At 46.3% G+C, this 72,089-nt stretch overlaps 1 protein-coding gene across 2 annotated transcripts; it reads left to right on the top strand.

Annotated features, from left to right (window-relative positions):
- Positions 1-24,331: 24,331 nt before the first annotated feature.
- On the top strand, positions 24,332-61,947 carry LOC141051991 (olfactomedin-4-like). Of its 2 annotated transcripts, XM_073549152.1 has the most exons (5): positions 24,332-24,417; positions 25,809-25,958; positions 55,177-55,389; positions 56,423-56,585; positions 59,728-61,947. In XM_073549152.1, the coding sequence occupies exons 1-5, from the start codon at positions 24,364-24,366 to the stop codon at positions 60,549-60,551; spliced, it is 1,404 nt and encodes a 467-aa protein (XP_073405253.1). In that variant the 5' UTR covers positions 24,332-24,363; the 3' UTR covers positions 60,552-61,947. The 2 variants fall into 2 exon arrangements, with proteins under 2 accessions (XP_073405253.1, XP_073405254.1); XM_073549153.1 differs by lacking the exons at positions 24,332-24,417; positions 25,809-25,958 and adding an exon at positions 43,781-43,985.
- The last annotated feature ends 10,142 nt before the right edge of the window (positions 61,948-72,089 follow it).

Genomic DNA, 72,089 nt, shown 5'->3' with positions numbered 1-72,089 from the left:
TACTTCCACCATATGCAGCTCTCAAGTCCAGCTCTCCCTCCCAGACACTATGAGTAGGTCAAGAAAGTACTCAGTCTCTCATCCGCGTACACTGGGTTTGAACGCCCACATTGCCAAACTAATCTCGTTTGAGATGATGCCCTTTCGGTTGGTGGAAAGCGCAGCTTTCCGCGAACTCATGGCCTATGCAGTACCACGCTATGACCTACCCAGTCGCCACTTCTTCTCTCGCAAAGCCATCCCAGCCCTCCACCATCATGTGAAAGACCGCATTGTCCATGCACTCAAGCAGTCAGTGAGCGGAAAGGTGCACCTCACAACTGATGCATGGTCCAGTCGGCATGGCCAGGGCCATTACGTGTCCATCACTGCGCACTGGGTTAATGTGGTGGATGCAGGGTCCACAGGGGACAGCGGTGGTGGGACAGTGCTGCCTAGCCCACGGTATAGGAAACAGTTGGCTGTAGGCGTTCGACCCTCCTCCTCCTCCTCCTCCTCCAGAAGCGAAAGCTCGTCCACAGAGCGCAGTCGTACGAGCACTCCATCTGCAGCTGCCACTGTTGCACACGATGTGTCCCCCTATCGAGCAGCTAGTGGAAAGCGTCAGCAGGCTGTGTTGCAGATGATGTGTTTGGGCGACAGACACACCGCCGAGGTACTGGCCGAGTACTTGAAGCGACAAACTGAGTCATGGCTGGGCAGTGTACATCTTGAGGCAGGCAAGGTAGTTAGTGATAACGGCCGTAATTTTGTGGCAGCCATAGCCCTTTCAAAACTCAGCCACATACCTTGCTTGGCTCACACCTTGAACCTGGTGGTGCAGTGCTTCCTCAAAAATTATTCGGAGTTAACAGCCCTGCTCCAGAAGGTGCGAAGACTGTGCGCGCACATCCGCCGGTCGCCTGTACACTCCGTTCGTATGCAGAAGCTGCAGCGATTGCTCCACCTTCCCAACCACCGCCTCATTATCGACATTGCAACAAGGTGGAACTCCACCCTGCACATGGTGGAGCGGCTGTGCGAGCAGAGGCAGGCCATAATGCATTTGTGGGAGGATACACGGCCAGGCACTTTGAGAGCAGACATGGAGTTGACAGGTGTGCAGTGGTCGAAGCTGAAAGACCTCTCTAAAGTCCTTCAGTGTTTTGAGGAATGCACACGGCTGGTAAGCGCAGACGACGCCATCCTAAGCATGAGCATCCCACTTATGCGTCTGCTCATGCAAACTTTGACGCACCTTAAGGAGCAGGCGTCTGCAGCCAATGTTGATGAGGAGGAAGAGGAGGAGGGAATCCTTGATGACATTCAGCCATTGTCTGCTCAGGGACCTCTCCTGGACGAGGTGGAGGAAGAAGAGGAGGAGGAGGATGATGATGGGGATGATTACTTAGGGGAGGAGGATGCATCTCGTGGGGCAAGTGAAAATGTTGGCGTGGCAAGGTCTGGTACAGGGTATGTGCGTGACTGGAGGGATGTGGATTTGCCAGAAAGTGCTCCTCCAACCAGCACTCGCAGTGCATCATTGACACCGGGAACATTGGCCCACATGTCAGATTATGCCTTGCGGATCCTAAAAAGGGACCCCCGCATTGCCAAAATGATGAACGATGACGACTACTGGTTGGCCAGCATCCTGGATCCACGCTATAAAGGCAAATTACAAAACATCATGCCACAGGAGAACCTTGACCTAATATTGGCTAATAAACAAGCAACTCTGGTAAATCGGTTGCTTGAGGCATTCCCAGCACACAGCAGCGGTGATGGTTCTCACACGAGCCGTACGGGCCGGGGGCAGCTTGGCAGAGGTGTTCGTGGTGCACACAGCAGAAGTGGCGTTGGAGACAGGGGTTTCATGACAATGTTGTGGACTGATTTTTCAAATACCGCTCACACAACTGGTAATACTGCATCGATGGAAAGTGACAGGAGACAGCAGTTGTCAACTATGGTTACAAACTACTTTTCCTCCCATATCGATGTTCTTCCACACAGGTCATTCCCCTTTGACTATTGGGCCGCTAAACTGGACACCTGGCCTGAATTGGCCCAATATGCCTTACAGGAGCTCGCTTGCCCAGCTGCAAGTGTGCTATCGGAAAGAGTCTTCAGTGCAGCTGGATCAATCCTGACAGAAAAAAGGACCCGTCTGTCAACCCAAAATGTGGATGATCTAACCTTCATTAAAATGAACCATGCATGGGTTTCCAAGGATTTTGTCCCACCTTCCCCTGATGACACATAGGATGACAGAAAAATGGCTTGCTTTGGTCCACCTCTTCCTGGGACTTCACCTATTTCGCCTTTTGCATCAGCTGAATGTCCAACATCAACATATGCCACTTTCTAAAACTGCCTAACTGTGCTGCCTCCCCCCCCATGGCCGGGGTCACCACCTAGCGCACGACACCGTGCGAGTGCCGTTGCCCTGGACAGGTGGGTAGGCCAACTCTTGGGCGCGGGCACTGGCACAGGGTCCCTCATAGTGCAATCAAGTGTCTCTGACGGTGGTGGTGCACACCCGCCGTCAGACACACCGCTGTACTATGAGGGGCCCAGTGCCAGTACCGACGCCCACGAGTGGGCCCCCCTTGCTTGGGCAGGGCCCCAGCATTTGCAATCTTTACCTCTCCCTGCTCCTCCGCTGTGTAATCTGGGCCGTCAAATCCATACTGTGCCTGACACCGTCTGAGCCTGCCTCCTGATGTATAGACATATATTTTGAATGTGTACGCTATCCATACATGTTATCTGGGGATACGGTACCCTTTCTAACCTTTGTGCAATCACGTGCAATCCATACTGGGCCTAACACCGTCTGAGCCTGCCTCCTGATGTATAGACATATATTTTGAATGTGTACGCTATCCATACATGTTATCCGGGGATACGGTACCCTTTCTAACCTTTGTGCAATCACGTGCAATCCATACTGGGCCTAACACCGTCTGAGCCTGCCTCCTGATGTATAGACATATATTTTGAATGTGTACGCTATCCATACATGTTATCCGGGGATACGGTACCCTTTCTAACCTTTGTGCAATCACGTGCAATCCATACTGGGCCTAACACCGTCTGAGCCTGCCTCCTGATGTATAGACATATATTTTGAATGTGTACGCTATCCATACATGTTATCCGGGGATACAGTACCCTTTCTAACCTTTGTGCAATCACGTGCAATCCATACTGGGCCTAACACCGTCTGAGCCTGCCTCCTGATGTATAGACATATATTTTGAATGTGTACGCTATCCATACATGTTATCCGGGGATACGGTACCCTGTCTAACCTTTGTGCAATCACGTGCAATCCATACTGGGCCTAACACCGTCTGAGCCTGCCTCCTGATGTATAGACATATATTTTGAATGTGTACGCTATCCATACATGTTATCCGGGGATACGGTACCCTTTCTAACCTTTGTGCAATCACGTGCAATCCATACTGGGCCTAACACCGTCTGAGCCTGCCTCCTGATGTATAGACATTGTGGCAGGGCTAAGGGTCGTGTAATTGATGGGAGATATGTGTCTCATAAATGGCTTATCTCCATAATGTAAGGCAGAAGTAAAGCATACCAGATATTGTTATTGTTTTTGTTTGAAGGACCTGTGGTGAGGTCACAGTCATGTGACCAGTCAGCTGCTGGGAACGTGGGTGTGGCTACAGCCTTATAATGTGACCTGCTCCTGAACCAGGGAGCTGTATGTGGGGAGGACTACACCTCCCAGCATGTGCTGAGACTCGCGGTCTGAGTCTGCAACCACGAAGGTTTATGTTTTGTTTGCCTAAGCTAGAGGCTATTTTTGGTGATACGCTGTTTTATGGTTTATGACAGAAATAAACCTCATGAACTTTGGAAGAACCGGTCTCCTAATTGTCTCCCGCTGCACCTGAGCGAGTCACATCCCCACAATTGGTGGTACACGTGCGGGCAGTGGTCCCAGCAGAGACTTGAGACAGTTGCTGCATGTCCTGGGTGAAGTTTGCAGCGGGGCAACAAGCATTGCCTGGAATCATGGAGGACCTCATGAAACACCTGGTCCAGTCCCAGGCACTGCAGCAGGAAACCAACAAGCTGTTGTGACAGCAGATCCAGCAAAGCCAGCAGGAGCAGCGGCAGCAGTTCCAGCAGAGCCAGCAGGAACAACGGCAGCAGATGCAGCTTCTGGCAACCGCCATCCAGGAGGGCAGGACGAGCGCCCCAACCCCAGGTCGGGCTGATGACACCGACGTCGAGAAGGTGGTAAGACGCGCATTACAAAAAATGACCCCTGAGGATGATGTGGAGGCCTTCCTGACGGTGTTTGAGAGGGTGGCTGAGAGGGAAAAACTTCAGCCAGAGCGGTGGGCGGAGGTACTGGCCCCTTACCTAACGGGGGAGCCCCAGAAGGCGTACTTTGACCTGACGGTACAAGATGCCAGAGAGTATCCCAAATTAAAAGCGGAAATTCTCGCACGCCTGGGGGTAACAATGACTACCAGGGCACAGCGAGTTCATCGCTGGGCCTATCACCGGGACAAACCCCCGCGCTCCCAAATGTTTGACCTGTTGCACCTGGTCCAGAAATGGCTGCAGCCAGAGTCGGCTTCCCCTGCACAGATGGTAGAGCGAGTTGTGATGGATCGGTTTGTGCATTCTCTGCCGAGACCTCTACAGACTTGGGTTGCCCAGGGTGATCCCCAAAATGCTGATGAACTGGTTGGGCTGGTCGAGAGATACCAGGGGATGGAAGGTTCCTTGGGGAAGCAGCCCATTCCATATTGGGGGTCCCAGCAGGGGGCGGAGTCACAAAAAGGGGTGGTGCGTCCAAGGTCAAAAGGGGCGGGGGAGGCGGTGCCCAAGGTCCCCTCGGGTGTTATTTGCTGGAAGTGTCATGGGCCAGGACATATAGCGGCCCGTTGTCCCCAGACCACCGAGCAGATGGACTGCAGCATGGGACGCCGTAGTTCATACTACGCATATCCAGCTTGCAGTGTGAACTCGCTACCTAACAAGGGGCCACAAGCGTGTCCCGTGAAGGTGAACGGTCGAGCAGTAATGGCGCTTCTGGACTCCGGGAGCTTGGTGACCCTTGTGAGGGCCAGTTTTCCTCTAAACATACTCCCGGGTAAAAAGATTGGTGTTCGGTGCATACATGGCGATGCAAAGGACTACCCTATGGCTAGGGTGAATTTTGAAACGGCGCATGGCACCGAGTCGCATGAAGTTGGCGTTGTTCGAGACTTGTTGCATCCCATAATTATTGGCCGGGATTTCTGTCTGTTTTGGGATCTGTGGGGGATGGGTTCTGAGTGTGCTAGCAAGAGCAGGGAACCAATCCACCCCACTGAGGTATCGCCACCACCAGAGGCAGACGAGTTCCCTTTATGTGTCCTTGTTGGGGATGAAGAGGAAGGGTCCCCTGTACCTGACATCCCGGAGTTAGGGGTGGCCGGGGAGAATTTTGGGACTGCCCAACATAGGGACCCCACACTAAGGGAAGCCTTTAACAATGTCACCGTCATTTATGGGGTTGCACAAGAGCCGGGAGCAGACACAAGGTTTCCCCATTTTATGTTGAGTGGGGAATTGTTGTACCGGGTCACGAAAATAAGGGAGGAGGTGGCAGAGCAGTTAATAGTACCAGGCCCCTATAGACGAAAAGTGTTGGACATGGCCCATTCACACATCTTGGGGGGACACCTGGGGGTGGAAAAAACCCAGGAACGGATTGTACAGAGGTTCTATTGGCCTGGGTGTCACCGGGAAATAGTAAACTATTGCAGGTCCTGCCCGACATGTCAGTTAACTGCCCCCACATCTCATTTTCGGAACCCTCTTGTGCCACTGCCCATTATTGAGGTGCCATTTGAGAGAATTGCCATGGACTTGGTCGGTCCCTTAGTTAAATCAGCTCGGGGCCATCAGTATATATTAGTCATCCTGGACTATGCCACACGCTATCCTGAGGCCATTCCCCTGAGAAACTCCTCTGCGAAGAGTATAGCCCGTGAGCTGGTCCATGTGTTTTCCCGGACGGGTTTGCCGAAGGAGATCCTGACCGACCAGGGGACACCTTTTATGAGCAAGGTGATGAGAGAATTGTGCAGAGTCTTGCAAATTTCCCAGCTGAGGACTTCAGTGTACCATCCACAGTCAGATGGCCTTGTTGAGAGGTTTAACAAGACCCTGAAGAGCATGCTGAGAAAAGTCATAGAGGAAGATGGTAGAGACTGGGATTGTCTCTTACCGTATTTACTGTTTTCTATCCGTGAAGTTCCCCAGGCCTCCACGGGGTTCTCCCCCTTCGAGCTTCTGTACGGCCGGCATCCGCGAGGTCTCCTAGATATAGCCAAGGAAACCTGGGAAGCCGAAGTCACGCCCCACAGAAGCGTCATTGAGCATGTGGCACTGATGCAGCAGAGGGTTGCGAAGGTGATGCCCATTGTTAAAGAACATCTCCGCCAGGCACAAGAGGCTCAGGCCAGGGTCTACAACCGGTCAGCCAGAGTGAGGCAGTTCAATCCGGGAGACCGAGTTCTCGTGCTAATCCCGACGGTGGAAAGTAAGTTCTTGGCCAAGTGGCAAGGGCCATATGAGGTGGTGGAGAAACTGGGAGACGTAAACTATAAGATCCACCAACCCGGAAGACGGAAGCCATACCAGGTTTACCATGTTAACCTTATCAAGCCGTGGCAAGATAGAGAGCCAGCGGTAACTCCGTGCTTGCTGGGCAACCTAGAAGGGGAGGTTGGAGCCATTACCATAGCGGAGACTCTATCGAAGGCCCAGAAGCAGCAGTGCCGGGAGTTACTCCAGAAAGACTGCGACCTGTTCTCAGAGTTGTCGGGGTGCACGAAGGTGGTGGAGCACGAAATTCTGACCGAGCCACATGTGCGGGTGAACGTGAAACCATATCGTATTCCTGAGGCCCGGCGAGAGGTAATCTACGAAGAAGGTGGTGCAGCGTATGTTGAAGCTCGGGGTCATTGAGGAATCCAAGAGCGGCTGGTCGAGCCCGATTGTCCTGGTCCCAAAACCTGATGGTGAATGGAGGTTCTGCAACGATTACCGGAAGCTGAATGAGGTCTCCAAGTTCGACGCTTATCCCATGCCACGCGTTGATGAGCTCATCGAGAGACTTGGACCTGCCAGGTACATAACCACTTTGGATCTGACCAAGGGATATTGGCAGATCCCCATGGCACAGGAAGCCAAGGAGAAGACGGCATTCTCCACACCAGACGGGTGCTTCCAGTATGTCCGGATGCCGTTTGGCCTACAGGGAGCTCCAGCAACCTTCCAGAGGGCGATGGATAGAATCCTTGCACCTCATAAGCTATACGCTGCCGCATACCTGGATGATATCGTCATCTTTACCCCGGACTGGGAGACTCACCTGGAAAAGGTCCAAGCAGTGTTTGACGCTCTAAGAGAGGCGGGGTTTACAATAAACCCGAAGAAGTGTGCCTTGGGGAGAGAAGAAGCCAAGTACCTCGGATATATAGTGGGGCGTGGCGAGATCAAACCCCAAATCAATAAAGTGGAGGCAATTCAAACATGGCCGAGACCTCTGTCAAAGAAGCAAGTTAAAGCCTTCCTGGGGATTGTGGGATATTACAGGAGGTTTATCCCAAACTTCACCACAATGGCTGCACCTCTAACTGATCTGCTTAAAGGGACAAAGTCAGTGATGGTCAGCTGGTCCGAAGAAGCAGAGTCAGCCTTCCAAGAAATGAAGGGAGCTCTTTGTAAGCAGCCCGTTTTGGTGGCCCCAGACTTTAAACGTGAATTTGTCCTCCAGACAGATGCCTCAGATGTCGGGGTAGGAGCTGTCCTTTCCCAAGAGATACGTGGGGAGGAGCATCCTGTTCTCTACTTGAGTAGGAAGTTGACTTCTTGTGAGAGAAATTACTCAGTTGTAGAGAAGGAGTGTTTGGCCATAAAATGGGCAGTGGACACATTACGGTACTACCTGGTGGGACGGAAGTTTAGGTTAATATCCGACCATGCCCCACTCAGGTGGATGAGGGAAACCAAGGGCAAGAATGCTAGGGTCACCCGCTGGTTCTTAGCCCTACAAGACTTCAGTTTCCATGTAGAGCATAGGGCCGGGAAGCTACATGGGAATGCCGATGCCCTCTCCAGAATCCCTTGCCTGGTAGGTGAAAGTGCCAAGCCCCACGGCTTTAGGCAGAGGGGGGAGGTATGTGGCAGGGCTAAGGGTCGTGTAATTGATGGGAGATATGTGTCTCATAAATGGCTTATCTCCATAATGTAAGGCAGAAGTAAAGCATACCAGATATTGTTATTGTTTTTGTTTGAAGGACCTGTGGTGAGGTCACAGTCATGTGACCAGTCAGCTGCTGGGAACGTGGGTGTGGCTACAGCCTTATAATGTGACCTGCTCCTGAACCAGGGAGCTGTATGTGGGGAAGACTACACCTCCCAGCATGTGCTGAGACTCGCGGTCTGAGTCTGCAACCACGAAGGTTTATGTTTTGTTTGCCTAAGCTAGAGGCTATTTTTGGTGATACGCTGTTTTATGGTTTATGACAGAAATAAACCTCATGAACTTTGGAAGAACCGGTCTCCTGATTGTATCCCGCTGCACCTGAGCGAGTCACATCCCCACAACATATATTTTGAATGTGTACGCTATCCATACATGTTATCCGGGGATACGGTACCCTTTCTAACCTTTGTGCAATCACGTGTAATCCATACTGGGCGTGAGAACGGCTGGCGAGCTGTTAAGCAAGCTACAGCACCTGTGGTTTGCACACGTAAGTTTTTAATTTTTTCAGGAATGACGGTTAGGCCTAATTCCGGAACTGCGGTTGACCTGCACTTACTGGTAAATCATCGTTCGCGGGTAATAATTGTAATCAGTGATCCCCATCACTAACGTTGTTCAGCGGGTAATCTGCACCTGTAAGCGACAAACGCTGGCCTTTTCAGTGTAGCGCACATGCAGCCACGGACATGTAAGGGCATGACACACCAGTTATTGGCCAATCTCATGTGCCAGAGCCTCACGTGTCCCTCTAGTAAGCCGGACTCGGACCGCGGGGCATGACGGAGTCTCGTTCGTTAACGGAATTAAGCTTGCAATGTGTGCATCTGTTCTGTAGCTGGCATGGTTGAGGTTTCCCAGGTGGAGTCGAATTTAACCATAGGCTCCACTCCTGGTGGTGCCCTTCTGGACATTCCTTTAAGGTTCAGCTTTGCAACCATACTGCCCACGTAAAACAAACACTTTGCCTTCATGAACGCTGTTTGGAGGGTCATGACTCGTGGGAATAACGCCGCCCAATCAGTTAACCTGCTAGAGAGATCCTTCGTTGCTCCCAAGCATGACATCACACTCCCTAGGAGGAAGGTAATGCCACTGTGGCGACCGTACTCCTGGGGTCGACACAAGTGCACTGATGCCCAGCCACTGCTCGATGAATCTGCTGGTACATTGACCCAGACCACTACATTCCCCTCGCACGCTACACGGCCTGAATCTGACCCTGAGGAAACTCAGGTTACCCTTCCCATATACAGTTCCATCTTACACTGTGACAAAGAGGAAGCTGCAGATGAAAGTGCAGGTTCGGCCCACCCGCCATCAGACACACCACCGTACTATCAGGGGCCCTGTGCCAGTGCCATCGCCAACGAGTGGGCCCCCCCTGCTTGCTCAGGATCACAGCACTTGCAAGGTTGAAATACTGTGCAGTGAGATGGAAGATGGGGACGACGAGGAGTCCAGACTAGTACAGGGATTCCCTAGCGAGGAGACTTATTTGATTGTTTTCAATGTTGGGACAGCAATTTTTGGGGAGCACTATACTCTGGAGAATGATAGATGGGGCCCACCATACACTGGAACATTCCAAAGGTGGACATCAGACACTGGAGCAGCATTTACAGGGCCCATTATACACCAGAGCATTAGAAATGGGGCCCATTATGTTTGGAGCATTATTTGGGCCCATAAGACAGTGGAGCTTCATCCATGGGGATCAACATATACTGTAGCATTATGTGGAGCTCATCATATACTGTTTCAAACATTATATGGGACCAATGAGTCTGTATGGAGAAATAGATGGGCCTCGTCATGAGATGTAAAAAGTGAAGTATTTTTCATTGTACTATACCGCTATTTCTCTGCCGTATCGGAGCATGATGAGTTGTGGTATGTGTTAAAGGGGCGCTCTTTCGCCCAGGGCACATGAAAACCTGGAGCCAGCCCTCCCCCCCCACAACTTTAGCCAAATAACCCCCATTTTTCAGTGCGTAACTTGTATTATAAAGTTAATTAAGGTTGACAAGCTTAAGTAAGAAGAATTGATGCTTTTGGCATTCAAATGGGCACTGTAGGTGTGTTTCCTGTCCTCCTCTCACTGCCGACTTTTATTCTGCATTGACTCACATTGGGTTTCATGTTTCGGGACGACCCCGACTTTTCCCTATAATCGGACGATCTTGCTCGACCCGACTTTTGGAAAAGTCGGGTTTCACGAAACGAAACTCGACCCTAAAAAACCAAAAGTCGCTCAACTCTACTCACCACACATCTAGATAAGTTCCTTGGGGGGTCTAGTTTACAAAATGGTGTCATTTGTGGGGGTTTCCACTGTTTAGGTACATCAGGGGTTTTCCAATCGCGACATGGTGTCCGATCTCAATTCCAGCCAAAAACGTCAAATGGCGCTGCTTCCCTTCCGAGCTCTGCCATGCGCCCAAATAGTGGTTTACCCCCACATGTGGGGTATCAGCGTACTCAGGACAAATTGCACAATAACTTTTAGGGTGTTGTTACCCTTGGAAAAATAAGAATTGAGGGTGAAAAGATCATTTTTGTGGAAAAAATATGATTTTTTAATTGTACGGCTTTATGTTATATACTTCTGTGAAGCCCTTGGGGGTTCAAAGTTCTCACCACACATCTAGATAAGTTCCTTAGGGGGTCTAGTTTCCAAAATGGTGTCATTTGTGGGGGGTTTCCACTGTTTTGGTACATCAGGGGTTTTCCAATCGCGACATGATGTCCGATCTCAATTCCAGCCAAAAACGTCAAATGGCGCTGCTTCCCTTCCGAGCTCTGCCATGCGCCCAAATAGTGGTTTACCCCCACATGTGGGGTATCAGCATACTCAGGACAAATTGCACAATAACTTTTAGGGTCCTGTTACCCTTGGGAAAATAAAAATTGGGGTGAAAAGATCATTTTTGTGGAAAAAATATGATTTTTTAATTGTACCGCTGTACGTTATAAACTTCTGTAAAGCCCTTGTGGGTTCAAAGTTCTCACCACATATCTAGATAAGTTCCTTGGGGGGTCTAGTTTCCAAAATGGGGTCACTTGTAGGGGGTTTCCACTGTTTAGGTACATCAGGGACTCTCCAAACGTGACATGGCGTCCGATCTGAATTCCAGCCAATTTTGCATTGAAAAAGTCAAACGGCGCTCCTTCCATTCTGAGCTCTGCCATGCGCCGAAACAGTCGTTCCCCCCCCACAAATCAGGTATCAGCGTACTCAGGACAAATTGCACAATAACTTTTGCAGTCCAATTTCTCCTGTTACCCTTGGTAAAATAAAAAAAATTGAACCTGAAGTATTTTTTTTGTGAAAAAAAGTTAGATGTTCATTTCTTTTTAAATATTCAAAAAAATTCCTGTGACGCACCTAATGGGTTAATAAACTTCTTGAATGTGGTTTTGAGCACCTTAAGGGGTTCAGTTTTTAGAATGGTGTCACTTTTGGGTATTTTCTATCATATAGACCCCTCAAAGTGGCTTCAAATGTGATGTGGTCCTAAAAATAAAATGGTGTTGTAAAAATGAGAAATCGCTGGTCAACTTTTAACCCTTATAACTTCCTAACAAAAAAAATGTTGGTTCCAAAATTGTGCTGATGTAAAGTAAACATGTGGGAAATGTTACTTATCAAGTTTTTTGTGTGCCGTATCTCTGTGATTTAAGGGCATAAAAATTCAAAGTTGGAAAATTGCGAAATTTTCAAAATTTTTGCCAAATTTCCATTTTTTTCACAAATAAACGCAAGTTATTTGAATGAAATTTTACCACTACCATGAAGTACAATATGTCACGAGAAAACAGTGTCAGAATCACCGGGATCCATGGAAGCGTTCCAGAGTTATGACCTCATAAAGGTACAGTGGTCAGAATTGTAAAAATTGGCCCGGTCATGAACGTGCAAACCACCCTTGGGGGTGAAGGGGTTAAACTCTTTCACCAATGTGACAAATCATTATTGAAAGTTAGAGGAATTGATCATGTTAATATGCTTTATATATATATTTTTTGTAATGTCCATTTTGGTCACGTCATCAGAGGTTTCTCATTGTGACGTTCTGTTTGCGTTCCATTAGTAAGCACATAGTAGTGACACGTTACATGTTGCTGCAGGGGAGGAGAATTGAATTACGTGTCCTTCACTGTGAAGCGCCCGCCCTCGGCCACGTCATTTCCGGTTTCGGAGGCATCGACGGTGGCTTGCATCTTATGCTGTATGTCTCTCCCCTGCTTCCGGTTTCTACGATGGCGGCGATAGCGTGCGCTCCAGGCTGGAACGCATATGATTCTTATTAAAGACACATTGGCATTCTCTTTTGTTTATTTTTGTCTCCATGTGCTTCCGGTTTCTGTGATGGCAGCAGCGGCACGCGGCTCAGTCTGGAATGCACATAACTTTTATCATGATAGTTTTGCCACGATTTTTTATTTATTTTTTATGCACATGTATGCCTTATTAGGGTGTCACAATAACATTTTTGGGGTTTGTTTGTTATTATTTGTATGGATTCTATTTACTACTAAACACTGAGGAACCAATGTTTCCATTGGACGGGGTCACATATAAATATTTCCCCCTTTTAATTGCACTTCACTCCTTGAAAAAGCCACGGTAGGCGAAACGTACGTTGGAGGGAGCCTGAGACGCACTGAGCCACTTATTACGGGTATCTATGTTCTAGTTATATCTTTGATGCACTTTATGTTTGGCTGTTTTTCAGCCTGTGTACACTATGCACTTTATCAGTATTATTATTATGTTCATATGATTACTCTTTTATTGTGGCCAATATGTCTATCATGCATCTATCTCCTTGTAATCATATTTATGGTATTTTATTGTGTCCATTTGTTCTGTTCATCTTTCCTTGTAAAAGTAAATAAATTTATTTGAGTCTTTATTTCTCTGGACTCTTATGGTTTATTCATTTTTTTGGGAAGGTTATTATGTTTATTCACTTTGTGTATATTGGAAAAAATGCAAAAAAGCTGAGTAAAAAAGGCAAATTAGACATAATTTGCACAAAACCCCAAAAAAGGGCTGGAAAAAATTGTTGCCACCTTTCCAAAATTGTGGGTAAAGTAAACAACTGTGTTTCAAGCATGTGATACTTGCTCAAACTCATCAGTGGCAAGTAACAGGTGTGGGCAATATGAAAATCACACCTGAAACCAGATAAAAAGGGGAGAAGTTTATTTAATCTTTGCATGATATGTCTATGTGTGTCACACTAAGAAATGAGAACAGAAAGAGGAGAAGAGAACTGTCTGAGGACTTAAGAACCACAATTCTTGAAAAATATCAACAATCTAAAGGTTACAAGTCCATCTCCAGAGATGTTGATGTTCCTTTATCCACGGTGTGCAACATAATACAGAAGTTTACAACCCATGGCACCATAAATAATCTCCTTGGATGTGGACAGCAGAGAAAAATTGATGAAAGGTTGCAACGCAGGATGGTCTGGATGGTGAATAAGCAGCCCCAATCAAGTTTCAAAGAAATTCAAGCTGTCCTGCAGACACAGGGTGCATCAGTATTACTGCAAGCTAGCCGTCGACATTTGAATGAAATGAAACGCTATGGCAGGAGACCCAGGATGACCCCACTGCTGACGCAGAGGCATATCAAATCTAGACTGAGGTTTACCAAAATGTACTTGTTTAAACCAAAATCTTTCTGATAAAGCATCTAGTGTACAGAAGAGAACAAGATAGAGCTTTTTTGTAAAGCATATCATTCTACAGTTTACCGAAAACAGAATCAGGCCTACAAAGAAAAGAACACAGTACCTACAATCAAATATGGTAGAGGTTCAAAGATGTTTTGGGGTTGTTTTGCTGCCTCTGGCACCTGGTGTCTTGACTGTGTGCATGGCATCATGAAATCTGAAGATCACCAACAGATTCGGGTCACATTGTAGTGCCCAGTGTCAGAAAGCTGGGTTTGTGACCTAGGTCATGGGTCTTCCAGCAGGACAATGACCCAAAATATACTTCAAGATGTCATGATCCAGCATGGATCTGACAGATTAAATGGATAAGTGAACTTTTTTTCTTTTGGCTAGGTGCCAAAGTGATGTGATTGCCCCCGGTGGCCATTAGAATTATTACACTTGGTGTCGTTCATTCTAAGTTGCCCCGGTGGTGGTGAGTGGTAGTGCACTTTAGTTTCTTTGGTTTAGTGCACGTAATTATAAATCAGGTGTGAGGCTCTTTAAAAGAGTTCAGGTGGGTTTGATGATGGTTGGTGATATTGTGAGTTCGTCATTTGGGAAGGAAGCCTGGCTGAGGAAGGAGCTGAACATGAGTCCTGCGCAGCCCAGCCAGAGGGGATGAGTGGCAGCTAGGTGGTCTGCAAGAAGGGCTGGCATTGCGTGGTGGAGTCACAGTTTATGGTGTCGGCAGGAAGTGCTTGCATGGCTTGGTGGAGTGACGACTTTGGAGAGAGTTGCACTCAGCATGCGGGACTTGGTTGCTGAGAGCTGGACTCAAGCATGCTTGACTTTTTGGGCAGGAGCTGAACTCATCTTTGGGACTCTGTTACAGGACAGCTGCAACAGGTGGTGGACTCTGCTCCAAGGCTGCACTATGGTGAAGAATCCAGTTATGGTGATGGATCCGGGTGGAGGAGAAGATGCACACAGGTGGTGGGCTCTGTTGCTAGGAGCGTACGCAACAGAGCAAAGCTAAGTGGTGTTTCCCCTGTATTGTCATTTTCCCTCATGTGTGTTTAGTGCAGTGGTGGGATTAGTTTCCGCACCTACCAATTCCATAGTGAGGGTTTAGGTTCAGGGCGAGCTAAGGTTTTTAGGTTCCTGTGTGTCGGCCGGTGCGGAACCGGCATAGGGAACGCTATGACTGCAGGGACACTGGCTCAGGGGAGTGCACGAGGTCTTGACTTCCCTATTCCCTATTGCAGGGCCCACCATTATTAATGTAACCCAGGTTCCCCGTTATTATTTAAATTCGCCTTACTGGAGGCGGGGTTTCCAGACTACTTTATGTATAACGTGTAATACCTAAATTCGCCTGTTGGAGGCGGTGTATCCAGCTGCATGTCTTATTATTTAAATTCGCCCCACTGGAGGCAGTGTATCCAGGGTCACGTGTTATGAATGAGTCACCGAGGAGGATAAAACAAAAAGCAAGCTAAGCCCAGAAAACCGGAGAGGTTGGTAACTAGCGGATTGCAGACCCCTGATCCTATCCACAACAACTAGCAGTAGCCGTGGAGCGTGCCTACGGTGGTCCTAGACGCCTCATCAAGGCCGGAGAACTAAATAAGCCTAAAGAAAGAAAGGGAAAATCTAAACTACCCCAGAGCAGACCCCAAAGCAATAGACAGCCCCCAACATGTACTGTCGGTGAAACAAGATGAAAAACACAGACACCGGTAGAAAGATAGGCTGAGCAAACGATGGGGCCCTCGCTAACTAGAAAGGACAGGAAAGAAAAGCTGCTGTCTGCAATCACGCAAAAAACCCTGCCAAAAAGAATGACCAACACGTCCGATAGAAAAAGGCCCTGAAGTCGCTAGACTTCAAATCACTATATCAGCACTCAGGTATATTCTGAAGACAGAGCAAAAGAGATCAACTGATCAGAGACAAAATGGGGATTCAGCCCAGTCCCAGCCAGGGCTGGCTGAACACAAAAACTAAGTAAACCAGACAAAAACTCATATGAACAATAGCAGAGAAAACTTAGTTTTAGGAAGGCAGGAACCAAACTGGAAACCAGGAGCCACAGTCAGGAAAAATCACCAGCAAGAAACAAGGGAGTCGACTGCCTTAAATCCAATCAGAAACTCCTGATGTCCAATCGCAGTCCTCTTCCTCAGGTGGCCGGTCTCTGCCATTTAGATCAGCTTCATACCTCCCTTCACCAACAGAGGGAGTCCAGATAGAGAACTCACTACTCCTCTGTCAGCACAGCCAGCTCCATAACCCTCACCAGAAGCCAGAGGCAAACCCGAAAATGAGCTCACAACAGTACCCCCCTTGAGGAGGGGTCACCAAACCCTCATCCACGCCACCGGGCCGATCAGGATGGGCCCGATGAAAAGCACAAACCAATCTATCGGCATGAATATCAGTGGCATAGACCCAAGAATTGTCCTCCTGGCCATAACCCTTCCACTTGACCAAATACTGGAGTCTCCGTCTAGTCAGAAGAGATTCCAGTATTTTCTCTACCTCATATTCCTCATTACCTTCAACCAATACAGGGTCAGGAGGTGCAGCCATAGGAACTACTGGCTCAACATATCTCTGCAACAGCGACTTATGAAACACGTTATGGATCTTAAACGTAACAGGAAGAGCCAATCGAAAAGAAACCGGATTAAGAATCTCCAAAATCTTGTAAGGTCCAATAAGTCTTGGCTTGAACTTTGGAGAAGCCACCTTCATAGAGATATTCTTTGATGACAACCAAACCACATCACCCACTTTAAACCGGGGACCAATGGTCCTATGCCGGTTAGAAAACCGCTGGGCCTTTTCCTGGGAGAGAGACAACTTATCCACTACTTGGTCCCAAATCTGCTGCATTCTCTCTACCACAGTGTCAACACCTGGGCAGGCTGAAGATTCCACTTGCCCTGAAGAAAATCGAGGATGAAACCCAAAGTTACAGAAAAAGGGCGACATCAAGGTGGCAGAACTAGCTCTATTATTTAAAGCGAATTCGGCCAAGGGCAAAAATGAAACCCAATCATCCTGATCAGCAGATATAAAACATCTCAAATAGGACTCCAAAGTCTGGTTTGTTCTCTCCGTCTGCCCATTGGTCTGAGGGTGAAACGCAGAGGAGAAGGACAACTGAATTCCCAGCTTGGAACAAAAGGCTTTCCAGAATCTGGAAACAAACTGAACTCCTCTGTCTGAAACAATGTTCTCAGGAATCCCATGCAACCGAACCACCTGTTGTAAAAACAAGGGTACCAACTCTGAGGAAGATGGCAACTTTGGGAGTGGTACAAGATAGATCATCTTAGAGAATCTATCACAAATCACTCAGATTACAGTCATTCTCTGAGAGACAGGAAGATCAGAAATAAAATCCATTGAAATATGGGTCCATGGCCTCTTAGGCACCGGCAAGGGCATCAACAACCCACTAGAGCGAGAACAGGATTTAGACCGGAAACAAGTCCCACAGGATTTCACAAAATTCCTGACATCACGAGATAAGGCGGGCCACCAAAAAGACCGACTCACCAAATCTCTGGTACCAAAAGTACCTGGATGACCAGCCAATGCGGAGCAATGAACTTCAGACATCACTCTCTTCCTCCACTGTCAGGAACATACAATTTTCCCATAGGACAACGCTCAGGTTTGTCCTCCTGGAATTCTTCCAGAGCACGTCTCAAATCGGGCGAGATGGCAGAAAGAACTACCCCCTCACGTAGGATGGTAGTAGGCATGGTCACAATAGGAGAATCAGCAAATAAACTCCTAGAAAGGGTGTCTGCCTTAACATTCTAAGTGCTTGGAAGAAAGGAGACCACAAAATCAAAACGCGTAAAAAACAAGGCCCACCTAGCCTGTCTAGGATTCAAGCGTTTGGCCGACTCAAGGTAAATCAAATTCTTGTGGTCAGTGAGGACCACAACTTGATGTCTAGCTCCATCCAACCAATGTCTCCACTCCTCAAATGCCCATTTCATGGCCAACAATTCCCGATTCCCCACATCATAGTTGCGTTCAGATGGGGAGAACTTTCGGGAAAAGAAGGCACAGAGATTCATTTTAGGCACCGGATCTTTTTGGGACCAAACAGCTCCTGCACCAATCTCTGAAGCGTCTACCTCCACCTGAAAAGGAAGTGAGACATCAGGTTGCTGCAAAACCGGAGCAGAAGTGAACCTCCGCTTCAGCTCCTGAAAGGCCGAAACAGCCTCTGAAGACCAATTCAGCACATCAGCACCCATCTTAGTTAAATCAGTCAGTGGTTTAGCAATAGCAGAAAAATTAGCTATAAATTTACGATAAAAATTAGCAAAACCCAAAAACTTCTGGAGAGCCTTCAAAGAAGTGGGTTGAACCCAATCATAAATGGCCTGTACCGTGGCCGGGTCCATTTCAATAGTTGGAGACAAAATAAATCCCAAAAATGAAATCCTCTGTACACCAAAAAGGCACTTCGATCCTTTAACATACAAGGAATTCTCTCTCAAAATCCGGAACACAGTCCGAACATGTTCCACATGAGAATCCCAATCCCTGGAAAAGATCAAAATATCATCCAGATAGATGATCACAAACTTATTCACAAAGTCCCGGAAAATATCATTCATGAAGGATTGGAAGACAGAAGGTGCATTAGTGAGCCCAAAAGGCATCACCAGGTACTCAAAATGCCCCTCCTGAGTATTAAACGCCGTCTTCCATTCATCCCCATGCTTGATGCGAATAAGATTATACGCCCCCCTGAGGTCAAGCTTGGTAAACCTGCAAGCACCTCTAACTCTAGAGAATAGATCCGAAATCAGGGGTAACGGATACTGAAATTTAACTGTAATTTTGTTGAGGGATCAATAGTCAATACCAGGCCTTAATGAACCATCCTTCTTGGCCACGAAAAAAAAAACAGCACCTAAGGGCGAAGAGGATGGTCTAATATGACCCTTCCCCAACGACTCCTTAACATAAGATCGCATAGCCTCGTGTTCGGGTACAGATAAATTGAAAAGTCGACCCTTGGGAAATTTACACCTAGGTCTCAACTCAATTGCACAGTCATAACTCCTATAAGGAGGCAAAGACGCAGACTTGCTCTCACTAAATACATCATAAAAATCAGCCAAATAGTCAGGAACATCATGCGACTGGGGAGAGGTGGAGAAAACAGGAGTGTCACCAAGAGCACACCGACAACCCCAACTCACCACAGACACAGATTTCCAATCCAAAATCGGATTATGGATTTGCAACCAGGGAAAACCCAGAACAATGGTATCATGTAAATTATGTAACACCAAAAATCTGCAATTTTCTTGGTGGTCTGGGGCGACCCGCATTATCACCTGGGTCCAAAACTGAGGTTTATTCTTCACCAAAGGAGTAGCATCAATACCCCTCAAAGGAATAGGCGTCCGCAGAGGTGTCATAGGAAAACCACAACGTTTAGCAAAATCCAAGTCCATTAGATTCAAGGCCGCTCCTGAATCCACAAAAGCCTTGGCGGAAAATGTGGATAAGGAGCAGATCAGAGTAATTGCCAAAAGAAAGTTAGGTTGTACACCACCCACAGCAAATGTGTGTGCAAAACATTTCTCTCGTTTAGGGCAGACAGAAATAACATGAGAGGCATCTCCACAGAAAAAACACAGCTTATTACGCCTTCTAAACTCCTGACGTTGCGCCCTAGACAAAACTCCATCACATTGCATAGGTTCAGACATTTGTTCAAAATGTGGCAGCGCCTCCCGTGTAGTCTTGCGTTCACGTAAATGCCGATCAGCTTGAATGGCTAATGACATAGAATCGTCAAGACCAGAGGGAACAGGAAATCCCACCATAGTATCTTTTAAAGTCTCAGGCAAACCCTTCTGAAAGAGAGCTGCCAATGCACTATCATTCCATGTAGTAAAGACCAACCACTTTCGGAATTTCTGACAGTATACCTCTGCAGGATCCTGACCCTGGTTCAATGCCAATAGGGCTCTCTCAGCTTGATCAATAGCATTAGGTTCATCATATAACAACCCCAAGGCTTGAAAAAATGCATCCACATTAGTCAAAACAGGATCTTCAGGTGTCAAAGAAAACGCCCAATCCTGGGGATCGCCGCGCAGCAAGGAGATGACAATTTTAACCTGCTGCGCAGAGCTCCCCGATGAGTTAGGCTTCAAGGCAAGAAATAATTTACAATTATTCTTAAATTTCAAAAATTTAGACCGATCCCCAGAAAACACATCAGGAGCAGGGATCCTTGGTTCAACAGCATGTGAATGAGTGAGATAGGTGGAAATTCCCTGCACTTCAGCAGCAAGCTGCTCCACACGATCAGACAATTGCTTAATCTCCATCAAGGAGAAAAAAAAAGAATCCTCCTACGGCCCCAGAGAAAAAGAGGAGAAAATATACATATAAAAAAAAAATTCTGACACTTTTTTTTTTTTTTTTAACAATTCTCTCCTGCTTTTGAGTACCCTAGAATCTGCAGTATGGCTGGTAATTCTGTTATGAATGAGTCACCGAGGAGGAAAAAACAAAAAAGCAAGCTAAGCCCAGAAAACCGGAGAGGTTGGTAACTAGCAGATTGCAGACCCCTGATCCTATCCACAACAACTAGCAGTAGCCGTGGAGGGTGCCTACAGTGGTCCTAGACGCCTCGTCATGGCCGGAGAACTAAATAAGCCTAAAGAAAGAAAGGGAAAATCTAAACTGCCCCAGAGCAGACCCCAAAGCAATAGACAGCCCCCAACATGTATTGTCAGTGAAACAAGATGAAAACACAGACACAGGTAGAAAGATAGGCTGAGCAAACGATGAGGCCCTCGCTAACTAGAAAGGACAGGAAAGAAAAGCTGCTGTCTGCAATCACGCAAAAACCCTGCCAAAAAGAATGTCCAACACGTCTGATAGAAAAAGGCCCTGAAGTCGCTAGACTTCAAATCACTATATCAGCACTCAGGTATATTCTGAAGACAGAGCAAAAGAGATCAACTGATCAGAGACAAAATGGGGATTCAGCCCAGTCCCAGCCAGGGCTGGCTGAACACAAAAACTAAGTAAACCAGACAAAAACTCATATGAACAATAGTAGAGAAAACTTAGCTTTAGGAAGGCAGGAACCAAACTGGAAACCAGGAGCCACAGTCAGGAAAAATCACCAGCAAGAAACTAGGGAGTCGGCTGCCTTAAATCCAATCAGAAACTCCTGATGTCCAATCGCAGTCCTCTTCCTCAGGTGGACGGTCTCTGCCATTTAGATCAGTTTCATTACCTCCCTTCACCAACACAGGGAGTCCAGATAGAGAACTCACTACACCACTGTCAGCACAGCCAGCTCCATAACCCTCACCAGAAGCCAGAGGCAAACCCGAAAATGAGCTCACAACAGTCACGTGTGTCATATGGGTTCGCCTTGCAGTACTCGCTGCGTCCAGACACACGTGACCGTGACATTATCACCAACCAAACTTTTTTTTTTCTGGTGAGCCTTGGCCATGTGGAGACCACTGAGTAATTGCTGCCGGGCCTCACTGAGGTGAGTCGGGAGTGGCAAGGTGTGTTAGAGCCGCTGCAGCAGCAGTTATCAGGGTCTGGGGCCTCTGCTCAGGCAACCAGGAAATCAAAAAGGTGGCTTTGGCAAATTGCGGGTCTGGCAAAAGCCCCCTTGAGTCGCTGCTGGTGAGCGGGACTTTGTTCATACAGGTGGACGTAACCAGACAGGTGGGTGGAGTTGGTGATCCCCATGGTGCTGTCTGGGGTTCCCCGAGGTGAAGGGGTACGTCCCTGTAGTGAGCAGACTGGTGATAGTCTGCAGGGTTCACGCCAAATCTTCAATACCACCGAAGAAGCCGCCCCTCCTGGTCGTGTGGAGGAAGGCGACCAGCAGGTGTATTTTTCCTCCATGTCCCTGCAGCTTTGGTAAAAGCCCCCTATAGTCGTTGCTGGAGAGCGGGACTTGTTCATACAGGCGGACGTAACCAGACAGGTGGGTGGAGTTGGTGATCCCCATGGTGCTGTCTGGGGTTCCCCGAGGTGAAGGGGTACATCCCTGTAGTGTGCAGACTGGTGTTATAGTCCGCGGGACTTGACGCCAAATCTTCTATACCACCGAAGAGGCCGCCCCCTCCTGGTCGTGTGGAGGAAGGCGACCAGTGCGTGTATATTTCCTCCATATTCCTGTCCCCTTCTCCTCCAGGTGTGTGCAGCAGGTGCGCTGCGGGGGAGTAGGGACAAATCTCAACCCTCGCCATTAACCAACCCTGGGAGGGTAGACCTCATGTGAAAGGGTTGGAGGGTGGTGTCCCTTGGTGAATAGCGGGGGTTTGATGATGGTTGGTGATATTGTGAGTTCGTCATTTGGGAAGGAAGCCTGGGTGAGGAAAGAGCTGAACATGAGTCCTGCGCAGCCCAGCCAGAGGGAACGAGTGGCAGCTAGGTGATCTGCAAGAAGGGCTGGCATGGCGTGGTGGAGTCACAGTTTATGGTGTCGGCAGGAAGTGCTTGCATGGCTTGGTGGAGTGACGACTATGGAGAGAGTTGCACTCAGCATGCGGGACTTGGTTGCTGAGAGCTGGACTCAAGCATGCTTGACTTTTTGGGCAGGAGCTGAACTCATCTTTGGGACTCTGTTACTGGACAGCTGCAACTGGTGGTGGACTGTGCTCCAAGGCTGCACTATGGTGAAGGATCCAGTTATGGTGATGGATCCGGGTAGAGGAGAAGATGCACACAGGTGGTGGGCTCTGTTGCTAGGAGCGTACACAACAGAGCAAAGCTAAGTGGTGTTTCCCCTGTATTGTCATTTTCCCTCATGTGTGTTTAGTGCAGTGATGGGATTAGTTTCCACACCGACCGATTCCCTAGTGAGGGTTTAGGTTTAGGGCGAGCTAGGGTTTTTAGGTTCCTGTGCGTCACCCGGTGCGGAACCGGCATAGGGAACGTTGGGAGTGCAGGGACACTGGCTCAGGGGAGTACAGAAGGTCTCCACTTCCCTATTCCCTATTGCAGGGCCCACCATTGTTAATGTTACCCAGGTTCCCCTTTATTATTTAAACTCGCCTTATTGGAGGCGGGGTTTCCAGACTACTTTATGTATAACGTGTGATACCTAAATTCGCCTGTTGGAGGCGGCGTATCCAGCTGCATGTCTTATTATTTAAATTCACCCCACTGGAGGCGGTGTATCCAGGGTCACGTGTGTCATATGGGTTCGCCTTGCGGTACTCACTGCGTCCAGACACACGTGACCGTGACACAAGAAGCACCCAGAAATGGACAGAAACACAGAGTTAGAGAGAATTCTGAAGTGGCCAACAGTGAGTCGGGATTTAAATCCCATTGAATACCTGTGGAGAGATGTTAAAATTGCTGTTGGCAGAAGGCTCCTTCAAATATGAAAGACTTGGAGCAGTTTATAAAAGAAGAGTGGTCAAAACCTGCAGTTTAGAGGTGTAAGAAGCTTGTTGATGGTTATAAGATGTGATTGACTACAGTTATTTATTCCAAGGGATGTCCAGCCAGATTTTAAGTTGAGGGTGCCAACAATTTTGTCTGGTCCATTTTTGGGGTTTTGTGTGAAATTATATCCGATTTGCCTATTTTCTCTTTTGTGTGTGTTTTTCCGATACAAACAGAGTAAATAAACATGTATAACAAAAAATGTGTAACTGCAATAATTTAATAGGAGAAATTCTTCATTTTCTGGAACAATTTCAAGGGTGCCAACACTTTTGGTCATGATGACTGCATACATATATTTGGGGCGCCATAAAAAAAAATCACCAAGAATAGTGGCATAATGCAGTTTTCCAATCCCTTTAAAAGTTCTAAAAGCATTAAGCAGCACTACTAAAAAATGTAACTTTTCTCCCAAATAGACAAGCTCATGACGCTATTTCATTGAGAAATTAATAAATCATGTCTCTCTGAATTTGGTGATGCAAAAATAAAATTTCTAGGAAAAACATTTTAAACATTCAAAAGTTGTAAAATGAAAAACAACTGAATTAAAAGAAAAATATCACGTCCCTCTGCCCATCCAAAAAAATATCTTTTTAAGGAAATGTCCTTGGGGTCTTAAGAATGAAACCTAAAATTTTTATGCAACTTTTCTTGAAAACTCCTTTACTGATACAAGTCATAATAACTGAAATGTGTTTGGACTTGTCAGGGAGCAGATATTCATCTCTCATGGAATATGGAATGTCTCTTTCCCACGGTTTATCATCCAAACAATTACAGTATTAGTCATTTTCTTACACGTAAGGAAAGAGGAGACAGCGAGTGGGAGGGAATATACACATCTGGGTGTATACTGTATATATAGTGGGATAACACCAGCTGGCGGTATTAGAAGACAACGAGGTCACCATGTTCACTTTCTTACTTTTGTTCCTTGGCATCTACCAGACTCAGGCCGCCAATGTAAGTTCTATTGGAAATTTCCATCTCTATTGCTTTCTATATATCATGTGTCAAATCTATCTCCCCTCTTTCATCTAATAAATAAAATCCTTAAAAAAAAAAAATTCAAGGATAATTTTTTTGGTTTTGTATTGACCATGGGTGGATACGAAAATAATAAATAGGCTCTTCTCATTAAAATAGTGTCCCTCTATCCCTAAGCTATTAAAATTCTGCTGCATCTGAACATGTTTCATTGTTCCCAGGGGTTCACATACTTATAGCATCTATATAGTTATCAATATATGTTTAGCTATGTGTAGTGTAAGGAGTTTTAAAAGCAAATCAACCTTTGAAAAGTATGCAAATTTGCTCTCCTCCAGTAGGAAAAGAAACTCTCTCTGTAGCACCACCCATGGGTAGTTACCCTGTAAGGCCGAGGTCACACTAGCGTATGGCATCCGATGCGAGAGTTAATGACCCTCGGCTCCTGCTCTGCTGTGAGCCGGAGCCGAGTATCATGCGTCTGGGCTCCGAGCCTCTCGCACAGAGAGAATCAGAGCACAGCTGCGGAGGAGGCAGAGAAACTAATTTCTCCATCTCCTCCATTGCCGGGGTCAGCGAATATTGCACAGCCCTTGAATGATATCCGAGTAATATGCTCTGTGTCACTAGCACCCATAGACTGTCTCTCGCACATAGAATACGGGTGAGAAAAAAACGGTGATGCGAGCTGCCCCATACATTAACAATGGTCCGAGGGCTATGCGATGTTTTATCGCATAGCACTCATCCGTATTCAACGCAAGTGTGACCCCGGCCTAAACCAGTGTACAAATCCTACTGTGAATTCAGAAATGGCACATTTTTGGGGGGAAACATATTGCCTCATCCATTTGAATTAGGCTTCCAGAAATCCTTGTTCTTGCCTTCAAAACAATTTTTATAAAAAAAAAAAAACAAATCTCACTATACTGAGGCTAGAGATATAATTATGAATATTAGCCAAACCAGAGACACCTATCCATAGACAAGACTGTTTCACACTTTTTGCACCTCATCAGTACACGCTAGAAGTTTTTATTGGCTGGGTAAGATGTTTTTGAAGCATCTCTTGGACGGTATTAACTTTGGCTTGGCCACGATGGAAGATCCCATGGCTTTCAAAATATTCAAAATATCAGGTCTCCTTAGGGCTTTTAGTGACATCTTATTCTTCAGCTCATGGGTCATGGATGCATCATGCAACCACAACTTGTCTCCTCCTATTAAGTATTTCTTGTCCTTGTGATAGTCTTTGATGTTTACAGTTTCTTAGTTGTTTTTTTATCTTTATTATATAGCATAATCTAATTGCTATGGTACCTGAAATAGATGTTTCTTCTTAAAGTCATCTCCTCCTGCTTCAACAGATCCAGAACACCACGGGGTCGCAAGATGAGGCTGGGGTCTGTCGCTGCTCTGTTCTCATCCCAGACTCTACCTTCCCTGCAGATCATTTTGAGATGTTGGAGATATCCAACCGGAACTTGACTATCACCGTTGAAGAGCAGATCACTAAGGTAAATAAATAGCAATAACCCTTAATAATAATAACAGTGCCCATCACATCTGTTTTGAGACAATAGTGTCTGTTGATACTGAACATAGGAGGAAATGTTTTGATTTCATCCAAAAAAAATCCAGATATTTGTTTGTTGATTTTGCAGCCAGAATTCTGTCTACATAAGAAATAATTAAAACTCCAAATGGTTTTAGGATTTACTTTATTTAAGGCCCCAAAACTGACCTCCCAAGTCTACCTTCATGTTGGGAGATAGAAAGATTTCTGTCAGGCCGAGGGTGAGGACTGGAGCTGAGGGTGAGGTCTGTAGCTGAGGGTGAGGACTCTAGCCTAGGGTGAGGACTTTAGCCGAGGGTGAGGACTGGAGCTGAGGGTGAGGACTCTAGCCTAGGGTGAGGACTGGAGCTGAGGGTGAGGACTGGAGCTGAGGGTGCCAATATGGCTTTCTTCCTTTTGTCAGGGTATCTAGATAAAGGTTTAAGGGAGCAATGTTTTTTTCTGTAGTACAGTATAGAAAAATATGTCCTGGACTTTACTAGAACTAAAGTACCTGTAAGTCACTAATATCTACCCAGTACCATATGTACTAAACCTGCACGTCTTGTCCTGTACTGTTCTCTACATGTGCTTTTGCAGCTTTTTCCTGTACTACAGTACACATACAATTTCTGCTTTCCACATGTGAAGCATTTACTGATTTACTCTCTATAGATACATAAATGCTTTACTTCCCTCCACCAGTGTTACATATATTGTATTGTTTTCTACCAGTACTACATGTACTGTACTAATCTCTATTTGTACTACATGGTCTGTGAATAACGCTACCTGTATTACATGTGCTTGACTGTTCTGTACTACATGTGCTATACTGCTTTGGTGCTCTACACCTGAGCTACATGTACTGACCTAATCTCTCCTTCCTCATACTAAATGTACTGTAATGCTTTCTATCTATACCGCATGTATTGTTCTCCTATCTGCACTTCATGTACTGTACATGCATAGCTCCCAACCACCCCGATTCTCGCTGGACATTCCTGTTTTTGACACCCCCTACCCGCGTCCCGCCCGGGATGCTATTTTTCCCGCACTGCACTGAGCCGCCACACCCCCCCATGCACCGACACCATCCTCGCCCTCCCAGAGACCCACCGCTGCAATGATGTTCTGTGGCTGTGCGCACAGGACCTGTGATGAGGTCACAGGAGGGGAGGAGTCAGGGGTCACATGATCAGGGGCCTCCTGTCTGCAGGACTCTGCTGCGCTGGTTGTCATGGTGCTGGATGGGGTAAGTTTCTATGTGGGGTCAGGAGGGGTTTACAGTGTGGATGTAGCAGAGCTGTGTGTGTTCGAGGTGTTCGGAGCGGAGCCACGCATGTAGGAGGTGGACGGAGCGGAGCCGTGTGTGTACAAGGTGTATGGAGCAGAGCCACGTGTACGAGGTGTGCGGAGCGGAGCCACGTGTGTACAAGGTGTATGAAGCGGAGCCGCTGTGTGCAAGGTGTACAGAGCGGAGCCGCGCGTGTACAAGGTGTACGGAGCCACGTGTGTATGAGGTGTTCAGAGCAGAGCCGTGTGTGTACGAGGTATACGAAGCGGAGCCGCGTGTGTACGGAGCGGAGCCACATGTGTATGAAGTGTACAGAGCGAAACCACATGTGTATGGGGCGTACGGAGCGGAGCCGCGCATGTACAAGGCATACGGAGCCGCGCGTGTACGAGGTGTACGGAGTAGAGCTGCGAGTGTACGAGGTGTGCGGAGCTGCGCGTGTATGAGGTGTACGGAGCGGAGCCGTGCGTGTACGAGGTGTACGGAGCGGAGCCACGCGTGTACGAGGTGTATGGAGCGGAGCCGCGCGTGTACGAGGTGTACAGAGCCACGTGTGTATGAGGTGTACGGAGCGGAGCAGCATTTGTATGAGATGTACGTAGCGGAGCCGCGCGTGTACAAGGTGTAGGGAGCCACATGTGTATGAGGTGTACAGAGCGGAGCCACGTGTGTACGGGGCGGAGCCGCGCATGTACGGGGCATACGGAGCAGTGCCGCGCGTGTACGAGGTGTACAGAGCGGTGCCGCACGTGTACGAGGTGTACAGAGCGGAGCCGCGCATGTATGTGGTGTACAGTGCGGAGCTGCGCGTGTACGAGGTGTACGGAGTGGAGCCGCAGGTGTACGGAGTGGAGCCATGCGTGTATGAGGTGTACGGAGTGGAGTCGTGTTTGTACTTGGTGTACGGAGTGGAGCCGCATGTGTATGGGGTATGCGGAGTGGAGCCGTGTGTGTACGGAGTGTAGCCATATGTTTTCTTTCTTTCTTTTCCTTAGTACCAGTCAGTGTGCCCACAGTACCAGCCACTGTGCCCATAATGCCAGCCACTGTGCCCTCAGTACCAGTCAGTGTGATCAGCAGTGCTAAATGAGTACGGTTTGGCGTGGACATGGCTGTGACTAGTTGTGAAATGGGTGTGGTCGGGGAGTGGCTTTTGTTCTTCTTTCCCTTCTTCAAAAGTTGGGAGGTATGGTACATGTACTGCATGTACTAATCTCTACCTATACTGCACTCCTTCCGATGTGTACTACATGTAGGATAGTGCTCTTTACCTTTACTTCATGTACTGTACTACTCTCTACCTTTACCATATGTACTGTACTAATGTCTTCCTGCACTACAGTTATTGTACTAATTTCTACCTGTTCTACATATATTGCACTGCTTCCTATTTCCTACCTGTGCTGTATGCGTAGTAGTGCTTACTAGAATAGCTCTATATATTCTGTACTGATATTTGCCTAGACTTTTATTCTATACCTGTACTAAATGTACTGTATTGCTTTTTACCTGTACCATATGTGTTACGGGCTGGCGGAACGCACCAAATAAATAAAGATGAAATAATATAAGGGGTCCGTTCGCATCCCGGGTCCACCGTGCAGAGGTGACCAACTGCTGCTAAACAATGAGGGGAAGGCGTATAGGAGAAAAGCAGGACACCAGTAGGTAACCCCTGACCCGATGCTAGCAGGCACGAACACTGTTGCTTCACGTAGCACGTGCCAGCCGGTGAACAACCGCAACCTGTTTACGTCACAGGTCACAGTAGTATGAACCACTGCTTATGATGGGTGCAATGTCTGCCCTGACGGACGCCACTAACCAGCCTAACAACGGTGCTGTAAAGTGCACACATGGCGTACGGCGTTACTGTGGCAGATGCTGCGGTAGCAGTGTCGAGGAGGCCAGTACTGGCCGACGCCCTAGGCGCTGAAGGTAGATGAGGATAACACTGCGGCGCTTTGCAGTGTCCGAGCTATTGAGCTGACTGTAATTCCTAACCCTAACTCATGCGTAATATCCAAGGAGGGGGAAATATAATGCGTCAGTCACCAGGCTCATTCATCCATCTTCATGCATACACTAAGTACTATAGCCTCAGAGTCTATCATAGCGCATGGCGGGGCGGCCATGCGAACCTTTTATAGCCGTGCCCTTCCGGGACCTTCCTAATCCTCCAGATGGACCAATCAGAACTGGAGAAAGACCTGAGCATGTGACTCTCGATCTCCAATGGGAGATCGTCTCATGAGCTTGCTCAGTGGACCGAAGGAAGGACTTAGACTCTGGAGTCTTTTGCTGCTGGCCAGGCTGCATTGCCATAACTGGACCAGAGGTAACAGCAGCAACTGAACCCACAGTGCTGGTGTGGGCAGAACACCGGGATCGTGGAGTCTGCTGAGCAGGCTCCACTGTGGCTGGAGGGGAATGGGAGACTGTTGATGGCAAGGCTCGGGATTCCCGATGCCTAACAATATGTACTGTACTAATGTCTTCCTGCACTACAGTTATTGTACTTTTTATTACATGTATTGTACTGTTCTCTTACTATACTACTTGTACTGTACTAATTTCTACCTGTTCTACATATACTGCACTGCTTCCTACCTATGCTATATGTGTAATTATTGGAATAATGCATATTGATCTGTATGTATTGCAACAACTACTACTGTACTGTTTGATGTATTGTGCATATTGTGAGATTGTTAACAAAGTTCTGTGTTAAAAAAAAAAGAGGAGGGAAACTCAGACAGGATGCCCCCTCCTTCTCTTCCTCTCTTGTTGTTGTAATGCTCCCATGCTGCAAGCCACAGCACATACCAGACTGATCACATTTCATGCTGTAAGCTGTTCAACCTGGATATGAATAAATCTACGTTCTGTGTTGATGACTCTGGATGTTACGCTGATTAATCCACTGCTAACAGGTTATGGGTCCTAGAGTCCCAGATCCCCAGAGCACAGAGAAAAGAAAAGAAAGGAAGACAGCAAAGATGGCCACCAGCAACAGCAACTCCATGAAGTTTACAGTACCAAGTCTCACTAACCAGAATTATCAATCCTGGAAATTCAAAGTGAAAATGCTGCTGATAAGAGAAGTTACGTGGAAATACAATACCGTGGAAACCTTCAAAAAGAGCCTGAAGACCCACCTCTTCCGACAAGCCTATAACCTGCAGTAACCACCGACCGACCAAACCGCTGCACAACCAGCTCTACCCTCGCCTACTGTATTCTCACCCATTCCTTGTAGATTGTGAGCCTTCGCGGGCAGGGTCCTCTCTCCTCCTGTACCAGTTATGACTTGTATTGTTTAACATTATTGTACTTGTTTTTACTATGTATACCCCTCCTTACATGTAAAGCGCCATGGAATAAATGGCGCTATAACAATAAATAATAATAATAATAATAATAATAATAATACAGACAGGAGCCTAAACCTGACCCAGTATCACAGGAGTGGATAGAGATGGATCAGAAAGCACAAAGTACCATATCACTCAGTATAGATGATGATCAGATTGTGCATGTGTTTAAAAGTGAAACTGCAAGAGAAATGTGGGAGCAGCTGCAAAAGCTGCATGAGAGGATAAATTTAAGCAATAAACTTTATCTCATGAGAAAATTGTACCAGTCTAAACTACAGAATGGCCAGGATATGCAGGACTACATAACTAGCATTCTAGAGATTGTAGAACGCCTGAGAGGCATTGGGGAAGATTTGAAGGACTTTCATGTAACCGCATTACTGCTTAGTGGTCTTCCAGAAAGCTATGACACACTTGTAACCGCACCAGATGCGCGCCCAGATGATGAGCTTAAATTGGAGTATGTCAGAGGGAAGCTCATAGATGCATATAAGCAGAAAGCGGAAGGTGTAAGCAGCAGGACATGCAATGCAGAGTCTGCTTTACAGACACAAAATCTAAATGATAATAGAAAGCACCTAAAAGAAACACGTGAATGTTTTGTTTGCAAGAAATCAGGACATTTGAAAGCCGACTGTAGAATCTGGAAAGCTAGAATGAATCAGCTGAAAAAGCAAAGCAGTGCTGTGTCTGCAGAAAATGATTCTGTGAATACTGAAACTGCATTTACTGTCAGTGTAAGTACATCAGAGCATGCATGGTGTATAGACTCTGGAGCAACTAGTCACATGACTAATAACAGAGACTTATTTTCTAAGCTTAACCAAAGTAAGTCAGTGAAAGTGATTATGGCTAATGGTCAGTACATGACTTCACAAGGTATAGGAGATGGTTATATTGATTGTCAAATCTCACCAACACAAAGCAAGAAGATCCCAGTAAAAGATGTGCTCTATGTGCCTAGTCTTGAGAGTAATCTACTATCTGTGAAGAAACTCACAAAACAGGGAAATGAAGTTACATTTAAGCATGATAACAGCATCATCTCAAAAGAGGGCCACACACTAGCAGAAGGAAAAATCACAAATGAACTTTACCAGCTTAAATGCAAAGAGTGTGTGTATACTGCTCAGGAAGAAAGGCACAATAACTGCATTCATGTATGGCATAGGCACCTAGCACACAGAGACCCAGAAGCAATAAGGAAGTTAGTTCAAAAGCAACTAGCTGAGGACATTACAATTGATCTATGTAACCAGATAATGAAATGTACTAGCTGCATCAAAGGGAAAATGTCTAGAAAAGCTTTTCCTAAGAGAAGTACAACAAGAACAGAACAGACACTAGATTTAATACATACAGATGTCTGTGGTCCAATGAGCACTCAGACTCCTGGGAAGAAGAGATATTTTCTCACATTTGTTGATGATCATTCAAGATATACAGTTGTCCATCTGCTTCACAGCAAGAAAGAAGTTCCAGAGAAACTTGAAGTATATCTAGCTGAAGTAAATAATACATTTGGGAGAATGCCAAAGATTCTACGTGCAGATAATGGGACTGAATACACAAGTAATGAGACACAGAGCATTTTAAAGAAAAATGGAATCCTATTTCAGACCACTGTACCGTACAATCCTGAGCAAAATGGTGTCACGGAAAGAAGGAACCGAACACTCTGTGAAAGTGGAAGAAGTATGTTGTTTGATGCAAATCTGCCCACAGCATATTGGGGTGAAGCAATCATGACAGCTTGCTATCTTCAGAACAGACTACCAGGTAAAGCTACAGAGAAAACTCCATTTGAGCAATGGCACAGCAGAAAGCCAAAACTACATCATATAAGAATATTCGGAAGTAAAGCACTTGTACATATTCCCAAAGAAAGGTGAACTAAGTGGGAATCTCACGCTAAGGAAGGGATCCTGGTAGGCTACAGTGAAACCCAAAAAGGTTATAGGATTCTACACCCAGAAACTGTTAGGGACAGCGGAACGCACCAAATATAAATAATAGGAGGTGCGTTCGCCGCCCGGGGTCCACAGTGCGGTAGGTGACTAGACCGCTGCTGGACAATAGCAGATGCACCAGAAGGTGCCGTAGTGCGCACGGGTTAACGTCACCCGAACGCTAGGAGCGGCTCTGTTCAGACACAGAGTCGCTTGGGAGAAATATATGCAAAGGCGCTGGCCCTGTTAATGTCACAGGAGCCGGCGTGTGGCATCGCAGCCGCGAACACCAATAGCTGCTGGTAATGCAGCGCAGCGGCAACTAAAGCTGCAAGCGTCGGCACCGAGAACCGGGCACCGACGGACGCTAGTGTAGGCGTGGATCGCACTTGGCGTGTAGCTTGCCTGGAGCTGACTAACCCGACACACAGTCACCAATCGTAATATCCAAGGGAAGGGGTTTCATAATAAGTCAGTCACCAGTCCATGCATCCATCACCATTCACACACAGCATAATATGCTACACTAACAGTACTTTAGGAAGGACCAATCAGATCCGACATAGGACCTGCACATGTGACCCCTGCTCTCCACTGAGAGGACAAGTTGCGGGCATGCCCAGTAGCATGGCACGAGGACTTAGCCTCTGGAGCAGTTCCCTGCGAAGCAGGTTGCGCTACCATTGCTGCACCAGAGGTGGCAGCAACATCCAGGCTCACAGAACGAGTCTGAGGAAAATGCCTGGCTCACCGAGATTGCTGAGCAGGAGTCCGAGCGGTCGGGGAAGAATGGGAGACCGCAGGATGTCTGGCTCTGGATTCGCGCTGTGCAGTGCCAGGAATCCGACGCCTAACATTACCCCCCCTCCCAGGGCCCCCCCCCTCTGAGCCTCACTGTGCTCAAAGGCTGCGATCAGGAGCGGTGCATGAATGTTTTCCACCAGCTCCCAGGTCCGAGCCTCGGGCCCATGACCCTTCCAGTCCACCAAATAAAAATTTTTACCACGGACAAACCTGCGCCCCACGATGGCGTTAACCTCAAACTCATCAGACGATAAGTCTGATGACCCGCCAGATGACTCAGAAAACCGGACCATGTGAACTGGTTTGAGGAGGGACACATGGAACACGTCCGAAATGGCCAAATGTGGAGGAAGAGCCAGGCGGTAGACCACTGAGCTAAGTTGCTCGAGGACCTTGAATGGTCCAATGTATCGCGGTGCGAACTTGGGAGACTCAACCCACAGTTTAATGTTTCGGGTGGAGAGCCATACCATGTCGCCAGGGGAGAAGCATGGAGCGGGCCGCCGATGCGTGTCAGCAGACGTCCTCATCCTTTCTTTAGATGCCCTGATAGCATCCTGAGTGCGATCCCAAATGTCCCGGGCCTCCACTGCCCAGTCTGCCACCCTGGAGTCGGTGGAGGACACTGGCATCGGGACAGGGACGCGTGGATGTTGGCCGTAGTTTAAGAGGAAGGGCGTCTGTCCAGTGGAATCAGCCACCGCATTGTTTAGGGCAAATTCAGCCCAAGGTAGCAAGGATGCCCAGTCATCCTGCCTGGCAGATACAAAATGCCGTAAATAGGTGACCAAGGTCTGATTGGCTCTCTCGACCAAGCCATTCGTCTCGGGATGGTAGGCGAAGGACAGATTTAGCTCGATGCTGAGTAGGCTGCAGAGCTCCCTCCAGAACCGAGACGCAAACTGGGGACCTCGCTCACTCACGATTTTGTCCGGCATGCCATGCAAACGGAATACGTGCTTAATAAACAAAGTGGCCAGACCTCGAGCGGAAGGCAGGCGTGCGAGTGGCACCAGGTGCACCATTTTGGAAAAATGGTCGGTGACCACCCAGATGACCGTACTGCCACCAGACTTGGGCAGGCCAACTATGAAGTCCATGCCAACTATCTCCCATGGTCTATCCGCCACTGGCAGGGGATACAACAGCCCCGCTGGCCTCTGTCTAGAGGGTCTGTTTCGAGCACACGAGACGCATGCTCGCACGTATTCCTTGACATCTCGAGCCATATGTGGCCACCAATATGACCTTGCCAGGAGTTCGGTGGTCCATTTATTGCCAAAATGGCCACCCACCCTGGAGGCATGTGCCCAGGCGAGGACCTCCGGCCGTAGCTGAGGAGGCACCAAGGTCTTGCCTGGTGGTACTGACTCGAGAGCGACTGGAGCCACGGTCGTAAAACTCTCCGACGGGAGAATTAACCGAGGCTCAGCCTCTCCTTCTTCCACCGAGACCACCGAGCGTGAGAGAGCATCCGCACGGAAGTTCTTCTCTCCAGAAAGGTAGTGCAGGGTGAAGCGGAAGCGGGAAAAGAAGAGCGACCACCTAGCCTGACGGGAGTTCAGGCGCTGGGCAGTCTGTAAATAGACCAGATTTTTATGGTCCGTATATACCTGGAAGGGAAACTGACCCCCCTCCAGGAGATGTCTCCATTCTGAAAAGGCCAACTTCATGGCTAGCAGCTCCCTGTCACCGATGGAGTAATTCTTCTCTGCCGGTGAGAAGGTCTTTGAGAAGAAGAAGCAGGGATGCTTCCGACCTTGAGCATCCTTTTGGAAAAGAACTGCTCCTGCACCGACAGAAGAGGCATCTACCTCTAGTATAAATGGCTTGTTCACATCGGGACGATGTAGTATGGGAGCGCCAGCAAAATGAGACTTGATAGCCGAGAAGGCCTTGGAGACCTGTTCAGACCAAGCGTTGGGGTTAGCTCCTTTTTTGGTGAGAGCAACCAAAGGAGCTACCAGGGTGGAAAAGTGTGGTATAAACTGGCGGTAATAGTTCACGAACCCCAGAAAGCGCTGCACCGCTTTAAGTGAATGAGGTTCTTGCCAGTCCATTACCGCTTGCAGTTTGGCAGGATCCATGGCCAGCCCCTGGGCCGAGATGATATAGCCCAGGAACGGCAAGGACTCCTGCTCAAACTGGCATTCTCCAGCTTGGCAAAGAGGGAATTCGCCCTCAGACGGTTGAAGACCCTGCAGACGTCCCTCCGGTGGGTAGTCAAATCTGGCGAAAAGATGAGTACCGTATATCATCCAGATATACCACCACCGAGGTAGAAAGCATGTTGCGGAAGACGTCGTTGACAAAATCCTGGAAGACAGCTGGCGCATTACAAAGACCAAAAGGCATAACCAGATATTCGTAATGGCCATCCCTTGTATTAAAAGCTGTCTTCCATTCGTCTCCTTCGCGAATGCGGATCAGGTGGTATGCCCCTCGCAGATCCAACTTAGTAAAGATCCGGGCCCCTCGCAACCTGTCAAACAACTCAGAGATCAACGGTAGAGGGTATTTGTTTTTAACCGTGATCGCATTGAGACCTCTGTAGTCTATGCAGGGGCGTACCTCTCCGCTCTTCTTCTGAACGAAGAAGAACCCTGCACCAGCCGGTGACACCGACTTTCTGATAAAGCCTCTAGCCAGGTTCTCCTGGATGTATTGTGACATAGCTTCTGTCTCGGGGAGAGATAGTGGATACACACAGCCTCTAGGAGGCTCTGTGCCTGGCATGAGGTCTATCGGGCAGTCGTAGGGATGGTGCAGCGGGAGCGTCTCTGCAGATTATTTGGAGAAGATGTCCGTGTATTGGTGGTAAGGTTTAGGTAGTGCGGAGAGATCCACAGGCACTTCAGTGGAAGCCACCTGAAGACTGCCCCTCAGACATCTCCCCTCGCAGTCCTTGCTCCAGGCCAGTATCTTCCCTGTCGCCCACTCGATATGAGGAGAGTGGCACCGAAGCCAGGGAACCCCGAGCAGCACCTGATCGATGCCGTCTGGCAGGATTAGCAGGGACAGAGTCTCATGATGAGATGGTGAGATAGTGAGCCCTAGTGGAGCTGTCTGATGGGTCACCTGAGAGGGTAACGGTGCTCCGTTAACCACCCTGATGGTCAGAGGCTGAGGTAATAGTACCAGGGGAACAGCGTGTTTCTGGGCGAAGGTAGAAGACATAAAATTTCCCTCGGCCCCAGAGTCCACGGTAACCTCTGCCTCCCAGGTGGAGGACTCACTGTCTAAAAGGCCCCGGAACACCGGTTTGGGTGAGAAGAGTTTGATATTGGACTGCCCACTACCTATGACCACTGGGCGTGGACGCTTTTTCACCCGCAGAGGACACGTGCTAGCCGGGTGACCAAACTGTCGGCAGTGATAGCAACGTGCAGAGCTTCGCATCGGTCGTGGCTTTGAGCCGGTGCGAGACACCTCCATAGGTTCAGAGGGTGAAAGCTCCTGTGCGGGGTATATTAGTGGTTCGGTGAATGTGGGAGCCAAGCTCACCCTACGTCTGGATTGTACCCGTTCCAACCCGCGCTCCGTAAACCGGAGGTCAATGCGGGTGGAAACGGCAATCAAATCTTCCAGACTTGTGGGAACCTCTCTGGTAGCTAGAGCGTCTTTAACGTGCTCAGCCAACCCTCTCCAAAACACCGGGACTAAGACTTTGTCCGGCCACTCTAACTCGGAAGCCAATGTCCGAAACCGGACGGCATAATGGCTGACCGAGAGTGACCCCTGTGTTAGAGAGAGTAATTGTAAAGAGGTGTCGTGAGTGATCCGTGGTCCCAAAAAGACCTGCTTCAGGGCCGCGAGAAACTGCGCAGCACCCTGAACCACGGGATCATCACATTCCCACAATGGCGTGGCCCACTGTAATGCTCTGCCAGACAAAAGTGACACAATAAACCCCACCTTAGCCCGCTCTGTAGGGAACCGTGCAGCCAGTAACTCGAGCTGAATTGAGCACTGACTGACGAATCCCCTACAGGTGGCGCTGTCACCAGAAAATTTGTCGGGAAGCGGGAGGCGAGAAAGTGTCGGCATGGGCAAAAGAGCGGGCGCACGTGAGACAGCCTCGGCGACTGTCTGGGCAGCAGCTAGCGCGGTATTCGCTGCTGAGTTGGCGCTCTCAGTAGCCGCCAACCTGCTCTCCAGCTGCCGAATATAGCGCTGCAACTGCTGCACGTCTGCCATTGCCAGCCAGTGAAAATGAGGATGGAAGGATGAAGGAAACCACCTATGCCAAAAACATGGTATCCATCCACAGACAGCTGTTTCGGGGTATTGCCCCTCATCAGTGTGGAGTAGGAAACTGGCTAGTAGGAGCAATGCCTAGTAAAAGACTGTGAAAATGAGGATGAGTGACCTCATGGAGATGAACATCCAACACTGCGGAGACACCATCACATGTTTCTCAACGCAGTGATTCTAGAGCAATGCCCCCATCCCTTATGGGAAATATGCAAAAACATGTAAATCAATCAGCCGCGGAGACACCATCACATGTTTCTCAACGCAAGCAATGACTAGCCAGGTCTTTCACCGGGAAGGAACAACCACGGGAAGGGCAGTCTCCAATGAAGGAAACCACCTATGCCAAAAACATGGTATCCATCCACAGACAGCTGTTTCGGGGTATTGCCCCTCATCAGTGTGGAGTAGGAAACTGGCTAGTAGGAGCAATGCCTAGTAAAAGACTGAGAAAATGAGGATGAGTGACCTCATGGAGATCAACATCCAACACTGCGGAGACACCATCACATGTTTCTCAACGCAGTGATTCTAGAGCAATGCCCCCATCCCTTATGGGAAATATGCAAAAACATGTAAATCAATCAGCCGCGGAGACACCATCACATGTTTCTCAACGCAAGCAATGACTAGCCAGGTCTTTCACCGGGAAGGAACAACCACGGGAAGGGCAGTCTCCAATGAAGGAAACCACCTATGCCAAAAACATGGTATCCATCCACAGACAGCTGTTTCGGGGTATTGTCCCTCATCAGTGTGGAGTAGGAAACTGGCTAGTAGGAGCAATGCCTAGTAAAAGACTGAGAAAATGAGGATGAGTGACCTCATGGAAATCAACATCCAACACTGCGGAGACACCATCACATGTTTCTCAACGCAGTGATTCTAGAGCAATGCCCCCATCCCTTATGGGAAATATGCAAAAACATGTAAATCAATCAGCCGCAGAGACACCATCACATGTTTCTCAACGCAAGCAATGACTAGCCAGGTCTTTCACCGGGAAGGAACAACCACGGGAAGGGCAATCTCCAATGAAGGAAACCACCTATGCCAAAAACATGGTATCCATCCACAGACAGCTGTTTCGGGGTATTGCCCCTCATCAGTGTGGAGTAGGAAACTGGCTAGTAGGAGCAATGCCTAGTAAAAGACTGTGAAAATGAGGATGAGTGACCTCATGGAGATCAACATCCAACACTGCGGAGACACCATCACATGTTTCTCAACGCAGTGATTCTAGAGCAATGCCCCCATCCCTTATGGGAAATATGCAAAAACATGTAAATCAATCAGCCGCGGAGACACCATCACATGTTTCTCAACGCAAGCAATGACTAGCCAGGTCTTTCACCGGGAAGGAACAACCACGGGAAGGGCAGTCTCCAATGAAGGAAACCACCTATGCCAAAAACATGGTATCCATCCACAGACAGCTGTTTCAGGGTATTGCCCCTCATCAGTGTGGAGTAGGAAACTGGCTAGTAGGAGCAATGCCTAGTAAAAGACTGAGAAAATGAGGATGAGTGACCTCATGGAGATCAACATCCAACACTGTGGAGACACCATCACATGTTTCTCAACGCAGTGATTCTAGAGCAATGCCCCCATCCCTTATGGGAAATATGCAAAAACATGTAAATCAATCAGCCGCAGAGACACCATCACATGTTTCTCAACGCAAGCAATGACTAGCCAGGTCTTTCACCGGGAAGGAACAACCACGGGAAGGGCAGTCTCCAATGAAGGAAACCACCTATGCCAAAAACATGGTATCCATCCACAGACAGCTGTTTCGGGGTATTGCCCCTCATCAGTGTGGAGTAGGAAACTGGCTAGTAGGAGCAATGCCTAGTAAAAGACTGTGAAAATGAGGATGAGTGACCTCATGGAGATCAACATCCAACACTGCGGAGACACCATCACGTTTCTCAACGCAGTGATTCTAGAGCAATGCCCCCATCCCTTATGGGAAATATGCAAAAACATGTAAATCAATCAGCCGCGGAGACACCATCACATGTTTCTCAACGCAAGCAATGACTAGCCAGGTCTTTCACCGGGAAGGAACAACCACGGGAAGGGCAGTCTCCAATTAAGGAAACCACCTATGCCATTGCCAGCCAGACCCTGGCGCTAGTGTAATGTTAGGGACAGCGGAACGCACCAAATATAAATAATAGGAGGTGCGTTCGCCGCCCGGGGTCCACCGTGCGGTAGGTGACTAGACCGCTGCTGGACAATGGCAGATGCACCAGAAGGTGCCGTAGTGCGCACGGGTTAACGTCACCCGAACGCTAGGAGCGGCTATGTTCAGACACAGAGTCGCTTGGGAGAAATAAATGCAAAGGCGCTGGCCCTGTTAATGTCACAGGAGCCGGCGTGTGGCGTCGCAGCCGCAAACACAAATAGCTGCTGGTAATGCAGCGCAGCGGCAACTAAAGCTGCAAGCGTCGGCACCGACGGACGCTAGTGTAGGCGTGGATCGCACTTGGCGTGTAGCTTGCCACAACCTGGAGCTGACTAACCCGACACACAGTCACCAATCGTAATATCCAAGGGAAGGGGTTTCATAATAAGTCAGTCACCAGTCCATGCATCCATCACCATACACACACAGCATAATATGCTACACTAGCGCATGGCCGAGCCGCCATGCGGGCTTTTTATAGCCATGCGCTTCCGGGACCTTCCAGTACTTTAGGAAGGACCAATCAGATCCGACATAGGACCTGCACATGTGACCCCTGCTCTCCACTGAGAGGACAAGTTGCGGGCATGCCCAGTAGCACGGCACGAGGACTTAGCCTCTGGAGCAGTTCCCTGTGAAGCAGGTTGCGCTACCATTGCTGCACCAGAGGTGGCAGCAACATCCAGGCTCACAGAACGAGTCTGAGGGAAATGCCTGGCTTGCCGAGATTGCTGAGCAGGAGTCCGAGCGGTCGGGGAAGAATGGGAGACCGCAGGATGTCTGGCTCTGGATTCCCGCTGTGCAGTGCCAGGAATCCGACGCCTAACAGAAACAAACAAGGTCACAATAAGTAGTGATTGATGAGAACTTTGTGTCCCACAAGTTTTGTGACATCACGCCAGTAGTCCAGCTGAAGTCACAATTACAAGACAATAACAAGGAGGATGTAGAGGTCTGGCTGGATTCTTCAACCACTGAAGGAACAACAGAAAAATCAGGTAAATCCAAAATCAGGAGATCGTCAAGATCAAACAAAGGCATGCCAGCTAAACGTCTATCCTACATAGTCAAGATGCTACCTGAATCAGAGCTGCAGTCATGGGATGAAATGCAAGAACTACCTGTCCATGAAAGAACAAAGTGGATCAATGCCGCTAATGAGGAAATCAAATCGCTTCATCAACTTCAAACTTGGAAACTCACCAAGCTGCCACAGGGCAAAAAGGCAATCAAGTGCAAGTGGGTCTTCAAAACCAAATATGACTCTGAAGGTAAAATCCACAGATTTAAAGCAAGATTGGTGGCAAAAGGATATTCTCAAAAGTATGGCGAAGATTACGATGCTACGTTTGCTCCAGTCGCTAAACAGATCACGTTCAGAGCTTTGTTAGCTGTAGCTGCTGTACAAAAGATGATTGTCAGACATTTGGATATAAAAACTGCCTTTTTAAATGGTGACATTGAGGAGGACTTATACATGACTCAACCTGAAGGTTATGTAAAAGGGGGTGAAGAGAATCTTGTTTGCAAACTACAAAAATCCCTTTATGGTCTTAAGCAATCAGTGAGAGCGTGGAACACCAAGATGAATAAGGTCTTGTTGGAAGAAGGTTTTAAAAGAGGTCAAGCGGATCCATGCTTATACACAAAATATACAGATGGAAAGTGGATGTATATTCTCTTATATGTGGACGATGTGATTGTAGTTCATCAGGAAGACGCAGAAATTGGAAAAATGGCTGAAATTCTGAACCAGCATTTTGAAACGAAAGACCTTGGAAATGTGACATATTATCTAGGAATCCAAATTCAGAGAGAGAAAGATGGAAGTTTCCTTCTAAACCAAAGTGCAAAAATTAATTCGATTCTGAATCAGTTTGGAATGTCAGAGGCCAAAGGTATATCAACCCCAATGGAACCATCCTACCTGAAGCTGGAAGGAGAAGATGACCTGTTGCCAAACAATGAGAAATATCGTCAGGCAGTGGGGGCACTTCTATACATATCAACTATGAGTTGACCGGATATCACAACAACAGTTGGAATCCTTTGCAGATATGTGGAAAAACCACGCCAAGAGACTGGAATGCTGTTAAGAGACTTCTCCGATATTTAAAGGAAACACAAGATGTAAATTTAAGGCTGTCTGCAACGGGAGATCTAGAACTCACCGGTTATGTAGATGCAGATTGGGCTGGTGATTCGCATGATCGTAATTCCACAAGCGGATACTTGTTTAAAGTTGGAGAAAGTTTAATCTCCTGGTCTAGTAGGAAACAAGTGTCTGTTTCCTTGTCATCTACAGAAGCGGAGTATGTGTCCGCAGCCTATGCAAGCCAGGAGGTCATTTGGCTAAGACAATTGATGGATGATCTTGGCACACCGTCAACTCAGCCGACGGTGATTTATGAGGACAACCAAGGATGCATTAAACTTGCATGCAGTGAAAAGATCAATGCTAGAACCAAGCACATTGATGTCAGACATCATCATTTACGTGATTTGATAGATCGTGGCATAATTCAGTTCGTCTATTGTGAAACTGATAAGATGGCAGCTGACATTATGACAAAGCCATTGCCACGAGCCAGGTTCCAAGAATTGAGAACCACAATGGGACTAAGAGGATAAGTAGTTGTTGAGTGGGGGTGTTGGAATAATGCATATTGATCTGTATGTATTGCAACAACTACTACTGTACTGTTTGATGTATTGTGCATATTGTGAGATTGTTAACAAAGTTCTGTGTTAAAAAAAAAAAGAGGCGGGAAACTCAGACAGGATGCCCCCTCCTTCTCTTCCTCTCTTGTTGTTGTAATGCTCCCATGCTGCAAGCCACAGCACATACCAGACTGATCACGTTTCATGCTGTAAGCTGTTCAACCTGGATATGAATAAATCTACGTTCTGTGTTGATGACTCTGGATGTTACGCTGATTAATCCGCTGCTAACAGTAGTAGTGCTTACTAGCATTACTATATATTCTGTACTGATATCTGGCTGGACTTTTACTCTATACCTGTACTAAATGTACTGTACTGCTCTCTACCTATACCATATGTACTGTACTAATGTCTTCCTGCACTACAGTTATTGTACTTTGTTCTACCTGTACTACATGTACTGTACAGTTCTCTCTTTATACTGCATGTGCTGTACTAATCAGTACCTGTTCTACATATACTGCACTGCGTTCTACCTGTGCTATATGTATAGTAGTGCTTTCTGGCATTACTATACAATATATTCTGTACTGCTGTCTACCTGGACTACAGATTCTCTACTATTCTATACCTGTACAACATGTACTGTACTTCTTTAGACCTGTTTCTACTTTCTATCTGTACATTCACATTACTAAACTTTCCTTGTACTACCTGTACTGCACCGATTCCTATCTGTGCTACATGTAAGGTTTACTACCCACATTATATGAGCAGTATAGTTCTCTAGCAATATTACATGTATCATATTGCTCTCCATTTGAACATATACATGTAATTCAAACCTGCACTATTTGAACTGAACTAATTTCTACCTGTACTATCTATACAGCTCTCTACCAGTATGACATGGTTCCCTGAAAAATGCCCACAGGAAAAATGCCCACAGGAAAATTGCCCACGCAGAAAATTGCCCATATGGAAAATTGCCCACACGGAAAATTGCCCACACGGAAAATTGCCCACACAGAAAATTGCCAAATGCAGCATCACAAAGTTTAAGATCTATGATTTTTGAGGTGCAAGGTGAGGATGTTCATGATATGTGATTAACTTGTGATTTACAGTTGATCTAGTGCAAAACTGCAGAAATGAAGATCTGTGTTTGTAGCAGTCTGTCATTATCAGCAATAGATAGATCTAGTCTGCTCTCATCTCTCACTGATTCTGCCTTATTCCTCCCACCAGCCCAAAACAGCAGCACATGCAGAACCAGAAGCAGTGTGATACAGAGGAGCCATCACCGCTATCAGTACTCACAAAAGTATCACTGTGTTATCTGTGAAGTTACGTGGGACTGCAGGTCACATTTAATACAGTGGGAGCCCACCAAAAGCAGGGTGCTCCTGGCAGAGATAGTTGTTCCTGGAAGCCCAGAAGGCACAGCAGAAAGGTTAGATTCTGTCACTTGTACCACCTTGTATTCTTGCTGAGAATGTATGATATGTTTTTGCAGTGGTGTAACTGGAGTTCAATGGGCCCCAGTGCGAAATTTGGACCTGCCCCCCCCACACACACACACACACGTTGGTCAGTTGTATGGGCCTCTGTGTTGTGAGTTCGTTTTCCCCTTCACCATTGAGGTCTGATGAACTCCCTCTTCTGGTGAAGGAAGGTAGTGAGGCTGATTACAAAGCACCTGAGCAGAATGATGATGACTGGGTGACTGGGATCGCTGACTGGATATAAGGCAGCCGACGCCCTTATGCCTTGCGGGTGACTCCTCTGAGGGATTCTTGGAGACCAGTCTGATTCCTGCTCCTCAAAAGCTAAGTTTTCTGCTCTACTTATTGCATTTGTGTTTTTGTTTTGTTTTGCCTTGTTGGTCTGGATTTCTGCCTCTCCCTGCTGGATGAGCTGAATTCCTTTTTGCTCTGTCTTCAGATAATACCAGAGTACTGATATAGTCTTTTTGAAGCCTAGCATCTTCAGGGCTTTTTTCCCTATCAGTCTGTTGGCTCTTGTTTTTTGAGAGGGTTTTGGCAGATTGCAGACAGCATCTGTTCTATTCTATCCTATTTAGTTAGCTTGGGCCCCACCATTTGCTCAGCCTATCTTTCTGTCTGTGTGAGTGTTTTTCCATCTCGCTTCACCGTCATTATATGTTGCGGGCTTCCTATTGCTTTGGGGTCTGCTCTGGGGCAGCTTAGATTTCCCTTTTCTGTCTTTAGGCTATTTAGTTCTCCGGCTGTGATCGAGGGGTCTAGGGCACCGTAGGAACCCCCCACGGCTACTGCTAGTTGTTGTTGTTAGATTCAGGGGTCTGCAATCCGATAGCTGCCAACTTCTCTGGGTTTCTGGACTTAGCTAATATTTCTGTTTTTGCCTCCTACGGTGACTCTTTCATAACACCTCTGTATTCTAAATTCTATAAAGAATTGCCCCCTTCATTATGTAGTAATGTCCCCCATCCTGGTATATATGCCCATAATCCTGGTGAATATGTCCGCATTCTGGTATACAGTATATTTCCCAATGCTGGTATATATGGTCCACATCCTGGTATGTATGGTCCACATGGTCTCCACCCTGGTATATATGCCCACTTCCTGGTATATTAGTCCCCATCCTGGTTCACATGGTCCCCAATCCTAGTGTATATGTCCCCGTTCTGCCCCTAATGCATAATTAAAAACAAAAACATTCTACTCACCTTTCCTCTGCTCCCACCTCGCCCAGTGTCTTTTGTAGCCACCGCACAGCCCGGCAGCTGACATCGGAGTGTGCGCCATTGTCATGAGCCGCTCCCTGTGGCTGCACCTCCGACGTCAGCTCATAGCCACTGCATGTGTCGCAGTGCAGCATGTATCGCAGACCAGGGACCCGACGGGTCTCTGCAACACGATGCATGTCATCTGGTTCTGCGTCTTCAGTGAGGACGCAGATTCAGCAGAAGCAGGCACCTGTACTCCCGTGCCTGGTCGCGGCCTTGATCCCTGGGAGCACAGTCGTTACACCTCTGTGTTTTCTTCTGTTGGTGAACCAATAGTTTTACCAATGTGTGTTCCCCTCACTCTGTGTTGTCTGAGTGGTGTTCTACCCATGGGGATCGAGTGCGGGCATTCAGTGGGATGAGCCCTGGTTCTTGAGGGCTCTCGAAAGACAGCCAAGTCAGCAGACAAGAGCACATAGTGATGTCACTGACCAAAAGAGGAGCTGGTGTAACAGGCCAGACTAACCCCCCGCCCAGAATATACCCGGGGTTAAAGTGGCCTAGGCCAGATTATACCCCTTCGGGTCAGAATATACCCCAGCTGCCTTAGATCAGGCAGTACACAGGGCCCCAGGCAGCACATGGGGGGCAGAGACAGCGAACGGGGTCCCAGGCAGCACACAGGAGCCCCAGGCAGTGCACAGGGGCCACAGGCAGAACACGGGGCCCCAGGGAGCAAACGGGGCCCCAGGCAGAGCACGGGGCCCCAGGCAGAGCACAGGGGCCCCAGGCAGCACACGGGGGCCCCAGGAAGTGCGCAAGGCCCCAGGCAGCACACAGGGGGTCTCAAACAGTGCGCAGGGGGTCCCAGAGAGCGCACAGGGGGCAGAGACAGCATACAGGGGCCCTGCGGGCTGTCTCTTTCCCCCCTTGCGTGCTGTCTCTGCCCCCCTGTGCGCTGCCTGGGGCCCTGTGTGTGCTGGCTGGGCCCTGTGTGCTAACAGGAGCCCGCATGTGCTGCCTGGGCCCTGTGTGCTGCCTGGGACCCCCGTGTGCTGCCTGAGACCCCCGTGTGCTGCCTGGGGCCCCGTATGCTGCCGTGGGCCCTGTTCTCTGCCTGGGGCCTTGTGTACTGCCTGGGGGCCCTATGTGCTGCCTGTGGCCCCTGTGCTTTGCCTGGGGCCCCGTGTGCTGCCTGGGACCCCGTGTTCTGCCTGGGGCCCCTATGCACTGCTTGGGTATCCTGTGTGCTGCCTGGGGCCCCGTGTGCTGCCTGGGGCCCCCATGTGCTGTCTGGGGTCCCCATGTGCTGCCTGTGGCCCATGTGCTTTGCCTGGGGCCCTGTGTACTGCCTGGGGCCCTGTGTGTTGGCTGGGAACCCCTTCGCTGTCTCTGCTCCTGTGTGCTGCCTGGGACCCCATTCGCTGTCTCTGCCCATGTGCTGCCTGGGGCCCCGTGTGCTGCCTGATCTACAGCAGCTGGGGTATATTCTGACCCTGAGGGGTATAACCTGGCCTAGGCCACTTTAACCCTTGGTATATTCTGGGCGGGGTGTTAATCTGGCCCGTTACACCGGAAGTGCCATAGCAGTGCCTCTCTCCTATTGATTTCAGTGGTAGAGAATCTGGCGCCTGCACTTCCTTCCCTGTCCACTTATGACTACCAAGAGTAAGAGTGAATAGATCCTGCATAGTTATGTATCATACACATATACTGCAGGTGTAGGCAGGCATAGGATGAAAGCAAATGTAGAATGGATTTGAATAAGGGTCTCTAGGCCCATACACACCACACTGAGATTGGAATGACAACTTGCAAGAACAGAATCTGTATTCTGGGACTAGGTAGGAGTGAACCGAACCTGTAGAACCCGGAGAAGTAAGCTGGGCCCACATACCTTTGTTGAAATCCATTCTGCATTTTCTTTGCTGCCTGTGTTGTGCTGTATTGTATTTCAATGGAGCCCATGGAAGTCAACTGGGTTTCCTTGTTGACATTATTTCACATGTTCCTTCCAGCACTTCCCCACCCCCATTGTTTCCAATTGGCAATCAGGGGGTACAACCCCTGTGAACAATGGCTTTCCTGCTGTGCCAGCCAATTGTGTTTTGGTTAGTTAAAACATGTACGGTACTGTAATAGATCTATCCCCATATTCATTCATATTCATATTCTTTTCAATAAAAGTGTATTTTGAGTTCATCTAAAGTATTCTAGCTAGAGGAACAACAAAGTTATGATTTACTTGGGGTTTGAATATCATGCATTTCATACTATCAACGCAGTGGTGACTTGGAGATGCCGACTGCATCGCTCTTCAAAGTGCCATTCAATTCTCAAAACCAACAGAACATTATCATGACTCCTGCCCTCAAAAAGCAGAAGCAAATGTGCTTCTGTGCTGCAGAGCATCTCACCTAGAATTCAATATTATTCTCCTGCCCTGCAGAGCATCTCACCTATACCTGTATACTATACCCCGTCCTGCAGAGCATTTAACCTATAGATCTATGCTACGCTCTATCCTGCAGAGCATCTCACCTATAATTCTATATTCTTCTGCCCTGCAGAGCATCTCACGTATACTTGCATACTATCCCCCTGTCCTGCAGAGCATTTAACCTATAGATCTATGCTACTCTCTGTCCAGCAGAGCATCTCACCTATAATTCTATATTATTCTCCTGTCCTGCAGCGCATCTCATGTATACTTGCATACTATCCCCCTGTTCTGCAGAGCATTTAACCTATAGATCTATGCTACTCTCTGTCCTGTAGAGCATCTCACCTATAACTCGCTACTGTTTTTCTGTGGGTATTCATGTCTGTGGGCAATTTTCTGTGGGCATTTTTCACATATCATGTGAACATCCTCACCTTGCACCTCAAATATTGTAGATCTGAAACTTTGTGATGCTGCAATTGGCAATTTTCTGTGTGGGCATTTTTCTGTGTGGGCAATTTTCCATGTGGGCAATTTTCTGTGTGGGCAATTTTCCATGTGGGCAATTTTCCATGTGGGCAAATTTCCGTGTGGGCAAATTTCCGTGTGGGCAATTTTCCGTGTGGGCAATTTTCTGTGTGGGCAATTTTCCATGTGGGCAATTTTCCATGTGGGCAATTTTCTTGTGGGCATTTTTATGGTTACCGTATGACATGTAGTATACTAATCACTACCTGTACTACATATACTGCACTCCTTCCTACCTGTACAAAATGTACTCTGCTACTCTCTACCTTTATCACAAGTACTGTATTGCTATCTACCTGGACTACAAGTCTTGCACTATTAGTTACTTGTACTACCATTACTGTATTTCTCTCTTCTCATGCTACAATTACTTTATACTCACTGCTTGTACTACATGTACTGTACTGCTCTCTACAAGAACTTCATGTACTATAAAGCTCCCTAGCTCTCTATCTGTACTACATGCACTGTGCTGCTCTCTACCTGTACTACATGTACTGTGTTACTCTCTACTTGTACTACATGTACTGTGCTACTCTTTACCTGTACTACTTGTACTGTGCTACTCACTATCTGTACTGCATGTACTGGGCTACTCTCTACCTGTACTACTTGAACTGTGCTACTCTCTATCTGTACTACATGTACTGTGCTACTCTCTATCTATACATGTACTGTGCTACTCTCTATCTGTACTACATGTACTGTGCTAATCTCTACCTGTACTACATGTACTGTACTATTCTCTACTTGTACTAGATGTACTATACTGCTCTTTTAAGAACTAAATGCACTATATATGTCACAATCCATTTTTGGATTTGTGTCAGCTCTGGTTCCACTTTGTTTAAATGTAGATTTTTCCTTTCAGTCCATCAGGGGTTAAAGTCAGTTTTTCCTCGCTGGCAATCTGGTGTAACTGCAGTGCTGCTGGGTCAGCTGATGTGGGTGGTGACCACTTCCACAATCCTTTAAAAGGTCACCTGATGCATCAGCTGACTGTTGGTGATAGAATATCTCTATAGCGACCACCCTAGCAGTGGCAGCTTTCTGGTGTCTGCTGTTTCTGGAGTATGAAGTCCGGCTTCTGTGTCATCTGTGGTGTGGAGCTTGGCAGCGGTGTCTGGAAGCTAAGTGTGGTGTTTTTATCTCATCCCCTTTCATGTTTGTCACTGTCCCGTGTGTACTATCTGCAGTGGTGAGGCTAGCACCCCTTGCTGGCCAGTGCACTAGCCAGGGTAGTCTGAGGTGAGAGCAAGGGATGAGGTATCCTGACGGTGTGGGTGTAAGGACCAACTTAGGGCGTTGGGGAGTGAAGGGACAGGCTCTGGTTTGAGATCAGGTGGTGACCATTCCTCATTTCCCTATCAGTAGGGCCTTTGTGGTGCCCCTGAGGCTCAGTCGCCACAGAGGTACTGCACCTTCTCCTAAGGTGTGGTGCCCCACCATCCAGGTAAGGTGGGAACTCCTTGCCACACTCCAACACCTGCACCCCACACACAGAATTGTTCAGCAGGGCCACATTGCGGCTCTTAGCTCAGAGGGTAGCAGAGCACCTTTCGTGGGTCCTTGCTTTGTAACACGAGATGTGCTGGGAGGTGGGTGGAGTTAGATATAAAAGAAGGGGAAAGTGTAGGATTACAGGTCAGTCTTCCAGGAGAGTGAGGGAGAAGGAGGTCAGTCTGAAAGGAGGTCAGAAGAGGAAGACAGTCAGTCAGGAGAGACTGAGGACTGGTCTTAGGAGAAGGGATCCCTGGAAGAGGGATAGAGAGAAAGAGAGAGATGTAGAACTGTAACCTGCACTTCCATAAGAGAGAGAAAGACAAGTACGGAACGAAGGAGAAGAGAACAGAGAGGAGACGTGGGTTGAGAGAGGAACCCTGCCTATAGGTTCTCAGCGCAAGGCCGGGGCCCGGTCCCCGAGGTTGTATGGACACTTATGGTTCTGCAGCAGACACCGGTGGAGTAGCTGGCTGTAAATGCACTACTCCCATCCAAGACTTGGGACACAACAGCAACACGAATAGAGAGCCGGGATCCAGGAGGTCCCCGAGCAGGCTACAGCTGTCTGTCATACAAGTGAGGTTCTAGGAACATCTGTCAGGAGGCATTCCAGGGTAACTAAGTACTGGAGTGCTTCACCATTAAAAGCGCATTGGAGGAGTCATTCAGAAAGGCACATGTTGGCGGAGTGTTGGCGGGGAGAATCCTATCTTGCCTGGAGGTTGACTGGGTCTCTGCCCTGGAGGACACGGCACGGAGGCAGGCACCAGTGTGTACCAAGAACTGTGAGTAAAGCTTTGAAACTGCAAGCCCTGGTGTCCTCCAATCATTTGTGCGTTCACACCTTCAGCACTGCTACATATGTGCACCAACATCCACACTGCCCATACCTCTCCTCTAACAGCGCATCTACACTGCCCTGGGACTACAGCTCCACCTGTGGGGAGCTACACCATCTTTGCTGCACTATACCATCAGTCCCAGCGGATCTGCACGCAGCGTTGGCTTAACATCACATTTGCCAAACACCACAGGTGGCGTCACGAACTATCCATTTAAACCATTACATTAAACCACCATTTTATTGGGCGCCCAGGGCCACGGACCGGGTCACCGCCACCGCAGCACATCCCCCTGACACCGGCCCGGTACCGAGTACCCCACAGCCCTGGAAGGGCGACCCACCTTTCTCTCCCCAATACCATCCCATTGTGTGTGTGTTGCGCCATCCCCTGACCGACCACCCGTTGGGTCGAATCACAGCGTGACATTTTCCCAATCATCATCACAATTTCCAATGAACCATGGCTCAATTGCAGGCCTTTGCCCAACTAATCCAGACCTTCACTGATGAGCTTAAGGAGCTCTGGTCTCAGGTGGTGCAGCAGCTTCAGCAGTTGTCAGGGTTCTGTGTCTCGACTCATGTGCAGACTCAACCGGAACCCAAGATATCTCAACCTAACAGGTTCTCTGGAGGGAGATAAATTTTTGGTTTTTCAGGAGGCCTGTAAATTAAATTTCAGCCTCCGCCCTTGTTCTTCAGGGAGTGAGGAACAGCCTGTGGGGATAATAGTCTCCCTTCTCAAGGGTAATCCCCAATCCTGGGCTTTCTCCCTGCTGACCAATTCACCATCTTTGTGGTCAGTGGAAGAGTTTTTCATGGCATTGTCTGTTATGAATGGGTCACTGAGGAGGATAGCAGGCCCAGGCTAAGCCAAAGAAAACCAGAGAGGTTGGTAACTAAGCGGATGCAGACCCCTGATCCCGTCCACACAACTAGCAGTAGCCGTGGAGCGTACCTACGATGATCCTAGACGCCTCGGCACAGCCGGAGAGCTAACTAAGCCAAAGAAAGAGAGGGGAAATCTAAACTGCCCCGGAGCAGACCACAAAGGAATAGACAGCCCCCAAACATATATTGTCAGTGAGACAAGATGAAAACACAAACGCAGGCAGAAAAATAGACTGAGCAAACGATGGGGCCTACACTGACTAGACAGGACAGGAAAGGAAAGACACTGTCTGCAATCATGCAAAAAACCCTGCAAAAGTCCAACACGTCTGATGCAAAAACACTGAAGTCACATGACTTCGCCCCCCACTATATCAGCACTCTGGTATACTCTGAAAGCAAGCAAAAAGAAACCAATATAAAAGGGGACAAAACAAACTGGCACATGCAGTAACATATGGGTGGTGATTCAGCACAGCCCCAGCCGGAGTTAGCTGACCCGCACAAAGCAGAGATAAACAAAACCAGATCAAATGCAAACAGAATAGCAAATGAACCACTTAGCTGAACATGCAGGGAAAGAGCAGGAGATATCAGACCTAAGGAGGCACAGGAAAAAAATCACCAGCAGGGATAGAGGGAGTCAGCTGTCTTAAATCCCAATCAGAAACCCCAGATCTCCAATCGTCTTCCTCATTATCAGGTGGCAAGCCTCTGTCAATCAGATCAGCTCCACTACCTCCAGTAACCACCAGGGGGAGCCCAGAAAGAGAACTCTCAATCTGACCAGCTCCACTATCTTCAGAAATCACCAGAGGGAAGCCAGAGAGAGAATTCACAACAATTGTTGCTGGTGTATGAGGATCTTGATAGCGTCTCCCTGGTTGAGTCTCGACTTCGCAAAATCAAGCAGGGGGGCCGGCCGGCTGAGGAGTACTGTGCAGAGTTTAGGAGGTGGGCCACTGACATGCAGTGGAATGATCCTGCCCTTAGGAGCCATTTTTGTCAGGGTCTGTCACCTATGCTGCAAGATACTCTAGTGTAAATGCTAGTCCCGGGTCATTGAAAGCCGCCATGGCCCTTGCTATCCAAGTGGATAGAAGCCTTAGGGAGAGACATACGACAAATCTTCCCCCTGTTATCCTTTCTAGGGAGGACAAGTCAGTGCAGACGGATGAACCTATGCAGGTGGGAGGAGTCTCATCTCAAACAGGGTTGCCTGCGGTTCACCATGGTATGGGGGTATGTTTCTACTGTGGGCAGACTGGTTATTTCATCAGTGACTGCCCAGCTCACGCTAAAGTACCTTCACCATCTCAAAAACTGGGTCCCCCTGGTTGTGTGGAGGGAGGCGACAAGGATGTGAATATTCCCTATATCTTTTCATCTCAGTGTAATATACCTGCTGAAGTGGTGTTTGGTGGGGTTACTGAGACTACCGGTAATCGTGGGCACTGGAGCGGGAGTCAATTTGGTGGATGCTCGCTTTTTTCAGACCCATGGCCTGGTGGTAGGACGCTGGCGAGACCCATTAGGGTTCAGGCAATTGACTCTGTTCCTCTCAGCCAGGGGAGAGTGACCCAAGTTGTAGATATTAATCTACATGTAGGGACTCTTCATGAGGAGTCCCTGTCATGCTACATCTTGGAGGGTATGCCAATTCCCATCATCCTAGGCCTTCCCTGGCTGAAGAAACACAACCCGATCATAGATTGGTGGTCCAGGGAGGTAGTCAGTTGAGATCAGTCTTGCAAAGACTGCTGCCTGAGAGCTGCTATCTCTACCGTCCTTCTTAAACCTACCCCTTCCTCTCCGTTGGAGGCAGCTAAGGAGCTGCCAGGGAGTAGGGGTAATACTCAACACTCACCACAAGTAAATCCTGAGTCTCGGAGCCATCTTAGGAGGAGAGGTCGGGGAGGGTGGTGATTCCCTCTGTGGGTAGTAGGGGTATGAGTTTGGTGACACAGGGAGACACCTCTGCTGTCGGTTCCTCAAATAGTTCGCCATCTTGTGGCAAACACATGCATGGAAATAAACGTTCAGGTCCGGACCTGTGTATGAGTGAGTAAGTGAGGGTGTCCACCAAAAACATCAGGTGGAAGTATGCTACTGGGACCTGGAGTTCTAGGGTGGCCATTCCCAGCCCGGGGACTTTGCAGCTGGGGTTACCCACAGTAATGCACGTACACAACACATTCCACAGGTCAGCGCTCTGGAGGTTTGTGGCACCTCTGGAGTCTACATTATTGTCATCTCCATTGGGCTACATTAATAAACCTGAGGATCAGGTGACTGCAAAGGTGAATGTCGTTTCCGGTGAGGTTTGGTGTTGAGGGTCCAGAGGCCCCTCATTGAAAAGGGGGTACTGTCACAATCCATTTTTGGATTTGTGACAGCTCTGATTCCACTTTGTTTAAATGTAGTTTTTTTCCTTTCAGTCCATCGGAGGTTAATGTCAGTTTTTCCCCACTGTCAATATATTGTACTGCAGAGTTGCTGGGTCAGCTGATGTGGGTGGTGACCACTCCCACAATCCTTTAAAAGGTCACCTGATGCATCAGCTGACTGTTGGTGATAGAATTTCTCTATTGAGACCAGTCTAGCAGTGTGGTAGCTTCTTGGTGTCTGCTGTTTCTGAAGTTTGGAGTCCGGCTTCTGTGTCATCTGCGGTGTGGAGCTTGGCAGCGATGTCTGGAAGCTAAATATGGTGTTTTTTCCTCGTCCCCTTTCGTGTTTGTCACTGTCCCTGTGTGTGCTATCTGCAGTGGTGAGGCTAGCGCCCCTTGCCGGCCAATGCACTAGCCAGGACAGTGTGAGGTGACAGTGACAAGGTATTCTGATGGCGGTGGGGGGAAGGACCCATTTAAGGCGTTAGGAGAGTGTAGGGACAGACTCAGGTGGTGACCATCCCTCATTTCCCTATCAGTAGAGCCTTCCTCTCCCCAATTCCATCCTGTTTTGTGTGTGTTGTGCCATCCGTTGACCGACCACCCGCTGGGTAAAGTCACATCGTGACAATATCTCTATCTGTGCTACATGTACTGTGCTACTCTCTACCTGCACCACATGTACTGTGATAACCTCTACTTGTACTAGCTGTACTATACTGCTCTCTATAAGAACTAAATGTACTATATAGCTCTTTATCTGTACTACATTTACTGTGATACTTTCTATCTGTACTACATGTACTGTGCTGCTCTCTGTAAGAACTAAATGTACTATATAGCTATCTGTACTATATGTACTGTACAGCTATCTGTGCTATATGTACTGCTCTATTATCTGTACTTATTGTACATTGCTCCCTGTCTGTGTTAGATACGGCAGTGCTCACTATTTTACTACATTTACTGTACCCTGATTACATGTTTTATGCTGCCCTTTAACTGTACTAAATGCAGTTTCTTGTTCCCAGTTTGTATTAAATGTACTATATGACTCTCTACCTTCACCACATACACAGTGTCATCCTCTACCTGTGATATATGCACTGCGGTGCTGTCTGTCTGTACTATCTGTGCAGTACTACTTTTTGATTGTACTATTGTACTATATATGCACTGCCCTTTTTTTATATTTTACTTGAAGGAGTGCTGTACATAATTAATGTAAGTAAAAAAAATGGATTTTTTACAACCTCTCACATAAAATTGTTTATCTCGAGTTTCAAGTGTTTTGTTAATATTTGGCTAAAACTAAACAAACTTACAATAATCTCACAGATCCATTACTATGAAAGCACATTGAATAGTTATACAGAGCGGCTGGTTAACCTGACCCGACGTGTGGAGGTGATGGAGATAGGAGGAATCTCATACACTCTGTTGGAAATTGAGCTGGTTAAATTGGAGATTGAAGAAATGGAGGCTCTGATACTGCAACTGAAGACTTCTATGAATGCCACCAATGTTCTGGTGGAAGAGCTGTACATGGAGGTGAGAAGAGGATGGATCGATAGATAGATAGATAGATAGATAGATAGATAGATAGATAATAGATAGATGATAGATAGATAATAGATATAAAATAATTGATTGATGATTGATACATAGCTAATAGATATATAAATAATAGATAGATAGATAGATAGATAGATAGATAATAGATTGACGATAGATAGATAATAGATGATAGATAGATAGATAGATAGATAGATAGAGATAAAAAATAATAGCTAGATGATAGATAATACATAGATAGATCATAGATCTATAAATAATAGATAAGATAGATAATAGCTAGATGATAGATAGATAGATAGATAGATATAAAATAATAGATAGATGATTGATATATATATAGAAATCATAGATAATAGACAGATGATAGATGGATAATACATAGACAGATGATAGATAGATAGATAACAGATGATAGATAATAAAAAGATAATACATAGATAATAGATAGATAATAGATAAATGATAGATAAATAATAGATGATAGACAATAAATAGATAATAGATAGATGATAGATAGAGAGATAATAGATGACTTATAGATAGATAGATAGATAGATAGAGAGATAGATAGAGAGATAGAGAGATAATAGATGACAGATAAATAATAAATAGATAGATAATAGATGATAGATAGATGATAGATATATAATAGATGATAAATAATAGATAGATAATAGATGATAGATAATAAATAGATGGTAGATAATAGATATATGATAGCTAGAGAGATAATAGATGACAGATAGATAATAGATAATAGACGGATAGATTATAGATAGATATAGATAATAGATGACAGATAGATAATAGATAATAGACGGATAGATTATAGATAGATATAGATAATAGATGATAGCTAGATAATAGATAGATAATAGATGTATGATAGCTAGATAATAGATAGATGATAGATAGATAGATAGATAGATAGATAGATAGATAGATAGATAGATAAGATAAATGTTACTTTTGCTATAGCCGAAGCTATTATTTTTCTTTCCTAAAGATCCACAACATTTCCATCATGGTGAGCCAGCTGGAGGTCCATGATAAGAACAATGTTATCGTAATCCGAAAAGAAATTGCAGCCTTGAGAAAACGACTTGAAGATTGTGAAAACCACAAGTCAAAACCAATGTCTTACCCTCCATTTCCAGTAAAAGAAAATGGTAAGTAAAATCAGTGTTTGCTTCTAGGTATTTTATGACTAAATGAAAACTATCACCAGGACCGGCATCTTTACATTGACGAAGTCCTGGTTGCTGGCCATTGTACTGATGCCTCATTTTCCCTTATGGTATACTGCACAGTGCCTAAATAATACTCTAACACAGTATATTTTACCAAACGGTGCCAAATCGGCTGCCCAGGTAGTAGATCAGGCCAAGTGCCATGTAGTTGAATTTAAGACAGCTGACTATAGGCATTAATAGGCAAAAACAGTTTACGCTTTTCTAGGAAGGATTCTTACAAGATTTTGGAGGGGTCCATGTGGACATTTGCCCCTTCATCCACAAGAGTATTTTTGAGGTCAAACCCTGATGTTAGAGGAGAAGCCGGGCTCACAATCTCAGTTCTAGTTTGCCTTAAAGGTGTTGGATGGGGTTGAGGTCCTGGCAGTGGTGTAACTACAAAGTTATGGGCCCCGGTGCAAACTTTCAAATGGGCCCCCCATGCCAAAATACACGCACATCTCCACTCCGTACACCTCGAATACACACAGCTCCGCTCCGTACACCTCGTAGACGCAGTAGACTGCAAATGGACCTAATATATAATTATCACCCGGTGGTCACAAGTAGTAAAAAAAGGGCCCATAAAGTACATAGATTCATTATACATAATCATGGACACCTCCTAATGAAGTGAGACATGAAACGTGCGTTGGGGAGACTGGACATCCCCTGGCTATTTGTAAGTTTCTCCTGCTTTTACTATTTGATATCTGTACATTTGACCTATGGGCCCTTTTTTACTACTTGTGACCACCAGGTGATAATTATATATTAGGTCCATTTGCAGTCTATCTAGTTTGCAGGGGAATTAATACTGCTCTATTTGTATGATACTCTTTTGCTTGAGTGCTTTGGCAAAAATTGCATTTTTGCAGATATATATTTATTTTTTGGCATGCAAATTCCTTCTGCACTTTTTTGCTCACTGGATACATGAGACCTTTTTGTATTTGTTCATGAATACTTGGACATAATTTTTTCACTTACCGTAATCTACATGCAGCCTACTGTATTTGCAGAGGATTTAATGCTGTCATAATTGTAATAGTGACATTTGCACATTTGCACATATTTATCTATTGGCACCTTGAACTTCTTTGAGCAGCTATGGTATTATTCTGCCAGTGTTTATCCTTTTGTGTGGATTGGTAGCCTCTGTTTTTGAATAAATTCTAGTTTGGTTGGTTTTGTGTTTAGTTTAATTGTGAGTTCTCAGTCCAAATTTATTTTGCGGCCAAAATTGTGTGTATTTAACAATTTTCAGTTTGTCTGATTTTTCTCTTTTAGGTATATTTTTGAGTAAAATGTAAATGGCTCTTTTATTCTATAAACTACTGACAACATGTCTTCGAATTTCCAAGCACTAAATTTTCAGAAAATGAGAAATGGTCAAAATAACAAAAAATGCAGAGCTTGCAGACCTCAAATAATGCTAAGAAAACAAGTTCAGAATCATTTAGAAACAACAATACTAATGTTTTAACTCAGGAAGAGTTCAGAAATCAATATGTTGTGGAATAACAATGATTTTTAATCACAGCTTTCTTGCGTCTTGGCATGCTTTCCACCAGTCTCTCACACTGCTTTTGGGTGACCTTATGCCACTTCTGGTACAAAAATGTAAGCAATTCTTTGTTTGATGGCTTGTGACTATCCATCTTCCTCTTGATTACATTCCAGAGGTTTTCAATGGGGTTCAGGTCTGGAGATTGGGCTGACCATGACAGGGATTTGATGTGGTGGTCCTTCATCCACACATTGATTGACCAAGCTGTATGGCATGGCACATTGTCCTGCTGGAAAAAACAGTCCTCAGAGTTGATGAACATTGCCCGAGCAGAAGGAATCAACTGTTTTTCCAGGATAATCTTGTATGTGGCTTGATTCTTACTTCCTTTGCAAATATTAACCTGCCCAATTCCAGCCTTGCTGAAGCATCCCCAGATCATCACCGATCCTCCACCAGATATCACAGTGGATGCAAGACACTGTGGCTTGTATGCCTCTCCAGGTTTCTGTCTAACCATTAGACGACCAGTCATTTTCGCCCTCTGCCGATCTGTAGCTTTGTTGTCCCCAATGTCTGCTGCTTGACCTTGCTGTAATGGACTGCTGTCTTAGAAATTTTAAGGATGGAGGCAACATGATGCTCACTGTATCCCTCTGCTAGTAAAGCCAGAATTGAGCCCTTCTTTTCCTCACTCAAGACTTGTCTTTTCAACTCCTTTGGCAAGGTTAAAAGTTATTTTTTCATTCCTATTACTTTTGGGATATTACTAGCACTTGTTTGGCCATCCAGTTTGTCCTATTTCAAGAGGATTGTGAACACCACAGCAGGCTTTTTTATACTTTCCTTCGTTAAATAACATTTGTTTCAGGTGATCTCCTAATCAGAAGCACATTAAGTAGAATGAGGTGTACTCTGGTTGGAATTCAACTGACACTGGAATGGAATGGCTGTCAGACATGTAGAGAAGCTGATTTTTATAAAACTGTGCAGTGGTCTCTTAATTTTTGCAAGAACTGTATTTCTGAACATACCACGTCTCCTGGCCGGGGAAGGGGGGGACAGAAAAGAGTATACAGACATTACAGCATAGGATCACAACTGATTCTTTTTGTGAGGTAAATCATTTTGCTGCTAGTTTTAAACCAGTGTTTTACCTCAAAGAGAGAATCAGCTGTGTTCCCCTGCTGTAATGTCTGTATACTCTTTTATGTCCTCCCCTTCCCAGGAGCTGTGGTATGATCAGCCTATGTTCCTGCACAGTCAGACACAGCCATTACACAGTATACAGCAGGAACACATTTATAAGATTATCTCAGCACAGGAGCATTTTATTTAAATACATCCAATTGTGGAAATTATTGTTATTCAAAGATCTATTGATTAAAATGTTGATTAAACTTAAATTTATTAGTGGGGTAACCCCTTTAAGTTAATTATTTGAAAAAATATGATGTAATCTGCTGAAGAGGCTCCAAAATAGAAGTGCACACGGCCTTAGTTGATTAATGTAAGTCATGTTGACCTACTTTCTAGTTTTTAATGACATTTGATTGTTTTATTGTGCAGGTGCCTGTGGACATGGCTATATTATCGGCGTCAGTAAACCAGTTGTAGTGCAATTGAACTACTTGGGATTCAGCTATAGATATGGAGGATGGGGAAGAGATTCCTTAGTGGGAGCAGATCAGAACATTCTGTGGGTGGCTCCACTCAATACGGATGGAAGGTTAATGAACAATTTACGTATCTACGACACATATGATAACTTTCTGATCTATAACCCGACCATTGACAGAGGCATCAACTATGGGCAATTTGGACAAGGTGGTGGTATGATTATGTATAATGAATCTATGTACTTTAATTGCTACACCAATGGAAATATCTGCAGATACAATCCACAGACCAATAGCATGGAACTTGATGTTAACCTCCCAAATGCAGTTTACGACAACCGTTTCAGCTATTCATCCTCAGTTTACCAAGACATTGACATGGCCAGTGATGAAGAAGGACTTTGGGCAATTTATTCAACAGAATCAAATGCTGGAAACATTGTGATAAGTAAACTAGACCCCATATCTCTTGTAGTAACGCAAACTTGGGCCACTGCTCAGCACAAACCTTCAGCCAGCAATGCATTCATGGCGTGTGGTGTCTTGTATGTCACTAGAGCCATCAACACAAAAAAGGAAGACATATTTTATATGTATGATACAAAAACTGAGAAGGAATGGTGGCTGAGCATTCCCCTAGAGAAACCAAAGGACGCTGTGCAGAGTCTGTCTTACAACCCTAACGATCATAAGCTCTACATGTACAATGATGGCTTCTTAGTCAACTATGACCTTACTTTTCAGCCTCTTCTAGAAGATAAATCTGAAGCATAACCACAACATACGTCCACGACCCCAAAATGTGTTCCCTCATAATCTAGATCTTTCATATTTCTCAATTTGACAATGATGATGCCAACGGGTCAAAACAGAACCACTATAAAGCCAACCTGTGCCCCTTATGGTCCAGTAAAAGATATACTGATGATTTTATGTCCTCATCTAATCGCCCCTAAGACATCTCCTGAGCATCAGCATACTCTGAAATTCTGTTTCCCAACAAGTCCAATTATCTACCACATTCAGAACTTTCAGACGGAACTTGAAAACCCATCTCTTCAAGAAAGCTTACAACGTAAAATGACCCTGCTGCTTCTTCACCAGCACCAGTGCTGCCGCAAATCCCTCAACCTACTGTCTCTTTCCCCATTATCTTGTGTGACTGTAAGTCTGAAATGGCAGAGCCCTCTCCCTTCTGTACCAGTCTGTCATGTACCATGCACCATGGAATCAATGGTGCTCTAAAAAATAAATAATAATAACTGCAGAATAAGCCTAAAACAGGGTTTGCTAGCTGTGTTTTATCATGGATTCACATTGGTCTGCAGAGGAGCTGTAGACATAAAACAATTATTTCAAGCGTTTTCCATTTTTAATTTTTGTAGTTTTTGAATTGTAGAAAAATAACAAAATGAACCTTACTTACCTAGTGCTGCTGCCTCTCCCTTTCGATATTTGATAAGAACAAGAATAGAGTACACGTCACTCCGTCTTCGAGGTGCACGGAAAAGGATACCACTCCTCAAAATGTATAGTATAAGAAATTTCGTCACTCAAAAGGCTTTTACCACGGGGCGACCCAGCCCCCCTGCCAGAGCTGCGTGCACGCCTGACTATGTGCCCATAGGGACTCTCTCCCTTTGTCCCAAGACCTTGATATCTCTCTCTCTTCCCCTCCAAAAAGGAGAATATTGCTACTTATCGTGGCTGCCTTCCATGGACTTTCCATGCTCACATATATCTCCATACCTCTAGTCTGATGAAGGTCTGAGTTGTAGACCGAAACGTCATATAATTTTGGGAGAATCTGTTGTACAAATAAATTTCTACTGCATATATTTCTTTTGAGTGCCGTAATTTCGATATTTGATGATATGACTGCAGAAGCTACATGATGACTATATGGGACCTCCAATCCCTGGGCTCAGTGGTCATGCCATGCAATGACTACAGCACTTGTAAATTGAGATTTGCAAATGATATGGCATATTTTTTGCATTTATACCTACTCTGTCATACATAAATTACATTGCACATTTTCACAGTTTGCGTTGTTGAGTAAGGACATTACTGTCTGAAATACAAAAGGTAATGTATGTTCTGCAACTCTAGTTTTTACGCTATGTATTTTTAAGGAACTTAAAATAAAAGTTTGAATTTTTCAAATGTTTTTGGTGCCGGATTGCAACATTTCCACTTTTCTATTACACGTTTTCAGTTTGTATATGGGTTATTGATGGCATTCGTCACATTTCTGTTAGAAGCTGTGGTTCATTTTCAATATTTCGTGGTCACGGGTATGAAACTATGTAGATCTAAATTATACATGGTATGAACTGTTAACTGGTATCCCTGTAAGTCTGATGAGAATATTAGATTAATGCAGCTATAGAGTGACATCATAAGATTCAATCTTCTGCCAATCGCTGTATAAAAGAAGATAATATCAAGGATTTATACAGCTTCTATTGCATTAGCATTGAACTCAATGATGCAAGTTATTTCATTTTCTTAATTTTCATTTATATTATGTCTATATATAAACTATCAAATAAATTTACTCATAATTAAAGTAGCTGGCATTCAGTGCAACAGGATCTTTATGCTTATGGAAAGTTGTGCCAATAAAAGGTTTTATGTGCCCATTTCCTGCTATAGATTTGTCTCATCTACATGAATGAAATATAACCATATGCAACAAATGTAGGATATTATTATACATTTATTTAGCAGGTATTATTTTTCTATTTCTGTGCTGTATATGCTGTGTATCATCCTTTAAGACTGCTGACATTAGAACTACATATGGTTCAACCTATGTAGGTTTAACTCATGTACTGAGCCATAGGCTACGACTCACGGTCACGGTTATTAATTATTTTATTGAATATATTGATCCTATAATCCTATGGAACAGAAATCCAAATATATTTTAATTATTGCATATAAATGTTTTGAAAAGTAAAAAAAAAAAAAAATTCACATCAGTGGTAATTAATGTTTTTAGGACTAAATACTGCTTCTTATAGGGAAAGATATGGACATCTTTGACATGGAAAAACTGATTTTAATATATGTTAGGCTGGTTTCACACTAGCGTTCGATCGCGCAGCGCATCGTGCGCATCGGGCGCACGAGCAATTTTCCGCTATGTTTAACATGGTGATCGCAGGGTCTTGCGAATGTATGCGCTCTTCAGCGTTTAGCGTGCGCTGCGCATTTTACAGGTGTGCGCCCAGACGCGCCGTACGCTACATGTTGCATTTTTTTTCCGGCGACATCGTTAAAAAATCGCGCGTGCACGTGTGCGCACAAAAATAGCATTACAGTCTATGTGGTCGCTGATGAGCGCTTGGCACCGCGCACGTCAGTGCCTTGTGCACGCACGCGATTTGAGTAAACAATGTCTAGACACTTGTCTAGAACTCCCCCTAAACAAGCAACATTGTTTTGGAGGAGTGTAAATAAAAGAAGGTGTGTTCAGGGTCAGACAATTACTCTACATACAGCCTTGCAGAGAGCAGACAAGAGCCTACAAGTGTGGATTCAAGCTTCAGGAGCCAAAATGTGAGTATGCTTCAACATAATGTCTGTGTGTCCTGTACAATTTTATACTGTACTAATGTATTTTTTTTTCTTTTCAGCATGTCTTCTTCTGGCTCAATGTATTCGCCAACACGGCAAGGACTGGCCCAAGCTGATCGTGAGGTGAGAATCTTGCTGCCTTTTGGTAAGTATAGCTGCCTCTAGAAATGTGTTTTAATTTTTTTTTCTTTACAGACATCGGACACGGGCACTGAAGAAGTGCGGGAGCGGTCTGAGCGGGAGCGTTCTGAGCGGGAGCAGTCTGAGCGGGAGCCGTCTGAGCGGGAGCAGTCTGAGGATTCTGAGCGGGAGCAGCGTAGTCACGTCGTGGCGAAGAGATGCAATGTGAGTGTATATATTTTTTTTTTTTCTGTCTTTATTTATCTTGCTTCTTTTCTGTTTCTTTTTGTATCTTTTCCAAAATTCTAAACATTCTATATTTTTTTTCTAGGTTCCACAACGGGATGACGAAGTCTACATCGACAACGAGCACCTCATCCACCTTGTTGAGGAGCGTATCCCGTTGTGGGACAGCCATGACCAGCAGTACAAAGACACAGTGGTGACCCGGCAGCTCTGGAATGAGGTGGCCGTAGCAATGATGGATGGCTGGGACAGCGCCTCTGCAGCTTCAAAAAGGGCGTTCAGTAAGTATAAACATGATCTGTGATACTGCATTGATTTTTGGACCTGATGGTGCACTGCTGATGTGTTTTTTGCAAGATATATTCTTGCATTAAACACACCAATGCCTTGTGGAAAACTGTGATTGATTTGTGTCTTCAACTGCTGCATTGATTTATGGTCCTGATGGTGCTGGTGTTTTTTTTGGCAAGATATATTCTTGCTTTTAAAACACCAATGCCTTGTGGAAAACTGTGATTGCTTTTTCAACTGCTGTCTTGATCCTGTTTTCACTCTTGCTCCTGATGATACTGTTGTTTTTGTTGATACATATATTCTAGCAGGAAACATAACAGTGTCCTCAGTATCAACAGTGACTGCATTGTGTCTAGAATTTTATTTGTGCTGCAGCATTGACTATTTGCAAAGTTCTATCCGGTGTGTGTGCTGATAATTAAGTTGCCTTAAGTGTATTTTCTAATTTTTTTTTTATTTTTTTTCCCAACAGTGAACAAAATCCACACACGTTGGCGCTCGATGAAGGACCGCTTCAACACTGATGTTTGTGCTGAGGGACAGGTTCGGAGTGGTTCTGCGGCAAGGCGCAGAAGAAAGTACCGCTATCATCGCAAGTTGGCTTTCCTTAGACCGGTCCTTGCCAGCAGAGCGTAAGTGTTTTTTTTTTTTGGTTTGTTATTACTATGTGCTTTTCTATTCCACAGGTGATGTTTCTTGTAAATACATGATACTCATGTTTGCCCTTTCTTGCCACAGCACTTGGAGCAGCACCCTGCAACCTGTCCCTGTCCCGGGAGCGGTTCTTCATCGATCGACCTCGGACCCGTCCCAGCCATCCGACAGCCAGGAAGCATCTTGCAGGTCAGCAACACAGACAGCTGATGACCAGGAAGCTGGTCCATCAGGTGTTCCCCTGTCCCAGGTCTCTGTCACATGTTATGCGGGCACTACCCGCCAGCGGCAGAGGGTCTTGAACAGGAATGTCATGCCCGAGTTCATGCACTTGAGCGAGGCCTTTAAGGCCAGCTTCAAGGCGCTGGCCGCCAGAACAGAAAGCGGTTTTTCCCTGATGGAACGTGGTTTTAACCACATGGAACACCGCTTCCACTCTGTTGACCAGCGCCTTGGCCGTCTGGAGGCCGAACTCAACAGACCAGCGCACCATTTTTTCAGTAAAATTGAACAGGGCATGGCGGAACACCTTAGTCCTGAGCAACAGCTGAGTGTGTTACAGGCCTGCAACACTGCTTACTTGCAGGCTATGCAGCAGAATCGGTATGTTCAGCAGTCAGTGGTGTCATTTCCAACAGTTCCACCGCTGACTCGCTTTACCACACTACCGACTTCTGCTGCATACCACTGCACGGCCACCTGCATTCCCAGCGAAGCCGGACATAACTAAGGAGCACCGCCAGCACTCCGCAGCAACAGAGCACCGCCAGCACTCATCAGCAAAGGAGCACAACCAGCACTCCGCAGCAACAGAGCACCGCCAGCACTCCGCAGCAACAGAGCACCGCCAGCACTCATCAGCAAAGGAGCACTGCCAGCACTCCGCAGCAACAGAGCACCACCAGCACTCATCACAAAGGAGCACCGCCAGCACTCCGCAGCAAAGGAGCACCGCCAGCACTCATCAGCAAAGGAGCACCGCCAGCACTCCGCAGCAACAGAGCACCGCCAGCACTCCGCAGCAAAGGAGCACCGCCAGCACTCCGCAGCAAAGGAGCACCGCCAGCACTCATCAGCAAAGGAGCACCGCCAGCACTCCTCAACAAAGGAGCACCACCTCCACTCCTCATGTCAACATAACCGCCACCAATTCTCCTCCTCTGAGGCCCCCAAGAACTGTGGATGAGATCCCAGACAGGCAGCCTCCTGCTCAGAGCACCGACCCAAATTTCTCTCCTTCTAGGAGCACCGCCACTTCTAGCAGCACCGCCACCGCCACCACAGAGCAGCAAAGGGGTGATCCGCATTCCCTATTTTATAGGACAACGCCACAGTCCACCGTCACCAGGCTTTCAACAAAAGTAACGCGGTCACAGGCTGCAAATCGGTCTGGGCAGGATATTCCTGCGCCAAAGAAGAAGAAAAAAAACCTTTCTTTGTCCATCCACCGTCTCCTCCTAATGTGTCTCAAGCTGGCTCAGTGTCCATTCCAGAGCTCCCTTCCCCCAGTACTTTTGTCGCCCCTTCTCCTAGAACCCCTTCCTCTACCTCCAGTCGTTCCTCGTCTCTCCACACACTCAAAGTCTCCCAATCTTCCCCCAAACGTCATTCCTAATAAAAAAAATTTTGGTTCTTTTTTGTTACAAAATAAATGTGCACTTGTGCTTTCAAAAAATTTGGAATGGTTACTGTGTCTATCGCCGACTACACACACTGCGCTGTACACACAGTGCGCCGTACACTTAGCGTTTTTGCAACAACATATATCTCCATTACTGTTTCTTGTGTGAGACATGTTTCTTGTGTCAGTCTTGGAGATATGTGTGATGTCAACAAACCAAATCTACATGACTTGTCTTTTCAACAACAGTCTCTACATTCTAGTAATATTGCACATACTCGATCCAGCAGGGTTCCCCAACTCCAGTCCTCAAGGTCCACCAAAAGATCATGTTGTATGGAATCCTCTTTTTTTTGGGCTCTTGTGAAACAGTTATCAACGGAGCTATGGATTTCATTACAACATGATCTGGGTTCGGGTGCTCTCGAGAAAGTACAAAGTTATGTAGAACAACACAGGCCTTGACCACCTCATCCACGGTTTCCAGTTTAATAGCTGTGCCAAGAATACGCCATCTAGATACAAGGATACCAAATGCACACTCTACTGTTCTCCTGGCCCTGGTGAGCCTGTAATTAAAAATTATTTTGTTGTGGTCCAAGTCCCGGCTGGAGTAGGGTTTCAGCAGGTTTTGGCACATCTGGAACGCTTCATCACCAACCATTACAAATGGCTGTGGCGGACCTTCAGTGTTGAGAAGAGACCGTGGCATGGGGAAATTGAAGTTGTTGCCATACAACCTCCTGCCCATGTCCGAGGTCTTAAAAGCCTGGGAGTCATTCCCACGGCCAAATGCCCCAATGTCCACTGCAATAAACATACAGTCTGCATCCGCAATGGCCATCAGTACAGTAGAAAAGTACTTTTTGTAGTTAAAGAACTCAGAGCCTGTTCTTTTGGGCTTGATAATCCGGATGTGTTTCCCATCCACCGCTCCCAAACAGTTAGGGAAATTGCAGACAGTCCAGAATCTTTCGGTGATTTCCAACCACTTTTCTGCGGTTGCCATGGGCATGAATTTGGGACAAAGAACGTTCCAGAGAGCTCGGCAGGTGTCCGCTACAATTCCAGACAAACGTGGAGATTCCAATCCGGTACTGGAAGTTCAGTGACGAGAGGGTCTCTCCAGTAGCCAGGAATCTGTGACACAAAGAAAACAATAATTAATATTTGTGTATGCACAATTTTTTTAACACGTTAAATTAAAAAAAAAAATTCTGCAGCCTTTGGTTCAATACATGCCATCCAAAAATTAACGCAGCTTGTAGTTACCGACATGGCAGAACTGTAATTATGCCAGATTTGGAAGAGTACATGTCACAAGCAAGAAAAATCAACAGGCATTGGTTTAGCAAAACTACCTACCTTAATGTGACCAGGAGCCGTTCCTCAGGAGTAATCGCACGCCGGAGCTGCGTGTCCTGTCACCGGATGACTTCTTTTACCCGACCAAGCAAAAAGTTAAAGGTTTCTTGGGACATCCGGGTATAATCCGTAAATTTCTCCAGGTTTGCCTGTAGTTCACTGTAGAGGGTGTGGTACGCTCCACGGCTCTCCCTCTGTTCATGGCAAGCAACGGCATAAGCCTGAGCCGTCCTCATGTCCAGATCCAAGTCAAAGTAAAAGCTCTTCCAGCGCAGATCCATGTTTCTCAAGTCAAATGCAAGCAAATGTGAAGAATTCAGCTGTAAACATGGTCTATATAAAGAATTTCCATAAGACATGCAAACTGCTGTCCCATTGGTGGAGTGTGTTGCAAGAATTTTTCAAGGATTTTTTCTCCTGTTTATTGCACATAAAAAATGCAAACGCATGAAAAACGCTTACAAACACATAAAAACGCTGTGATTTTTTGTTGTAATGCGCACAATAATGATACAAAATAATGCAGCGTTTACCAGCGTTTGCATGCGCTTTTGACATGTGTTTCATGTGCGCTCCAAACGCAGCGCAAAAAAATGCTAGTGTGAAAGTAGCCTTAGCTGTCACATTTACTTAATAAAATTGTACAAGGTTTCTATGTACAATCTTCATTCCTTCATTAATTTTCAAACCTTACTGATATGCAGTTTGCAGGCAGATACAATTTCTGATTTTAATCCTGCACATTTTGAGCACTTTACTGGGCGTACACCAGGCATGGGCCGGATCCTTCTCATTTTCTCATGAGAGTGGTGCCCCTGCCTGGCGCTCCAGTGCAGTGAACTAGACATACGGCTATGGGTGTGAGGGGGTTAACGGCGGTTTAGCATATGAGATAGAAAATAGTAAAAGATAGAACTAGCCCAGTGGGTGGGCACTAGTGTTAATAAAAAGCGGGGCACTTCCTGGTAGTAATGAGTTAGTGAGTAGGTAGAGAAGTGAATAGTGAAGGTCAAGTTCAGGTGCGGTGGGTTGCTAGGGATAGCATGTGTTGCTTGTTCCAGGCAGTGGGAGGCATTACTGGGACCCTGATCGGTGGCTCCCGTCATTTCCGGAGCCCAATGTCTGACATAGGGGCTGCCAAATACATCATGTTTTCTGTCATACAGAGGAAGATGGACAGGGACCAGCATAGACGGAAGGTGATGGCCGGTCCAGGGTGCCCTGCCGAGGAGAACAGGAAATCCCTGAGACTGACAGAGTAAGGGGGCTTGGGGGCAGGGCTGGCACTAGGAATTTCAGGGCACCATACTGGAAACATTTTTGGGGCCCCCTTGAGACTCCGCCCAGGCTCCACCCCTCGAACTGTCCACAGTCAAAAGATTTTTTATGCCACCACCATGACAAGGTAGACTCTTTTGGCCGGACCCTACTCTACTCTAACCTATTAAACATTTTTTAAAATATCCAATACAATTTAGGTAAATTTTTATTTATTTTTCAATTTTTTAAAATGACCAATAATATTACATACAGAGGACAAATACCACTGCACCATGACCAGACACCATATTACCACCACATAATGACCTATAATATCACATACAAGGAACAAATACTGCCATACCATGTCCAGACCACATATTACCACCATTTGATGACCAATAATACCACATTCAAGGAACAAATACTGCCACACCATGTCCAGACCACATATTACCACCACAGTGACCGAATAATACCACACACGAGGAACAAATACCACCACACCATGTCCAGACCACATATTACCACCATATGATGACCAATATTACCTCATACAAGGAACAAATACCACCACACCATGACCGGATCACATATTACCACCACATAGTGATCAAATAATAGCACATACAAGGAACAAATACCACCACACCATGGCCGGACAACTTATTACCACCACATAGTGACTGAATACTACAATACTGATCAGTAGTAAAAAAACACAATAGTAATGTCACCATAAGTGCCATTATACACAGGAGAGCTGTACTTAGCATGCAGTGTCTGTGTACAGGTAATACAGTGATCACGGTGACATTATACACAGGAGCTCTGTATATAGTGTATAATGTAAAGGTAATACAGTGATCACTGGTGACATTGTACACAGGCCCACTGTGCAGTTATGGCCAAAAGTATTGACACCCCTGCAATTCTGTCAGATAATACTCAGTTTCTTCCTGAAAATGATTGCAAACACAAATTCTTTGGTATTATTATCTTCATTTAATTTGTCTTAAATGAAAAAAACACAAAAAGAATTGTCCTAAAGCCAAATTGGATATAATTCCACACCAAACATAAAAAAGAGGGTGGACAAAAGTATTGGCACTGTTCGAAAAATCATGTGATGCTTCTCTAATTTGTGTAATTAACAGCACCTGTAACTTACCTGTGGCACCTAACAGGTGTTCGCAATAACTAAATCACACTTGCAGCCAGTTGACATGGATTAAAGTTGACTCAACCTCTGTCCTGTGTCCTTGTGTGTACCACATTGAACATGGAGAAAAGAAAGAAGACCAAAGAACTGTCTGAGGACTTGAGAAACCAAATTGTGAGGAAGCATGAGCAATCTCAAGGTTACAAGTCCATCTCCAAAGACCTGAATGCTTCTGTGTCTACCGTGCGCAGTGTCATCAAGAAGTTTTAAGCCCATGGCACTGTGGCTAACCTCCCTAGATGTGGACGGAAAAGAAAAATTGACAAGAGATTTCAACACAAGATTGTGCGGATGTTGGATAAAGAACCACGACTAACATCCAAACAAGTTCAAGCTGCCCTGCAGTCCGAGGGTACAACAGTGTCAACCCGTACTATCCGTCGGCATCTGAATGAAAAGGGACTGTATGGTAGGAGACCCACGAAGACCCCACTTCTTACACTGAGACATAAAAAAGCCAGGCTGGAGTTTGCCAAAACTTACCTGAAAAAGCCTAAAACATTTTAGAAGAATGTTCTCTGGTCAGATGAGACAAAAGTAGAGCTTTTTGGGCAAAGGCATCAACATAGAGTTTACAGGAGAAAAAAAAAGAGGCATTCAAAGAAAAGAACACGGTCCCTACAGTAAACATGGCAGAGGTTCCCTGATGTTTTGGGGTTGCTTTGCTGCCTCTGGCACTGGACTGCTTGACCGTGTGCATGGCATTATGAAGTCTGAAGACTACCAACAAATTTTGCAGCACAAATCCAGAAAAGGGACACCTACATGCGGTTTTCTATTTTACCGGCGGAGCGTTTGATGGTGACCCTTCGGTAAGTTATCTAATTTTTAAAAGGTTTCAGATTCTGCAGACTTTTATTGTTATGTTATGGCTTGTATTTTGTATTAATTTTACTTGTTTCCCTTTTTTTACAAGTTTCCTGGCAACTGGAGAATCCTTCACCTCCCTCCATTACCAGTTCAGCCTTGGGATTTCAACTATATCTGGAATTGTACAACAGACGTGCCGGGCATTGTGGGATTGTCTACAGGAGGAATACATCCCACAGCCAACACAGGAGAGGTGGCTGGAGATTGCCGACAACTTTCAACAAATCTGCCAGTTTCCAAATTGCATTGGTGTCGTGGATGGGAAGCATATTCGGATTGTGAAACCCATTGAATCTGGTTCAGAATTTTACAACTACAAGAAATTCTTCTCCATTGCACTTATGGCCATTGCAGACGCAAAATGCAAATTTATTGCCGTGGACATTGGTGCGTATGGGCGTTCAAATGATTCTCAGGTCTTCAAGATGTCCTCAATGGGCCGTCATTTGTATGGAGACTAGAGTTGAGCGACTTTTGGTTTTTTAGGGTCGCGTTTCGTTTCGTGAAACCCGACTTTTCCAAAAGTCGGGTCGAGCAAGATCGTCCGATTATAGGGAAAAGTCGGGGTCGTCCCGAAACACGAAACCCAATGTAAGTCAATGGGGAATAAAAGTCGGCAGTGAGAGGAGGACAGGAAACACACCAACAGTGCCCATTTGAATGCCAAAAGCATCAATTCTTCTTACTTAAGCTTGTCAACCTTAATTAACTTCATAATATAAGTTACGCACTGAAAAATGGGTGTTATTTGGCTAAAGTTGTGGGGGGGGAGGGCTGGCTGCAGGTTTTCATGTGCCCTGGGCGAAAGAGCGCCCCTTTAACACATACCACAACTCATCATGCTCCGATACGGCAGATAAATAGCGGTATAGTACAATGAAAAATACCTCACTTTTTACATCTCATGACGAGGCCCATCTATTTCTCCATACAGAATCATTGGTCCCATATAATGTTTGAAACAGTATATGATGAGCTCCACATAATGCTAAAGTATATGTTGGTCCCCATGGATGAAGCTCCACTGTCTTATGGGCCCAAATAATGCTCCAAACATAATGGGCCCCATTTCTAA

The sequence above is a fragment of the Dendrobates tinctorius genome, unplaced genomic scaffold, assembly GCF_039654945.1.
Source record: "Dendrobates tinctorius isolate UK_male_01 unplaced genomic scaffold, ASM3965494v1 ptg000158l, whole genome shotgun sequence".
Taxonomy (NCBI): Eukaryota; Metazoa; Chordata; class Amphibia; order Anura; family Dendrobatidae; genus Dendrobates; species Dendrobates tinctorius.
The sequence above is the reverse complement of the archived record's forward strand: the minus strand, read 5'-3'. Positions and strand labels throughout refer to the sequence as shown.

Bases quoted from the DNA above. Each gene is read 5' to 3' on its own strand.
- LOC141051991 (XM_073549152.1), top strand. From the start codon at position 24,364: ATGTTCACTTTCTTACTTTTGTTCCTTGGCATCTACCAGACTCAGGCC. The intron at 25,959-55,176 runs GTAAATAAATAG...ATAATCTCACAG, and splicing joins TTGAAGAGCAGATCACTAAG to ATCCATTACTATGAAAGCAC. The intron at 55,390-56,422 runs GTGAGAAGAGGA...TCTTTCCTAAAG, and splicing joins TGGAAGAGCTGTACATGGAG to ATCCACAACATTTCCATCAT.